This window comes from Mesitornis unicolor, unplaced genomic scaffold, assembly GCF_000695765.1.
Source record: "Mesitornis unicolor isolate BGI_N332 unplaced genomic scaffold, ASM69576v1 scaffold27601, whole genome shotgun sequence".
NCBI classification, from domain to species: Eukaryota; Metazoa; Chordata; class Aves; order Mesitornithiformes; family Mesitornithidae; genus Mesitornis; species Mesitornis unicolor.
This window is the reverse complement of record NW_010164869.1, coordinates 1-59,214: the sequence shown is the minus strand read 5'-3', so window position 1 is coordinate 59,214 and position 59,214 is coordinate 1. Positions and strand designations below refer to the sequence as shown.

Here is a 59,214-nt window from a genome sequence, read left to right as displayed (position 1 = left end):
GCAGGAATGTAAAGAGGACTGGATTTCTGATTTGGCATACATAGCCAATTCCGACATTGATATTTCTGCTTCTTGAGTTAATGGTTGATAAAATACAGTGTTGTTTGTGATTGTATCTATTTAATTGAAATTATTATACAGAATTAGAAAAAAATATCCAGATTATGTCCTCTTAGGAACCAAATGTGATCAAATCTGCTGCCTTAGGTGCAGTCTTCCTCACCTGAAGAGTTATACAGGAGTGAGCTCTTCTATATAGTAGAACACGTAGGTGTGTATAAAAAGGTGACTGTTTTTTAAATCAGCTAGAGTTCCGCCTCTGAATTACAAGAAAGGAGACTCAAATCCCCTGAAACCAGGTAACTGCTTAGTTCATTATCCAGGCAGTTTCTTTTTTCAGACATATGGAAACAATATCAAATGGTAAATAAAAATGCATTTATAATTGAGAATTTTAATATTTTTGCCCATGAAGACAGTTTTCATCTCAAATTATTAACACAGTAAAAATAAATCAATGCAGCCTATTTGATTCTTGCTGAACCTTGTTTTGAAGAATTTAGAGAGGATGTGTAAGGTAATCTGAGGGAAGAGCCTTTTTACATCTTCCTGTTAAATGAAGATAATTAGAATATTACAACGTACAGTTTGAATTCTCAGAATAAGGCTAAGTGTAGTGCTGGAAACTTTAATTTGGATGTTCTGCATCATACATCAGTTTGATTCTGTGATCATTGCCCATAGGTAAATTGGGTCTGTGTGAGGGTGTTTGAGAGCAAGGTGGTCTTGTTACATCTAACTTAAGTACATTGTTTCAATTCGGGATAGTCTAGGTTAAGTTTGGAAATACAAGCAAGGTTAGTAATTTAATAGGGTCTTTTAAAGTCACTGGGCTGTTATCCTTTGACTTCCTGTTAGAAAGTCATGTTTTCAGGCTGCTGTTACTACGAATGAAATAACATGTGAATGTAATGCTTGGGCAAGGTTGCAGAATGGCAGTGCCGTATAAGATCTGTTGCAAAAAGGAGCAGAGCTGTTATGGAAATGGCTATTCACCTGCTCCTGCAGTGGCCACCTCTGGAGGGTAAAGCAGTTCATTCTTTGTGACTGCTCACTGCTTGACCTCATTGTTGAAACTGTCAACAAGTGTGACAGTTGTGCTGTGATTTGATATGACAGTGGAAATTGTATTAGAATTAACAAATAACCGTCACAGCATATATGTAGCAACTTGCAGTCATAACTGATTTGGGATTCATTACACTAACCTAAATACAAAATGCTTTGTGTTTTCCATTCAGTCACTATTTAAAATGCCATTATTTACCATGGGAGTAAGATTGGGTTCATAATGTCATTTAAATATGCTGTATTGTCTATGACTGTGGAGAGCCATACTAATATTAGTGTAATAAGGACTTGTCGTCTTTTCTTACACAGATTCAGAGGTGTAATACTTGATGTATCATACATTTCAATTGCGAGTATTTGTCCTTATTATATATTTTTAATTTATATACTTCTGCTAAAACCATTATTACTATGTTTAGCATATATAACTTTTTAAAGCTATTTTTTATGCAGCATACCCTTTCCACCTTTTAAATTCAGTTTCTCTGCCATATAGCCAGTCCAGCTTGCCTTATAGCAGGTGAGGGTCTTGCCATTCAACCAAAGGCGGAAGCCAGCAGAGCAGCTGTAGAAGCAGCATATGAAGGAAACTGATGGTTACTGATATTTTCGACTCTTTTTTTTTCTCTGCCTTTTTCTGATTGGCTGTTTTGCTCAAGCTTCCTCTTTGCCAGCTCCCGCAGTTGCATCACTTTGCTTAATGTGCTGTACAGCTCAGACATCCTACACGCCACTTTATTTCTTATCACCTTTTTCCATCTCTCACCAACTCTTATCATATCCAATCTTCTCTGCTGTTGTCTTCTGTGACACTAATCCCACTTATTTTTTTCTTCCCCATGAAAGAAAATGGAAGGCACATAGTGCACTGCCATTGCACTGATCATTTCTCTGCATTGCTGTATCATTTTTCTCCAATATCCTATGTTGAGCTTCTGGAGACTGTAAGCCGTCTAGGGCAGAGACTTTGGTACTGCATGGTTGTACAGTGCTTAGCAGACTTTGCTGTTGGATGTCACTTCATTTGTGGACACTCATATCATAATAAAACATAATAATAGGAGTATGTCATCTTTGTGGGATAGCCTTTCTTCTGGTTCTTTGGTAGTAAATAGAAACATTTCTTACTCAAAGCTTATCTTCACTGTATTGATGTTCTGAAGTATGTCTCAGTTTTGCCCCTCAACACTTTGTCCCAGGTGTGAGTAGTTTTTGGGTGAAGTTCAAGATACCTTGCCTAATGCAGTGGGGCTGGGATGGCTTAAAACTCAGCTGCTGCCAGTAGTTAACAGTCTAGTACCTTGAACAAGAACCAACCAACCAAACAAAAAAAATCAGCTTCAACGTGTTTCAGTGGAAACTTCAGACTTGGCAATGCCAAAAAAGTGTTCTGGTTTCACCAGGTTGACTGAGACAGAAAGGAAAAGAAAACCCAAAAATGTATAGTGGATTAATTTCACTACTTTGATGCTTTGCTCCTAAGTATTTCTTTAATTTTGATTTCCCTTTACTTTTCACTCCTGAACTGTTTGGCTTTGTCATAGCATCTTCTGCGTCACTTGAAAATTTGTAGTCGGTCCAAATACAATTTTCAAAAGAGTTTGTCAAGCAGGCAGCAAATCAGCTGATGTACAGTGCACGCAGCTCAGAGTCCCAGTTCAGAGGCAGCCAGCCCGGTCGCTGACCAGCTCTTCCCATCTGCTGTGTTTTGCAATGTGACAGCTTCCACCTGAGACAGCAGAGCTGCCATGGAGTACCCTGAGTGCACTCTTAGTGTAGCTCTTCTCCTGAATCTTGCTGCTTTTCTGAGTAGTCTCTTCAGCATCATGGAGAGCAGTGATTTGAAGCATCCCTGTGTGAGAAAGGCACTGTAGGACTGGGTGCTTTGCTAATCAGTAGGATCCATTTTAGGTCTGAAGAATATCCAGAGGTGTTTGACCTGAAATGCTCCCCCTCAGCACTGTGTGTCTGGGACTTCCCCCACGCTATCTTTTCTCTCTCTTCTTCTTTGAAGGAAAGGGTTTAGCTGCCTTTGCCTCCATCTTCTGTGGACCATGTAGGGGGGCTCTTTGTGGATATGACTTTATGGGTAAAAGGAGTGAGTGGCCCAAGCAACTGTTCAGTATTTTTCCCTTGTATCAGTCCAGGGGAGGACACCTGGAAAACTAGACAGAACAAGTCCAATGACTCCTTCCCTGAACATTAATCGGATGATGTGAAGGATTTCAGTGGGATGTGATGCAGTTAAATGAGTGAAAAGTGGAAACAACAAAGTTAATAGGACAGTATACTTCATTTTCAACGTTTTGTGTCTAAGAGGAAAAAAATGGCAGTTAAGGAGTTGCTTGATCAATTTTATAATTTAACTCCAGGCCTTAAGAGGAAAAGATGCGCTGAACTCAGTGTATAGTATAGTATCACTATAAATATATTTACATGTAAGTTGTGTTCAGCATTCCACCTTGTGTGTATTTGTGTGCTAGTACTTTGGCATTTCATTCATCTTGAACTACAGGAACAGATCGGCCACTTTTATTTTCTGTTCTTGTGTACTGACACAGAGATCAGCAACCTTTCAAGAGTTGTTAGTTGTTAGATTTCTTTCTGAAATTGGACAAAAATATTGGCAATAAAAATTCATCCACAGCCAAGAGATGCTGCTGCACAGAAAGGGAAGACCCTGTGAAGTCTTACCAGTATTAACTTGCCTTTGTATGAAGCAGCAGCTCCTGGCTCCTGTGAAACTCGGAGCAGAGATGTTGCTGCCCCTGCTGCTGGCTGTTCTAGGGGTGTTGTGTGCCACTCACATCTCGTGTACTTTGCCACCCCACAGACTAACCCTGCTGTGACCAGCACTGATTTGTGATGCTTACATGGAAACTACTTGAACTGTCTGCTAAAATAATCCTCTGCTCAGTATTAGGCTTTGACATATTCTGATGTAATTTTGGTATTGGAGTGAACGTGCTGAACCAGATGGGATGTATTCTGCCCTCAGATATGCATGATTGATCAAATCAGTAAAATTCTGTGCTTTTATACACAATTTCCATTGAAATCTGTTTGGATAAAGTATATGTCGCAGGCAAGTGGGACATGACCCAGTGGGCCTTTTATAGATGATGGCTAGAATGAGTGTGAGGCCACTTGTCACAAAAGGTGAAGAAAAAGAGCATTCTTCACTTAAACACTAAACCAAACTGTTTCTTAAATATATGTTTCAGTACTTTAATAGTCTTCTTATCAGTAAATATTTTAAGAGGTTCAAGAACTTAATCAGATGACATGCCCAGATTGCAGACTGAAATGTAGAAACAAGTCCCTGCAACCCTAATTTACTCCCGTGGGAATGTCCGTTTTTTATAATTTTCCCACATAACTTGTATTTTTAGCTTTTTCCCCTTAGAATGAGTATTGTAGTTTTGACTTATAATTTGTCTTTTATGAATGTATACTTGTGATTTTTAGTAGCGTAGATTTTTAAAAACTGCCAGAGATTAAGGCAATTTTTTTAGAGTGAGGAATGAGTTTTGTGGCTTTCAGGTATTTATTTAAAATTTCCTTCCCTAAAGATAATTACTTAAGTAGATTAGCTGCCTCTGCAGATATTTTGGGATAAATACAGGTAATACTGAGCCAAATCAGTGTATTTTTCAGGTAAAAGATTTGGTTTTATTTAAAATGTATCTATTTGAATATTTTATCCAAATACGATGTTTTGTACAATTAGGCAAGATTGTATGTAGGATTACAATAACACATTTAGCCTTGACAAATTGTAAATCTTAGACTATTGCATTGTTTAAATATAAAATATATTGGATATTTTGTAAAGTGGAAGTTTAAGGTGAAAACAAAGCAATATTATCAGGTTGTGTTTAGTTTTTAAACGAAATAAATGAACAGTTATTTGTACGGATGAGAATTTGATTTGGAAAATGATACTGCTGATGAGCCAAAATAAAATTGAATCTTCTTAAATGGCATATTCAGTTACTGTAGTTTTGGGAACCTAGGTAGGGAAATGAGAAAAAGTAATTTAAAATCATACCATCACCATTCAAAATAAGACTAGCTAAGAAGATTTCTAAGTGGTAACTGCTTTAAATAAATACAGAATTAGATTTCAAAGGCAAATGTGCAGTTTTTGTGTTTTCTGAACTCATTCATCTATCATTTTTTCTAGATGCTTGTTTATAACTTTGGCATATAGTAGGTACAGTATATTTTTGGAAGAAACTCCACAGAAGTGGATGTTAGGGCATAGTTCCGAAAGACTATTAATTTATCTCATTTCGTACATGCTGCGTCTAGAACATCTTTTTTTCCTGACACTTAAAGCTAACGAGTATGTTAGTGTTCTTTATAAATAAAGTAATGTGAGGCAATAAGAGAATAATAAGAGAAACTTAGAATATTTGTGTTTGAGAGCAGTGGAAGAAAACTAATTTGAAGAAAAACTAATTTCAGTGAAAAATTCTGTCATGCTGTATTTGACAGACCATTATAATCAGCAAAGGAGAACAATGATGTGTGAGAAATATCTTGAGGGATTTTGTTGGGTTTTTTTCTAATGCAGGTTAATGTAGTTGTAATTACAGAGAAATAAGAGGTCTTATTTAAGCCACTGATTTTTGTCAAGTTACAAAACAGACTTCTCAATGCCCTGTAGATCTGCGGTTAACAAATAAATGATCCATGTGATGAGGCACTGAGGTACTCATTGATAGGTGAAATGTGAGGTTCTGAACAGAAAAGGGTAGATCTTGCATCTCTTCTCAATGAAGTCGGTAGGATTTTGAGGCATACAGGTAACTCAGAATTATGCCCCCTGGTTTTGGTTATATGGATGGGCATAGCTCTGACTTTCAGGGTAAAGATATGGGTCACAGAACTGAGTATTATATGCCTGATAACAGTTAGCAAATTTAGATTGACTGGCACAGAAAACCATCTTGGACATGTTTTAAAAAGACTGTCCAAAGAGTCTCCTTATTAAATCATAGGTTTAGTGTAACTTCTTTCAGCAGAAGCCACTGAAGAGAGCAGAGACTAAAAACGAGATGCCTAAGACCTCTTTCAATTAAAGATACACCACAGGCAAAGGTTTTTGAAAATTCCATGGTGGAGCATATATGCTCTAGTTACCAGGTGAGGACTGTGAAATCTGTGGTACAAACCATGGTAAAGAGGCATTTGTAAAGGTTTTAGTCTAATTTTTGATCTTAAGACATCTTTCCAAACTTGCACAGCAATATACCCAAGTGTTGTGCCCCAAGGAGCAGATGAAGCAGTGTATGTTGCCATCTCATGGCACTCATAAAATGGATTGGTTCATTGTTTTGTTGTGTTTGTGGAGATAAATCTGCATTACAAAACTCACCCTCCTGTGTACCTTTATTTGCTGCTTAAAATTGGGGATCGCTTAGCACGTGTGGATATGAAGTCAGAGCTGCCCTTCGGCGGTGGTCTGTGCCGCGGAGGCCTGAGGCGCACAGGCTGGCCAGGGAAGCGCGCCAGGCCTGGTGCAGGTGCCAGGCCCTCAGTGCTGGGGATGGACGGCTTCAGGCTTGAAGGCTGTCACCCTGGCACGCTTCACCACCGCTGAGCTGGCATTTAGAAAAACTAACGCTCTCAAATGCCGTACTGCTTCTGTAGCTGAAGTAGGGCTAGGTTTCCTGGCAGGATTTCTTGGTTGCTGTGTTCATCATGAAGAAGTCTGGGAGGTTTGTAAGGGTGGTAAAGACCTTAAATGGCACCACAGGTTATGAGATTGTAATTCAGATATCCTCACGGAGTCTGTTCGTTTTTTACTGCTGTTGTTTAGTTCTCATTGACACAAATTGCAGGTACAGAAAGCATTTGCTTTAGGAAAAGGGCTTATAAGTACCTATTTCACTTCAATATGTTGCAGTTTTATTTGTTTATTTTTTAAATGCAGTGGGCAATGTTTCTGTCTACGATAAAGTGTATTAATTTAGAAAGCCTAATGATTCTATCAGTAGGAATGTGCATGATAGACCTTAAATTCTACAAGTGTCTCCATGACATTTGATTACGCTGCCTTTACTTTAAAGTCCTCCTTTGTCAAATGAGTCCAAACCAGTCTGCTAAGGGGAGACACGGGTGGTTTTGGTTTGCCAGGACTTGCATTCTGTTTCAGAAATTGAAGCAGAGACAGTGTATCCCTTTGGAAAAGCTTTCATCTGCAGAGTGATTTGCCTGCATCATCCTTTCCCACAGAATAATGCCTTTTTAGGATTATTTCAGTATTCATTTCCCAGCGACAGAACTGAAGATAGCAGACTAATTCCATTGATTGGCTTCTATCTGGAGTATCTGAAATGGGTATTTTAGACAGGAAAAAAAAACCCCTTTAGCATTTTCAGCCTATTTCTCATAGGAAGCGATTGCTTTACTGGTTCCAGTATGCTTGCTTATTGCTGGTCAGTCTATAACAAGCTTTTTTTTTTGGGAGGGGGGAGGGTAGATGTTAAAACAAAAATGGTTATTTGTGATAATGAAGCCAATAACTAGTGGTTATAGGAATGTTACTATGACAATTGGGACCATTGCTGCAGAATACTCTGTGGCACTTTTTGGAGGTTTAAATAAAGGGTCTACTTCCCTGTGTAAAGGATGACCTGACAGTTTATGAGGAGCAGTATAGGGAAAGCCCTGAAGCCTTGATGGAGCTCTTGAAAGGGTTTCTGGTTAACAGCATCCAAGATTTCCACAAGAAGCAAGTGTGTCACTATGTGGTCTATCATAAACTCTCAGACACTTTTTTAAGGTGTTTTACTGCTGTTGTCTTACTGGCTTTCCCTGAAAAAATACGGCTTTGATGTTTTATAGCTGCATGAAAACACCTTTTTTTTTTTTGATACTACATTTCATTTCTTCATTGCCTCTCCAAATCCCGGCTTGTCAGACTCTCTGAACAAAACTAACGTGTTTTCTGTAGCTACCTCATTGCCACTGATCTTGGTACTGCTGAGAGTCCCAGTGTCGTCTTATTTCTTTATGTTATCTCACTTGTTATTAGCACGAAATCTGGCAACTATCTCTCTTCAACTCTTGCTGGGATGTGCTATAGTCACATTGAGCTTCTTGACCTCCAGACTTTTTGTAACGTAGTGAAGTTCGTTGCTCAACAGATAACTCCTTCATAGTTTTTTCTCTTAATTTATAACTTCCTTTTTATTATCATAATCATTATTTTATCTTGGTTTCTAATTGTTATTTCAGTGACATCATCTTGAGCCATGTTGTTTTCAAATCCAGATTGATATTTCGTGTTGCTGGACTAATTTTCAAGAAGCCTCAGTGCAGTTTTTAGGCTTGAGACAAAGTGTTGATGATGAAGGGAACAGTAGGGACGATGGAATGAGATATAGTGAGAGACAGTGGACGTGAGAGTGAACTGAAAGGTGAGCATTGAATAAAGCAGAGTCTGTGAGTGAAGAAGTGAGATTAAAATAAAATGTCATGAAATGGAAAAAAGAGAAATAGGATGCATAAAAAAGCTGGAAAATTAATGTAAAAGAGAGAAATAATTATGCCAGCTATACAAGAAGGCTGTGAGATGAAAATACTGGAAATTTCAGGCTGAAAAAGGCAAAAATATTAATATAAAGATTTACTTGAGGACCTCATGAAAGGATTTTAATACATGCCTGGGTTCAAGCTCCCGCCTAGTCCGGTAATTCCTCAGGAGAGGTGTTGCAGTCTACACAGTGGATGGGCTGACGCAAAGCCTTCTGAAGACACCGGGGCAGTGTCCGTTGTAAGCAGGGGCTTTCAGTCAGGGCTCAACATTTGAACACATGCTGGAGAAAGCAGCAGAAATAATGTATGGAGAACATTCCTGCCATCAGTAAGAAGATGGCTTAGCTGATTTAATAGCTTTTTCTCAGTCTGTGATTCTAACAGCCAGGTTTGTGATATTTATTTTAGTATTCATGTTCTTGCAGTCCTTTTTACATTTCTCTGTTTTTCCCTGGCAGACATCCCGCAGCTCCATAAGTCTGGGGGAAGAGGATGGTTAGCATGTTGTTGCTGTGGGGATTTGAGTCTTAATGCTCGGTGCTGGTAATGCTGGGCATGTAATTTTAAAACTTGCATGCTACAGAAGCAGATAATTATTTCCCTGCTGCATTTTATACTCTGGTTTGGAAAGGAAGACATTTCAGAATATTAAAAGACAGAAAAAGTTACAATTTGGGGTAATATAGGAAATGGAAACAGAGAGAGGGGAGTAATGGGTGTCAGTCTGGTTATCAGTCAAGCTGGAAAGAGACAGCTTGTTCTGTCGAACACCAAGAATGTCAGTAGTGAGCCAGCCACTTATGCGGGAAGAAAACCCTAGACTGAAAGGTAAGGTTCAAAGACATCTGTGTATGTTTCTGAAATGAGCTTGAATTAAGCTTGCTATTGACTTACACTTACTGATTATGTGTGTTACATATCTGATTTTTCTTTAGCATTGGCTATTTGTATGATTGCTATTTTGCTTTTATTGCAGGATCTGGCTCTGTCTTTTGTTCTCCAATCTTGGATGCTTTTTATGTGTCCAGTGTCGATGTTGGGTAACTGTCATTGGCAGAAGTCTTAGCAGTGTTGTGTCATCTCTTTTTTTTTCTTAACCTCAAGTGAAATACGTTGTCTTCTCATTTTCTGCATGTTTATATGGTGAACTTGCTGAATATCTGTGGCTAGCATCCTCTCAAGCTGCCTAATGGTGTAATTCACACACTCCCATGTGCAAGGGTTGATTGCCTTCTTAAAAGAACTCTTGAGCACTGGAAGGTGTATCAGTGGTGTGCTGGCTGTTGTTTGTTTCCGTCTGCAAACAGATTTTGTTTTCTGAGTTAGTTTGTGTTGGTATGTGCTATTTTCCACTTACCCAGAAAGATGAAGCAGAGCTTAAGAGTAGATATCAGGGTACCTGCATATATCTGCTCTTTCTGCAGCAGATTTGATGCATAACTTGAGAGAAGTCCTGAAAGACAGGATGCAAAGAGGAGGCTGACAGAAAGCATTTTCTCAGCTGCTGTGAGCTCCTGAGAACTTACTAAGGCCAGAGGGAGAGTCTAAGTCCCTAAGGCAGTGCCTTATTTAACTCCTTTGTAACTGCAGTTCAGTTGTGGGTAAAATGGGCATAATCCCTGAATTATAAAACAAAGGATGTGTTTTTCAGGTAGTTTGAAATCCTCATGTAGAGCTGTGGAATCATAAATTATTAATCTTACTGGAGAGTATTTCTAGAGGTCACCGGATCTAATAGTTTCTTTCAAACAGAAGTAGGTTCACTTTAGAACAGTTTGCCCCCTATAAAATCTCTGACCTTGCCTATTCAGACTTCTTTATAAATGCATCATTTAATACAGGAAGCTCCTCAGGGAGGGTTCTTCACATCTGCCATCATAATTTCTTATTTCCTAAATGCAGCAATTTGTACTTGATTATTCTTACAAGGATCGTGCCTCCCTTCCCTCCCCTTGCTCTGGTGCATTCCTTTGTGTTGCTGCTTGTTCGTAGCCTGAACGCAGCATCTGAGAGTGTTTAAAATCCAAATTTTTCTTTGTTGTTATTCTACAACCTCTCAATTCTAGGGGACGGCATGAAGGAATCTGCTCTTTTATTCTCAGACTGTTTTCCTGCGGGTGGTTAGTGACAGCAAGTTGTCATCATTTTACTGCCATTCAGCAAGTAACAAAACTGAGCTGAATCTCTTTCAGTTTCCTGAGGACAAGATTTCCCAAAACAAAAATACACTGCCACTTCTTGGAGCACTTAACATCTGTAGTATTTAAGCGAAAGACCAGAGTTTTAACGATGCTTAGGTGCTTGGCTGCCACTAGAACTGAAGTGGACCTAAGTACCTGTAAATAGCGTTAAAAATTGGAGTGACTGAAGACCTCTCGCATCCATCACTCTTGGCAGTGGTCCCTTCAGAATGGAAGTAAGGCAGATCAGCAAGGTCACGTAAAATACTTGTAGTCCTGCTTTCTAGAAACTGCACATATTAAGTGAATTGCTGCATTCTAGTGTGGCTTTTCATTAAGTACATCTTCTGAAGCAGATTACTTACATTCACTAGAAGAAAAGAGCCCTTGCATGAAAGTAAATATCTAAGACAGACAACTTTTAAAAAGGATGCAGAACTATGCTGTAAAAATACCCACCTTTATAGCTTGTAATCCATTTTTTATTAAAACTGGGAAATAAAAATAAAATTCGCATTTAAATTACTTTCTGCCGTTTCTAGGGAATACTCTTTGCATTCCAGTTGGTTTCACTTTGCTGTTCCTCTGCCCATTTTCAGTGCTGCTGTTCTAGACTTGCGTAACCTTCAGGGAAAATTTATTCCCAAACATAAAACCTGTATGGATTTTACTTTTTAAATATTTAATAACATTTAACTGTGTGTTATCCTTGGAATCACTTTCTTTTCCACTGAATCCGGAAGGTTGGGCTGGTGCTGTATGAGAAGAGAATGTGTTTGAAGGGAGGAGCCCGCCATAGCTGTGTCAGGGGTTCCTTCAGTGATACTATGAAAGCAGGAGCACATGCACAGAAGGCTGTGTGCTCTGGTCCTTAGGTTGTGAAGAACAACCACTTGCAGTGCTTCCCCACAGTAAATGGTACAGACTTTCTGAAGAACTGGTCAAACTGCTTCTTGTTTAATTAACTCACACTTTAGTTGTACCGTGTATTCAATTTCAGGTTTGGTGGGGTTTTTTGAAGGAGGATGCATTCAGCAATGAAAGAAAAGAAAAGAAAGTCAATGATTGTGTTGAAGAATCATTGTTGGATGCACCATTCTGAAGAATGTCTGCCTTGTCTTTCAGTTTTGTATTAAATGTCTGAAATATTAGAGCAAGTTGCTTCTGTGTTCTTTAACAAGTTGACTTCCACTCCCTGCTCCCCACCCCCAATTAAAGCACGTTCATCAAATTGCTGACTTGGAAAGGTTTGTGCTGAGTTCTTTGAGCTGTGTGCTTTCGTTCCCCCATATCCCCCCTTCATCTTCATCTCATATTAAATAAAGCAAATTCCAAACAGATGAACTGTCAAACAGTTATGCTCCATCTCTTCAATCTGCTTTTTTTAGGTTTTTTGAAGGGGAGCATGCTGATTAGGTAAGGAGATGTCATGGTCTTCTTCCATCGATGTAGGAAGATAGCAGATATGATCGCCTGAAACAACCAAACTACACAGTGCAAGCATGGCTTTCGCCCAGTCGCACATTATGGCAGCTAGAAGACATCAGCACAGTAGACTCATAATTGAAGTGGATGAGTACAGCTCCAATCCCACACAGGCTTTCACGTTCTACAACATTAACCAGGGACGTTTTCAGCCCCCACATGTGCAAATGTAAGTATTATAGTTTTGTTATTGCTCTAGCACAGCCTTCTGAATTGTTATTGCCTTGTCGATGTGGTATTTGATGGATCAGTCAAAAATAATTCAAAGAACACTGTTTTGCTGCCTTTCTAATAATAATTACTATAATACTACAAAATGAGTCCATTTGGGAAGTGTAAGTACTTTGTTAAAGGATGGGAGAAAGATCACTTCACTAGTGTAACTTTAATACTTAATAGTTACGTATTAAAAAGAGAAATAGACAACAAGCAGTGGTAATAAAATAAGAGATGCTACAAGGATGATACTTTCTGCAATCTTAATAATGTTTGTTTGCGTTGTGCACTTGCTTATCGATGTAAATAGCTGTTGAAAATATGAAGCCTGTATCGGTACAATGCGAACTGTTTGGTTAGTTATATTACAGCTACATACAAGGGAAAAAAAATCACATTAATAAATAAAATAGTGTGGGCACCCATCCGACAACTTACTTTCATACCGATGTGCTGAAGATGCCAAGTGCTTAAAGAGTAATTAAAATAATGTGTTTGTTTCTGACTTCTTATATAATGACAACATCAGTAAAATTAACTGCTCTGAATGATTTACTTGTAAAGTGGAGAATTATAATTACAAAATGAAACCTGCCATAAAGTTTAAAGCCAGAAGGAAGAGCAAGACAGTAAAGCTATTACAAATAAATTAAGTATAAAATTATACTGTAAAATATTTTTATAGAGAATAAAAATGTCTGCACCATTTTACTGTGTTTAGTAAAGAGAAAAGCAGCCTTATCTTTAGATCAGAAAGCTGGTTTTCATTTTTTGAAGGAAACTTCTTTTGCTTTAGGAAGGCTGAATAAATAATTACCTTGTTCACATTTTTGGTATTTAATATGATTTGATAATTTCCAAACACAGACTATGTTTTATGCAGTTCAAAAACTCAGCAGTTATGACTGGTTGAATGCTATATGTTTATTTAGTGAATGCTTATGTACATTCTTTGGCATAAAGTGGACTTTATAGTAAAATATCAGAAGACTGACATACATCCTGGGGCGGTGTACAAACAGTTTTTGAGGGCAGTGTGTTAGTTTACGGTCTGTATTGGGGGTTTTTAGGTACTACTGAAATGCAAACAGTGAAATGATTTGAGTGTTAGCACTAGGAAACATCTTTTGTTTATAGAGCTGGCAAATGGTAGCAGAAGTACAAACAAACAAGCGTGGGTTCAGAAATACTTTTACAAATGAAAATGCCAAATGCAGGTTGCTTTATTTGTTAAGGCTTAGCTATTCTTTTTGAATATTCAGACAATTCCTGGGCTCTCCTGATTTTTTTCACTGGTCTTAAAAGCTGGATGTTTTTTACTGGACTGAAAATAAGTTAGTTATTAGTCTCCACTTGGTTCTCAACAATATGCTGTTTAAACTTCTAACCAGTAATAAATCATATTACCAAAAAGCTTAGACAGTCAACTGCATGATAGAAGATCAGCACCTAAGCAAGTAGTTGAGAATAAGTTAGCCTTAAAAAATGGTTCCTCAGAAGATTTCAGCAATCTCTCATGAATGATTAATACTATTGAAAAAGCTTCTGCAAAGAGAAAAATAGGCTAAATCAATCGAAACATTTACCATGATCTGACCTACTCTCTCTCTCGGTACAGAAATTGTAAATAATGTTTCTGAATACCAGCAGGATTGCGTTTGCCTCCAACCAATAAACACAATAATAACAAAGAAGGGAGAAGTAGACATAAAAAGTGTAACAAAAGCACCTTTTATTCACAGGAGTGTTACGGGTGGAATCTTAGCCCCGCTCTAGTCCATGCAAGTTTTGTCATTAACTTCAAGGAGGTGTGAAGGCTTTGCCGTGTCTATATGTATAGTTCCAGCCACCTAGATTAGGGATGTTGTAGGCAACCATAAGCAGATTTCATGTAGACTTGTTAACATCTGAACTCGTAGTAAACTACTTTAACCACAGGGGGTTTTTTGTGCACCTTTTCTTCTGAATTCAATCTTGCAGCTCTTCTTCCATCTTACATTTCTTGTTTCACTTTTTAGCAGCCATAACATGCTGGCAGCCCTTTCCTAGCCCCATCTTAGTCTGGCATCCCTGTGCTTCTGAGATGACTGAGTTGCTACTGACAAGAAGGGTGGATGGTAAATTCTGCCAGTATTTTCAAGTCCATCAGTCATTTCTGAAAAGTTCCTGTCTTGCTCCTTTGTGAAACCACTGAAATCTAGTGTATAAACGAACCTCTGCCAGTATTTTTGCTCAGAGATTTTTTTAACTTTGCTTTTCAATTTCTCGGCAAGTTTTTGTACTTGTTTAAAGAAAAACAAAAGCATTTGCACAGAAATAATCAGCAGATCTTTATTCCTCTCCTCATGCTGCAAACGGTGCACTGGGTGTTGGTGTGACAGCTGCTGTGGGAATGCATTACACAAAAATACGGGGATCGAGCCTTCAGAAATTATTTCCAGTAATACAACTTAGATGCCTTTGTGAAACCTGACATATGTTTTTACCTATATATGGCCTCAGTGTATGCATATCACTTCAACGTGAAAATGTGCATCTCATTCTTTTGTATTGATGCTTTTTCCCCATGAAAATTCTCTGTCCCATTGCACAGCATTTAAAAGTTATACATCAGCAGCCAGGAAAATGCTGTCCACATCTTCCCCATCCCCATCCAAACTATAAGAAAAAAAGCATGTGCTGCATGGGTTGCCATGGTAAGTCTGTTGTTTCTTCCATCTGGCTTCAGAGGAGCAACATGTGAAATGCATGCTACTCCCCAACACCCAACTTACTGCTGTGCTGAGCTTTAAAAGATTTCTGAAGGAGAAAAGGCACCTGCTTTAAAGGCTACTCTACCATGAGAAGTCAAAAAGTGGTGGTTTAGACCAGACCATATCCTTATGTTGTGCCAAGGTAGTATGCATAATTTAAACCTGGCTTACTAATATAACTTGTAACTAACTCTGGGAAATGTTGAGCAGGGAGAGCAATAATCAGAAATTTGTTTACTGAACTGATGTCTAATCCTTTGGCTTAAAGAGCTGCAACGATAGCTGGGGTCAGCTCCTCATCATTTTTATCCAGCCGTCCCAGTTCATTTTGAGGAGGAACGCCATGAACTGAATACATTACCCCTCATACTGCTCACGCTTTATGACAAGTCTCACTGACTGGTCTAAACCCCACCATTCACCATCCACCTTGCTTCCTCCACTCACCACCCATAGAGCTTGCTCTATAGCAGCTCTCTTCACTCTGAAACAGCAGCATTTTTAACACTAAGTGGCAGTCATGGAGCTGCACTGTTAGAGGTTGTGACCTCCTATGCCCAGCTTCCCCTGCACCTAACTGTTTTCTTCGTCTGCCCTTCTTCTATATGTGCCTGTGGTCCTCCCGCAACATAGACACTCCTTCAGCCCTACATGCAGTGTTTGCAGCTGCTCTCTCTGAGAGTCCAAACATTCCACTCTTTTCAGCCAAGTTTTACGATTTCCAGTATGTGCTTGCTTACATATCCCACTAGCATGTACATACTTCTGGGTATTCACTAGATATGATTTGATCACAGCTGGTTTTACTTCTTACCTCCTGTTTGGTTACTTTATGCTCGGAAAGTGGAACGTCACAAAGACAACTACAAGGTACTTGTACTAAAAAGCTGTTTCTCTAGTACTGCTGTAAAAAACCCAACATTTCCTCTTCCTAAAAAGATATAGGAAAGACAAGTACAAAATAATTTGTTCATACTTTAGTTTTGTAGCTATATTGTAGGAAATGCTAAGAACTTTTTCTATATTCAACAAGTTTTTAACGTTTTAGATTTATTCCTCAGTCTCACTAATCTTGTGAAGTTGTCAGAAACACCTCAGTTTACTCGCCTATAAATCTCCTAGAATTCTTTGACTTAGAGAAAAGATTGTGTGATTAAAGATTATTATCATATGCCTTGCAAGCAATAAAATGCCTTCTGAAAAAATACCCAGTAAACAGAGTTAGTATTATTAATATCAAAGATCTCGTAACTTTTTTCTGAGTTTATTTATATTAAAGTAAGCTCCTGAACTGAAGCACAACCAGCAAGGGATAGAAATTTGTATCACATACTGCAACAGTGAACAAAACTAATTTTGTTTGTCCTTTCAAAATAGATGTTGTGGAAGTAAAATAATTCATAACAATTCTGTATATCTCTCTGGTTTCTAGTGACATAAATATAAGTCTTGCATCTCTGGCTTTTTGATTTTATTCCACCAGAATTCCCTAACTGGAGTAGCGGAAGTGGTATAGCTGTATATGGATAAATTTGCTTCTATATATTCTAACAAAATATGGATTGAGGGTAAAAAAATTGAGTTGAAAATAAGTATTCTTCATATAGCACAGAGGTGTTCTCTGCTTTCCTCTTCTAAGTAATAAGTAAGTCTCATCAAACTGGGTCAGATCTTTTCGTTTCCTCAGTTTTGAATGTTTGAACAATGCAGCCTTACCCCTCACAGCATCTGATTCCATTTAGTATAATTAAGCCCAGAAAGTTGCCACGTTTGTCCTGACAATAGTCAGGCTTGAACGTACATTTACAGCTGTTGTCAGGAGAGTTCTTATCTTGCTTTGCATTAACACACTGAAACATATCTCCAAAATGTGTTAATTAAATTTGCTGGAATTATATAACTTGCAGAAAAAAGTTCTAATTAGAAAAAAATACATTTAAATGTATTTATGTATCTAAAATAAATCTTTTCCCTGTGTACCATGTAATCATATTTAAACAATGAAACAGGATAGTACTTTTCCTTTGAAACTGGCAATGCCTTTGATTTATTTGTAAGTATTTGTTTCAGAGTTACTGCCATAGTTCAGTCTCTCTTCCTTAATCTCTTTAAAATAATCCATCTACCCAGCAAATACTGAAACTGTTGTGATGTGAACATCAAGAATTTTTACACCTCCCATTAGTGTTAGGTTTGTTTTAATAAATCCCTTCCATCAGACAGGTCTAGAAGTCTGTGTAATCTTTTGTAAAGGTGAAAAATAGTATTAGAATTGCAAAGTAGACACTAAGAAGTACATAAGTACTTTATAACCTTGTTATGATGCATTTCCTACAGGGTTGATCCGGTGCCCCATGATGCTCCCAAACCTCCAGGATACACACGATTTGTCTGTATTTCTGATACTCACTCAAGAACTGATCCCATCCAAATGCCATATGGAGATGTGTTAATACATGCTGGTGATTTTACTGAGCTGGGACTTCCTAGTGAAGTAAAAAAATTCAACGAGTGGCTAGGTAGGTATCGAATTCTGTGTGGATTTGTTTACTGCTTGTATCATCTGCCCCTTTTGCCTCCCAGTAAAAACCATCATGCACTCAGAAATGATATTAATTTAACTTTTAGTTTCGATGGCAATGAGCAGGAATCAGATTTTTATTTCTTCTTTTTTTTTTTACAAATATTTTTGCATTTTCCAACTGAGCAAATAAGATTTGTGAGACTATTCATCTGTTCTGCCTTCACACTCTCAAGTGTACATTAAGCAACTTCTTGGTGTTAGCAACAATTTAAGTCAGTAGGTCTTTAATGATTTACATAAAACCTCTTACATACATTGTTATGGCTTTGCTTCCCTGCAAAAAAAAAGTTGTTGTGACTGAAAACATTTGTCTGTTTAACCCTGGAGGCTCGTAGTTTTTTTATCTGAGGCTCAGCTGCACCACAGTGATGAATTCCAAACAAAGCAAAACGTGTGCCTGTGGTTGCTGTCTTGGATGTAGCAGACCAGATGTAGATGCCTTCTGTAGGCAACTGTTGGCATTGGTAACTGAAATTCTGTTCCACTGGGCAAGAGAATGGTGATTTACATGTGCTTCTGCAATGTTTTGTATATGCTAAAAAAATGACAGTGAAAATTGGAAAGCATACCCTGTATCCAGACAAAAGCCCTGATCAGTATTGTTCCTGCAGCAGCATGGATACCTTATTTTAGAATAAAAATGGATTCTCCATTCTGATAATGCATTGTCAAAAAATGATGAGAGCAAATGAAGGTGTTGGAGAGAGAAAGGACACAGTTTAAAGGTAATGTTTTTAGGTTAATTTTCTTGGCCGTAGTTTGTATTTTTGCGTTTTTCCTGTCTTTTTTGCTACATACTACAGCATTCTACACTAGGGAGGCACAAAGCAGACAGATGCATGTAGGCTGAAATGGAATATTAAAAAAAAGTCAGGACTTCACAATTTAAACAAATATTTACTAGCAAATAATTATCAGAGAGGCTGGTAAAGATTTATTTGAGCTTGGGAACCCAATAACATGGCCCACATGGAACAGTTGCGTTTTTCTGTATTACGTTAGGAACAGCATGTGGGAGTAGCATACTCTGTTGTAGTGCCCTCACCTCTGTCTCTGTCTATGCACAGGTTGGTTGTAAAACAGAAAGCAAATTTTAAGCCTCTTTTGTAGATCTCTACCATGTATTATAAGAATGTACTGAAAATAGCATATAAAGATTATACAAACCATATGGTTATCCCTTCTAAATAATACTCATTTTATTTATCTGCTAGTGTGGGAAGAAAAGTGCTTTGGGATATTGCTAGCAAGCAAGGATGTGGGCTACACGCAGTACTTGCTGTACAGTTTTTGTCTCCCTAGTTCTCCATCTGCCTCCCTGCTGGCCACAGCTGTACAGTATTCTGAAGAAGTCCTTAAGCTGAAATCCGCTCAGTATGGTAGGGAGATTTCCCAAGGCATATCTGTGATGGTCTCTTCATCATTTTTATTCCAAAAGAAGGCTTAATTTTTCTGACTTTTCAGGCATGCTTCCAATTTCATGGTAATGTGCGGTTTGGGAAAAGGTGATCTTGGAGGTTTGAGTTATATTTTTGCAAGAACTTCTTTGAGATATGCAAATCTAGCGAGTTAAGTTTTTTGGTTTTTTTTAGTTTCTTGGCAATTTGAAAAAATGCAAAATTTAACTTAATTTTTTAATTCATTCTGGAAAAGCCAACAGAAAAAAATAATTTGAGGTCACTACATATATTTCATTCAGCTAGCTTTTAAAGTTTTGTTCCAGCTCAAAATTGTAAACTTTTAAAATTAATTATAGTCAATGAGATTTCAAAATTAAAACTAGCTTTTTTTGAAAGTTTTGTTTGTTTGTTTTAAATGAACCATTTATCAGCTCTCTAATACCTGGAGTGTTTGCAAAATCTACGGCAAATAGTAGAATGGTTAAAACTTATATATGAGAAGAAGAAATTTCAGAAGTTGTTGCTGGTTGTCCATTTTGTTGTGAAAGTCCCTAGTCTCCAACAGTTTTGATTTTTCTAGCTAGCTGCCTCCAGTATCTGCCATGATTTGGCAACTCCTATAGCCTACACAACTTTCTCCTTCCTTGTCTTAACCTTTTACTGGTTTCTTGAGAAAGTAATTGATGGACTCTGGCATGGACTTTTACCTCCACCATCATTCTTACCTGCTGCCACCAAATTTCCTTGGCTGTTCCTTCATCCCATACCACAGGGGCTCACCTTCCCACTTAGTTTTTTTTTTTCATGTCAAATCTATGTCTTCTGCCGTCATTAGACTATAGCTTTGTTTATGCCTTGGAATAGACACTAGAATATTTGTTTGTTACACCTTCCTTTGAGCTCAGCTTTCTCTTAGGCACTAGAGTACATACCCTACTCCTGCTTTTGCACCATATACTTATACCTAGCATTGGTTTCTAACTTGTAGCTTTCTGTTCCGTCATACCCTATTGGGTCTGTGCCACTCTGGTCTATCGGCCTATTTTGTCTTTTCAAGAGACCCTTCAGCAAGTTCAGATTTTGTCCTTCTGTTCTACATAAAATTTCTGTGCCTGTCTGCTGCAAAGTATATTTTGCATTAACATCATTAACTTCCATGGACCTTATGGTTATATCGAGCACATGCTGAAGTGTTGTGCTAATAGAGGCATGTTAGCTTTCTGAGTCATACCCTAAAATATGTTCTCACTTTTTTAGGCTAACTGTATGTGGGTACACAGGAAGGCCTGTACCAGCTCAGATGATATGTCTTTATCAAAGTATTGCTTTGACTGTGACTTCCAACCACGGTGCTCTGCTTTATCTGCCCCTAAGTCACCTAGTTTTATGCTTTTTATCTTCTGATCCCTAAAGCTCTCCACTTCATTTCATTTCACTTCGTTCTTTTTGGCAACTAACTGTTTTCTTTCACTATTCTTTTTCTCAAAGCTCCCTACCTGCTTCCCAGGGAGGGATTTGAGGTTTTAGTAGGGCTAGATTGATGCCTAACTCTGTGGAGGAGATGAAATGCTGGTGTTAACTGGATGTAGAGATTTCCTCAGTTTTCTCTAGTAGGCAGTCCAAGAAGTATCTGAGCCACAGCATTACTTTGTATTTAATATACAGATTGTTCTTCTCTAAGTTCTTTAACTCCCTTTTGGACCTCTGCAAATTTTGAGTGCCAACACAATCTTGTGTCTGAGTTGCCCAGTGTCATACGGATTTTGTGAAGAACTTTGCTTATTTTGAACCTGTCACCTACTAGCTTCATTCAGTGTTTCCTCATGCTGGAAGAGACGAGTGAACAATTTCATTCTTCATTCTGCTGAAGAATTTATAGGCTCTTTCTGTATCTACCCTTAAGTTATTTTTCAGACTGAAGACTGTTTAGAAGTCCTTAAATGCCTTTGATAATCTATGTCAGCCTTTGTATCTCTTTGTTTTATATCCTTTTAAAAATGGTGAGACCAGAACTGCACATGTTCTGAGAATGCCACAGATGTATCCCCTGGCATAATGAAGTTTCCTATTTTGTTCTCTTTTCCTTTCTAGTGTTGTAGATTATTCTGTTTTTATTTTTGATTGTGACTGAACAATGAGATGACATTTTCATGAAATTGCCTATTATAACTCTATGAACTCTTTCGTGAATGGTAATATCTAGTTCAGAACCCATCAGTGTGTATCTGTAGTTGGTATATTTTTTCCAGCACTCGAATTATTCTGCATAAATTTATATTCAGTTTCATCTGTCCGTTTATTGCCCAGTCATGCAGTATCATGATGTACTTTTGCAAGTCAGATTTCTATTTTGCTACCCTTGTTCTGGGTAGCTTAGAAAAATAAGGGTAAAAGGGATGAATTGTCAGTTTACAAAGCTTGCCAATGGTACCAACTTGGTCATTTCCCTCCCTTCTTTTCCTGATTTGACCTCTCTCCTGTTTTTATATTTCATCTTTTCCTTTTTTTAACCTAGGTATTTCTCTGACTGTTTTTTTCTTCAAAATTTGAAAATCCAATTTTGGAGAATCAGGCAAAATGAAGTACAAAATCTGTATTATGGTAGGGCCAAATGGAAAGCCGTGAGGCCAGTGAAACTTTCCAATGACATTGTAAGAATGCATGGTATGACAACTTTGAACATATGCTAATTTTCCAGTATGTCCAGGAGATTTTAATCACAGCACTTTAAACAGCCAAAAATAACTTGTGGGAATTGTTTCTAAATACATGGACCTGTTGGAGAAGGACCAGAGGAGGGCCACAAAAACTATCAGAGGGCTGGAACACCTCTCCTGTGAAGAAAGGAGAGTTGGGGTTGTTCAGCCTGCAGAAGAGGAGGCTCTGAGGAGACCTTATTGCAGCCTTTCAATAGTTAAAGGGTTCTTATAAGAAAGACGAAGAAAGACATCTTACCAGACCTGTAGCGACAGGACAAAGGGCAGCAGTTTTAAACTGAAAGAGGGTAGATTTGGACTGGATATATGGAAATAATTTTTTACAATGAGGGTGATGAGACACTGGAACAGCTTTCCCAGAGAGATAGTAATAGATGCCCTATCCCTGGAAACGTTCATGGTCAGGTTGGATGGGGCTCTGTGCAACCTGATCTTGTGAAAAATGTCCCTGCCCATGGCAGAGATGTTGGACTAGATGATCTTTAAAGGTCCCATTCCAACCCAAACTATTCTATAATTTTATATAATCCAGGCTAAATAAAATAGATTATATCATAAGATATATCAAGCTCACTATGCACTGAGGCTATCCTTGTCCTGAGCTTTTCCATTATTTTTGTTTTTGCTATTTATTCCCTACCTGCATGTAAATCAAGTGTGTTGTAGGACGAATACAAAGACATATGTCCTGCTTTAGTGCATTCATCAAATAATGACTCCAAAACCAACTCTATTTTTTATCTCCCATATTGTTGGCACTGGAAATTGCCTGCTTGGCTCAGTTGCTCTTGTAATTCCCTTTGCTCAAGTCTGTAATATCATTTCCAAATTGTGTATGCTCCAGGACCCACTGTCACTTTGAGCTTGTGGGTTACTTTCCTGGAAATTGAACTAAATAGCCAATCTGCGGTACAAACTGCAACACATACTTCCACATTCATTCTGAGAATTATCTTCTGTGCATGGATTACTTAAACTAACACATTTTGTAATATCCATTGTGTCAGTGTGTTTGCTTGAGATTTTTCAATGTCAAAGACAGTCTTCCTATTTGAAATTCAAGTTCGATCTAAAGTTAAAATAAAAAAAAATAGAAGGTGGCTTTGCATTGTAGTGGAAAGCATTAATTAGCTCTTCAGTGCATTTTCCTGAAAATGTTAATCTTACTTGTGTATTGCACACACCCCAAAAATGGATTAAATTATTTGGCGTGCTCTTCAGGAATTGACCTGGGCAGATTCAGCTCAAAATACAAGATTTTTATTTCAGACTAAAAATATTTTAGAGTGAAGATGCCTTCCCAGCTATCGTAACTAGCACTACTAGAACCACATGTTTCTAGTAGTAGATTGTAGAACAAAATCAACTAATTTTGGTCCATAAACATAATCCCTACTTTTAAGTTCTTGATAAAAAAGAAAAGATCTTCAGAAAAGCCTGAAACACTAGGCTTAGCTTTATTTTTGCTTTACTGCTCAATCTTGCAAAGTGATAGCAGTTATTTTTCTACCTTTCTTAAAAGGTATTTTATATTTTTAATTTCAATAATACTCACATTTAAAACAGATTAAAATTGTGTTGAAGAAGAAAGAAAATCAGCTTCAGAGCAGCAAAAGAAATTAGAATTTATAAATTGTAGTCATGCCATTTTGACCATCGGTAATTACACTATTTTTATGTAAATGTAGAAACCCCTTGAAAGAAGTATTTAAGCACTAATTATCTATTTACAAAAGAATGGCTTTGGAAATGCAGTGAAAAACATTGAGCTGTGCAGGGATTCAGAACAGATGTCATTTTTAAAAAAACTGGGCATAGTAAAAAAAGTGTTGGTTTTTATTGCATTTCTTAAATGTGTGATGGCTCTGATCTGCTTGTAGATCTAAGGCAGAGACAGTACAGCACAGCAAAGTGCATTGCACCACAGTCTTCCAGTATTTCTCCAGGTCTGGGGAGTTGGGATGTCCTGAAGGTGTTAAACTGGCTGCCGGCAGTCTCGGGGAATATTTAAGCTGCATCCCTGTATTGGGAAGATGACCCAGAACAACTGGTTCCAGGTTTGCCTCCTGTGCTAGTGGTGAGAAGCAGTAGAAGCTATAGGAGTGGTTGGTGCTGAAGGATTTTTCCTTCATTCCCTTCTTCCAAACACATGTATGCTTTTGGGGGATTTCTTGCACTTTGTACTAATACCAAGGTTGCTTTTTTCCACTGACAGAGTGGGAAGTAGCCAAACTTCAAGATGTTGAGTCTCTGGGATGACTCGCCTAAAAACATACTATGATCTTCATAAATATTGAGATCTCTGACCCCCAAAATAAGTGAGTGAGTAAAAATACCCAGTCTGATTCCAGACTAGCAGACATGTGTGGCTTTAGGAAGGCGGTGCGGGCCAGAAAGGCAGAGAGCAACCAGGGAACTGAAAGATCTGGAACAGACAGTGCTGCAAACTGTCATTGCCTCTGGTGGAGATGTTTGAAAGAGCCCAAGGAAGACAGGCGACCAAATTCTAGTTAGTCCTCTTCAGATCTGACAGGCTCTTTATCGTTCCCCCTTGTAAAATTGTGAAAAAGATGCTTGATCCACCTACCATGTGAATGTGTTGGAGGATTAATTATTCTCAGCACAGCACTTTGAGCACCTATTGCAAAGCGCTATACACAAACATTAAACATCGTTATTAGTGCTGTGCACCTCACACAGTGACATGACACACAGCTCTCTGTAGTCGTCCCTTCCAGAAGGTGACAACTGGGAGATGCTGAAAGCACCTTTGTGGGATCTGAAGATCTGCATAGGAATCTCTATCAGTATGCACAGAGTTCTGTGTAGGAAGTCTAAAGTATTTTTTAATTGTTACTTCTTAACACGGTTCTCTATCTCCTTTGTGTTCATTGTCCCCAGATAATGCTGTAAACCAAAACTAGAATATCCTAAAGGGCAGAAAAGCTGTTGTGGAAATTTATCTCATCAGAAAGCTATATTATTTAAGACTATAACTATTCCAGGAAGTAAAAAAGAAAAAATATTTATGAAAAAGGACCCCGTGGCTTACACAGCTGGGGATTCTCAGACCATTAATTGCCATAATCTAAGGGGACACATCAAAGGAAGGCTCAGCGTAGGCAAGCCTTGCAGTCGTACAGTTTTCTAGGTGTCTGGTACTGACCACTAGTGGACAGAAGGTACAGAGCTATATCATCTTTTGGCTTGACTCACTGCAGCTACTCTAATGACCTAGTCTGCAGCAAGTATTGGGTTGGTTCTGCATAATTACAGTGTCATTCACTAAACTAGGGTAAAAAGAAGCCACTTTTCCTTTAGAAGTAATTTTGGCCAATTATTATACATGCGTGTGGGTGTGTATAAAATGCAGTATATCAAAGAGCCTAAGTTGGACTATTATCAGATATTTTTTAGTTTGATTTGCCTTTATCTATTTATTTTAAGAAATCTTGTTTCGCAAATGTGAGCATTATTGTATGTGTTTGCTGTTTTAGTGTTTGATATAATTACTGACTTTTACAATGCAAGAATGTCTGGAGCTAGCAGGTTACAGATGACTTAGGAGGGAGTGTTCATTTACAATGTTATTCCAGATTACACACTATACAAAAAATATGTTAATGTGAATTTCCCAGACATCAGCCTCAGTGTTTAAACACAGAACTGTCAAAGAGATGCTAAAAAAGCAATCTGAGACAGTTATGCAGTCTTTTTACTGTATCATTCACTGCTGTATTCTAAAAGGTTGAAATGAGAGGGAAAAAGCATTAAGTGGGCACTTAGATGATTGTCACTGCTTTTAATGGATACTAAAAATTCTGCACAGTACAATACCAGAGGAGAAGGAGAGCACATCTGCTTGTACAAGTTTGCGTTTATCTTGGTGAAGTTGCAAGTTGGTAACAATTGGAAGCTGCAGAAGAGGTCACTGGTTGATAAAGATGCCCAACTTCTTAGTACATGTGAAGCCTGGAGTATAAACATTATGCATTTGCTTTTGAATTATATGCAGTGTTGATCTAATTCACAGAGAAGAAGACTTGCTGATAGAACGGGATGAACCTTTAAGCACACAGAATTCTAGTTTGAACAAATTCAGTTGCAGAGAACTAGCAAACAAAGGCACATCGTTCACTGCTTTGCATTATGCAGTTTGTGGTCCAAGTAATGGTCCCCCAGCATTTCAAGTTCTTTTGTAAAAATTATGTTCACCATAAAAAGGACCTACTGTAGTTTAGAAGTTAAGAATTGCGGTAATAATTTTGTAATTGGTGCATAAACATGCAAAAAAATAGATGTTCAGTTGATTTTCTTAATTAGTAATCTACAGTAATGAAAGGAATAAACAAAGATGTTACTAGCTAAACAATATATGTACTCTTATACACATTATATTACCAGAACTACTGTCAGATTCTTATACTAAGCAAACAAAGGCTAAGAAACTTTCTGAGGAGGGGTTGCCATGACTGATAAAAACTCCATGTATCTAATTAGGACACTAGTAAGATGATAATACCATATCGCTGTATAAAAGATAACTATGATATCCCAGGCTTTTTGATAGTAAAATAATCTCAAAGAATAATAAATTACATTGATCTAGGAGATTTAGGGCAGGGTTTTTTTGTGTGATGAGTTGTTCTGGGAGCAGAACCACTGCTGCCTGATTTCCTGGATTTCGCCTCGTAGACCTTCTGTGGGTTCTTAGATGTCTCTGAAGCCTCTCCTTCAGAATGGGCATTAGACTTCTTAGATGCCTTCAGGAAATTCAAGGGAATATAATTATCTTTGAGGCCTTTACTGCTCTGCTGAATATAGCAGATGACATTGGAATCTATTGGGCATTTTCAGAGGGATATTGAGAGGCAACCATACAGAAGTGTAAAGCATTATGCCTCTACAACTTTTGTTTCTGTGAGGAAAATACACCCGTTGCTAAAAGTGCTAGATTAAGTGCAAGATAATATGTCTTCAACATTTTTCTGCGTATAGGGGGAGATTACAAAAAGGAAAGGAGAGGGAAAATGAGGCGGAAATGGTGAAGAACCATGTAGCAGAGAAGAAGGAAAAGGAAGGGAAAAATCTCTCATCCCAGGTTAAGATAGAGGTTGAAAGAGGGGATGGTGGCTTGGACCCCCATTCCAAATTGGCAGAAGGCAAAAGTTGGATGTAGTCTGAAAGAGAAAGCCCTGAAAGCCAGGACGGAATTGGAGCTAGTGTGTTTCTGACAGAATTTTGATGTGTAAACATTTCTGTTGTCTCCAGATCGAAATAGTAGGAAGTGGCTAGAGGCTGATTATGGAGGAAAAGAATTTCAATTTCTTGCAAGTTAGACATTATGGGAGGAAAAAACCCCTTATTTCAGGAAAAAAAACCCTGAAATTTTGCTTTGAAATGAAATTTTTATTCACCCAAAAATATTTTAAGCTGTCATTTTGCTGTATTTTGTTTCCTTGGTAATGTCAAAATCACTACATGAATTTCCAAATATATCCCATTCCATCCAAGAGTTATTACAATAATTTTAATACAGAAAACTAGGTAAAATTTTTCCAACCAATTCTAATTGTAGTTCGCCTCCAGGTTTTAGAGTTGTTCTAGCAGAAGCTTCTCAGCTGCCAAAAACGGGGGATCCCTGATCTTTGGACAAAAACCCTTGTCTTGTTTTGGCTAGTCAAAATAAGAGATCAGAAAAAAAAATGTAGCTTTCTCCCAAATTCATAAATTTACCTTATTTTTTTTTTGTTTGAAAATACATCTTTGACTCCCATAGCATATGTTCTTGCATGAGTTTCTTGGCACTCCTGAAGGGCAGATCTATTTCTTACATGCTTGCTGCCTTAATTTTACTGGGGGATGAATTTTGTCCTGGATATATGTGCAGAATTCCTGTGACAGCCATAAATTTTCTTTAATATCTTTGTATACATAGAGCTTCTGTATTAATACCAAGTTTGCTACCTGCCCACCAGCAAAGCCATATGCTAGCATCAAATGTTAATTGGCTATCAGTTGGGTATTTAGTCCCACTCATCTGCTAAATGGGTAGTATGAGAAACTTATACCAAAGTTAATGGAACATAATCTCTCATCCTGTTAAATTGCTTGTCTACCATAGATTTGTTCCATTAGTTTCACAACACGCAGTGAGTTTTTAATTTCTTTCAGCATTGCAGGCTCTTTTTCTTTTCCAGTGTCTACTGAGAGAAACCTAGAATCACTCAGGATGGAGGAGACCTCTGTAGGGCATTGAGTCCAACCTCCTGTTCAAAGCAGGTCTAGTTAGAGCAGGCTGCTCAGAACCCTGTCCAGTTGAATTCTGAATATCTCCAAGGATGGAGATTTCACAGCTACTTTGGGCATTTGCTTTTGATGAATTTGATGAGATTCCTGTCAACCCATTTTTCCAGCCTTTGGAGGTTCCTCAGAATAGCAGACATTCCCTCCAGAGTAGGTTGGCAGATCCCCATCCTTAATTTGGTAGTGTTTGCAAACTTACTGAAATTGCACTCCATCAGATCATCCAGGCTGTTAGTAAAGAAGGGAAGCAGTATTGGCCCCAGCATCACTAGCTGAGGGATACTTCTAGTGACTGACTGCCAGATGGACTTTGTACCATTGACTCTAGCCCTTCGAGCCCAGTATTCCAGGCGATGCTTGACCCACCTTATCTCACCAATTTGGATATAAGGATGCTATGAGAAATTGTGTCAAAGGCTAAAATCAAAGCAAACAACATCCAGTGCTCTCCCTTATCCACAGAGCCAGTCATCTCCTTATAGAAGGCAATAGCATTAGTCATGTATGATTTACTCATGTTAAATCAATGATGGCTGTTCCCAGTAACTTTTCTGACCTACATGTGCTTGGAAAATTACTTTATGGGAGATTTGTTCTATAATTTTCCCAGGCCTGATGTGAGGCTTGATGGCCTGCAGTTCCCCAGATTCCCCTTCTTGTCTTTCTACAGTATGGGTGGGACATTTGCTTTCCTCCAGCCACTGGGAACTTCTCCAATCCGCCTGACTTTTCGAGGGTGATAGACCTTTGATAGACAGGTGATAGGCCCATGTCCATCCACTGCAGCACTCCAGTCAGTTGAACTATCCCGCCATGTCTCCATAATCTCAGAGATGTCACAGCTGTCCACTGTTCATGGCCTTCTTCCTCCTGGTTGTAACCAACGCTCTGTGTGCGCGTGTACAGGTGCCTGGGAGGACCCTCAGTGAGGCTGCTTTTACAAGGGTAATGCAAGAGCCTTTGCCATCCTGTCGTTCCCTGGGTGCTTCCTCACTGCCTCCATGCCATCACTTCTTTTCACAGCATGACAGCCCTTCCCCAGCACACTTAATTTAAAAATCTTCCTGCTGTATTAGTGAACCTGTTGGCAAAGACACCCTGCCCCACTTTTCCAGGGGAATACCATTCCTGTGCAGCAGTCCTTGTTCTTCAAAAATGGTCCTGTGGTCATAGGAGATGGAGCCCTGCGTGCAGCTCTAGCCACGCAGTGTTGTAGGATGCATCCACTCCCACCTGAGCAATGAGCTCCCTCACTGGGAGGACTGAGGAGGTGCCACCAGGGCTGCATCCCTCCCACTGTTATCTGAGGGCTGTCAGTCACCCTTGATATGCTCAGGGTTGCTCTAGTGATACCATTGGTGCCCGCATGGATGAGCAGTCAGAGAACTAAATGTTTAGCATGAGGCTATTTTGAAAAAGAAGAAAAAGAGAAAAAAAACCAAGGAAAACAGCTTAGCAAATGAAAATGTTTGCTAGTGCCTTTACTCTAAGGCTTGTTTTCTTGGAACATATAAATGGAAGACCAAAGAAGCCCAGTGCAATGTGTACAATTGTAGCCACTGCTGTCTTTGGTAGGAATCTTTTGTTAGGAAAAGGCAATTGTTATAAGAAGCCATGGAAACTTCCATGAGTGGGAATTCAACATTCTCAGCTTATTTTGTTTAACAAGGGGCAGGAAATGTGCCTGATGTCTTTTCTACTCACTTTGTCATTAGCAGTTGTGGGAATAAATTGGTCAACATGGAAGCGTTTGAATTATAGCTGATCAGGAGCTGGTGGCACAAAAAGTAATAGATGGGAAAGTGGTGGTTCTAGAGCTATGGACACCTGTAGAAACACAGCCATACTACAGCTATTAGACTATGTGCTTCTGGGGCGGTCTTGGTCCTAGCCGAAGACAAGGCTACAAATTGTGCCATAGTCTGTGCCTAGGGATGTGAAACAATGGGTGGAAACCATGTTGAAAGGATATAATTCAAATAATAACAACATATAAAAAGAGGAAAAGTAGGTCAGAAGTAGGAAAGAGTTGCTGCATTGAGGTAGTTTTCAGGTAAATATTGATCAGATATTGCTGATGTTTGGTGCATCTTAATGCTATAAAAGGCACTTGAAACATTCAACATTTCGTAGGATTGTGCTGACCCACCATGTTGGACTGTGGTCCTGCCGCAGTAAGGTGGTATTGGTCCCTCTGAGGTCAGCAAGAGCATGCCTTTAGCGCAAAGAGATGTTTAGCATTAATTGTTGACCTCTGCACATGGATTAGAATGAGAAATGGTAAGTATGGATCACCGTCGAAGTAGGGAAGGTGGGAAATGTGTAATCAATATTGTGATCTGATAGCTGAGGGTCTTCATCTGCAGCTGCCCAACTGGGGTCTTAACACATATAGTCCATGCCAGTGATGCTCAGCCAAGAACAAGGTTTCAGAGATCCGTACCTAGGGTTGACTTTGCACTTTCAGAGCACTTAGAGTAAAAAGAGATGCGCGTTCGTGTCTTCTGAGGAACAAAGTTTAAACAAAAAAGTGTTACATTTGTGTGCAAGCAGCAAAAAAATGTTCATGTTAGACAAAAAATTAAGATTTAAAGGGTAAAGAGGACTTGTGGAGACAAAGAAACGGAAATAGGTTTAGCAAGTTGCTGCCTGGTATGGAATGAGAGGAAAAAAACTGAGCTGCAAACTCATCAAAAACACAGTTGTTAATTGAAAAGCTGACAGACCTGTAACTACAGCAGCGCTTCTGGCCGCCACTATAATAAATGTAACTGTACATTTAGAGTAATTTGCTAATTTGCCTAAGTAACACCCACAGACAGCAACATGACATAAATACATTAGTGGAAGCAACAACTATAACCAGCTCGCACAGGTTCTTGGCTGCTAGATGGATGGATCAGATGAGCTGGAAAAGATTTTCAAAACAGAGTAGAGATGGAATTGTTAACAATATTGCGGCATACAGGATTTCTTTATATTCCTATTTCCCAAGAATGCTTTAAGGCCTGAAGATTCCCATACATATTGTAGTGTATAAGTAACATTTTTAACTTGTGTGTGTATGTGTGCACACACCCAGAAGGCTTGTATAGATGGAGTACGCATCTGCAAAATGCTAAGCATTTCAGAAGCAAAAATGACAAAATTTACATCTCAAGTTGTCTTTCAGGTAAATGACTGAATCTCCAGCATTCAACATGTAAATACAAATATCTGAAGAGAGTTTCTATTGAATATTCTAAAGGCACACATGTATTGAGTCCCCAGAAAAGACTGGAATGTGCATGATCGATTTTCCTAGTACAGGTGTTACATGTGTCTGAAATTTATACTTCAGAGTTACACAGATCTTTTCATTTGGCAGATAAAGAGTTCAGCCATGTGGCACCTCCTCTAGGCTAGCACAATTCTGCGTCTCCTGTGTCCGTAACTGAATCACGCTGTTGCATTTTATTTTGAAGTCCTACTCATGCCAACTTCTGCCACTGCACATTGACTGGTGTTTTACACTCTCTAAACATCCTACTTTTAGGTTAGGCTTGGGGTCATCGGTAAAGGTTTCTATGTTGTCAACAATACATTTTTAAAATAAAAATTGACAAGATAGCTGCTGTGCAAAGTGGGTCTCATTTTCAATAAAATACTTCTTTCTGCTCCCAGTCTCTTGTTCTGACTGTCTTCATCCTGATGCAAATTAATAGTGCAGAAGCAAAGCTAATGAATGTTAAGACAGTTTCTGTCTATGTTTCCTCTCAGATATACTTAGAAGGTTTCTGTTGAGCTTTTTGAGACAGGTGATGCCTGCTCTCAAGGGCAGAATGTGGTTGATAACCAAGCGAGAAGTCAGGGGGGAAGTTTCTGTTGCAGCACTGCTCTCAGGAAGAACCCACGTGTGTGGGCATATATTCTTCCTTCAGCAGGTGGTTCTTGTAAGGTTTTTCGCTAAATACAGGTTGTAAAATATTCTTGAACATGAGTCACTTTAAATTATAGTTCATGGATCTAAGGAAGTCACTGAGAAAATGGAGCAGGAAAAAGCATGGGATAGAGGCAAACTGCGAGACTTCCCTGTGGGATGTGGAGTTTTGACAGCTAAACCCAATTCCTGTCTTGCTTGAAGGCTTGATATGAATGTCAGGGCAAAGAGGGCAGCAAACCTCTTTGGCTGACCCAGGCTGTGAGTCTGTAAGACCTCCTCAGCACAAGCTGATGAAGACCACGGCTCTGGGAGAAGAAAGCTGACATTATTTTATGAAGCATTCCGGCCAGTCTTCGAACCCTAATTTCTGTCAAGGAGTTATCATCACTGTCACAGTAAGTGATACTTGCAGCACAAATGGCAATTAACTAGAAGTAAATAGTAGAGCAGAAATCTGCAGACCGGTTTTTAAGGTTGATGAGTTGAAAGTAGTTTCAACACATTAATGCTAAGCATGCTAAATCATAGTGTGCCCTGAAAAAGACAGTAATGTCATTTACCCTAAATCACCAGGAATTACAGTAACACACAGTAGGGTTGTGCTTGATTGTTTCAAATATGTTAGCATATTATAAGAATCAATAATAGTGAGTCTGTGTGATTTGTTTTATCAGGTTTTCCATAAAACAAGTAATCTGTTTGTTTTTCACTGTTTTAGGTAGCCTGCCCTATGAATACAAGATTGTGATAGCAGGAAATCATGAATTGACCTTTGACCAGGAATTCATGGCTGACTTAATCAAGCAGGACTTTTACTATTTCCCCTCTGTTTCTAAGCTGAAGCCAGAGAGCTATGAAAATGTACAATCTCTTCTAACAAACTGCATCTATCTTCAAGACTCTGAAGTGACGGTGAGGGGATTCAGAATATATGGCTCCCCTTGGTAAGCAGGTTTTTAAGCATACGTAAAAAAATATTGTTGATTGCTGTCACATCAGCCATTTCGTATGCATCAGCTATATTTGGATTGCTGTGTTAAAAAGAAGAGTAATATTCAGTTTGATAAAGTTTTATTTTTTCTTGTAATGAATCATTCCTGTGACAATATGATGTACTTGTACTATGGTATTGTTAACCAAATAATGATGGGGAAAAGACAGTGTGCTTTTTCAGCTCTCAGCCAGGAGCAGTTTTCTAACATACTCCATGTAGGGAGGATTTGTGTCATAAAATATTTTTTCTGCACTTCGTTTATATAATTACAGGTTAATTTTATTGCTAGTGTACATTCTTTTGACAATTTCTGTCCTACAGAAGAACCTTACTTAAGGTTCATTAGTGTATACAGTAGACATTTAGCGCAGTAAGCTTGTTTCAGTATTTGTTTAGGTGCTTTTTAAATATACCTCAAAATCTTACTCTCTTTTATACAGTAATAGCTTTCTTCAAGTTATAGTTGAGCTTATAAACTAAAGTCAACAAATCAGTGGCAACCTCATATTTCATGGATTTTGCTTTACTGCATAGAGTGAACCCTGACAGTATCGGAGACAGATGGGCTTTGGCTTCCTGACCTCCACCTTGGACCTTGTATGTGCTGCTTCTGTGATTCTTTCTTATGTTACATTACTATGTTATTTCCACTAGTAGGACTATAAGTCGGGTCTTTTATGAGTATACATTTAAAGTAAGTTAAAATTTATTTTAAAAGGCAGGTTTTTAAGGGAATCTGTTATTCTTCCTTTTAAAATCACATCAGGCTGGAATGTGGCAAACAAGTTGTCAAACCTGATGCATACACCCCAATGTGAATTTTCAGTGTGAATAAACTGTGAAATCTCTTGGAATTTATTTTTTTTTTTAATGAAAATTGGCATTTTCCCATGTGGTTACTTGAGATGGGTGTTAATTTTCTGTGAGCTTATTATTCTACATTTGTCTACATTAAATAGCTTCCCTCTTAAATGCACCCGTCTCTCTCTCACTCTTAGATCTCCTGATCTTTCAGGGCTTCTTTCAACCTACCCACCTGCTATGTTGCAGTTCATCTTCCTCTTGTGTCTACTGCGTATTCAATCGATATACAATTTACTTAATTTTCCAAATTATTAGGGAATATATTAGATGGTATCAGTCCCAATATTAACTTCTGAGAAATGCCACTTGGCATCTATTCCCATTTTGATGTTCAACTGTAAATACTGTAATTATGCTCTGTTTACAATATGTCTGGCAACTTCATATCTTCATTGCAATATTCGTAACCAAGCACCATATTTCCAGTGTCAGTAATAATTTTCCAGGCAGTAAAGTACCAAAAGTCTCATTAAAGTCTAGAAAATAAATTAAAACAAAACACTGTCTATAAAGTAGCACTAAGTAGAAACTAAAGGAAACCATTTGAACTTTCTGTGTAGGATCAGATCTGTAAAAACCTGTTGAGAAAACTTTTGTCCACCCACTAGCCCATGAGTAATGTTTCCGTAAAATCAGATCTACCAGCATTCCCTTTGTGCACTAATCTTGTCGTTTTGCGCAAGTTGTCTAAGCTATCTGGCATGACCTATTCTTCGTTTAAAAAAGATCGCTTTCCATCTTTTATGCATCTTCAGGTTATATCTAAACTTCCACAGTACCCGTTTCACAGTGTTGCTAACTCATCTCCCACCCCCTTATGGTCCTGGAAGAGGACTGTTGGAAGGTTCTCTGAAGACTTTTGCTTATTCCATATGGGAGAGAGTCTTGATGAAAGTCTTCCAACCAAAGTGGGATTTTGTTTTTATTATGCAGTGTTGAATGAAGTTTCCATGCTAATTGATACCATGTCCAGTGGTAACAGCAATGACAACAGTAATAGTAATAATAACTCGCTCTCATTAGTCTATCAGAACAGCAGATGCAGAAGTAACGAAGTCACATTACCTATCAATCACATCAGCCAGCCCACCAGATAGAAAACTCAGGAAGAGAAAGAGCTATTTTGTGTGGGTTAAACTATCTGTCTGTTAGATTGGAGGCTGTAGTACAAGTCTGTGCCTACTGATCACTACTGTTCTTTAGCATTTCTTTTTGTTTCTGTACTTCATTCACCCTGAAGAGAGAGATTTGTCATAGCCCCAATCTCAAGTTTCCTTCTATGTCATAGTAATGTAATATCTAAAAATCTACAGAACTTTGGTGAACTTTCTATGGTGAATCTTTTTTTTTGCCCTTGCATCATGAAGCCATTTCTTTAGAAAACACTTATGCACCTAGTCAAGACTTCAGAATTTAGAGTTCTTTAAGATCTCAGAGCTCAACAAGAGAGCTAAATGTCATGCAGTTGCTTGTTTAGTATCCTAAAATACTATCTTTTCCAGCCTTGAAAATATGCATATAACTTTTTGAATGGATTTGTTTAATTGGAGAACTCTCAATTACAGTTCATGTTTGTTGTCCATGTGGGTCTCTATTTAATGAGAAGGAGAGGTATCTAGAAGTTAAAGGACTGGGGCCCTAGATCCTGCCTTCCCATTTCTGATTGCAGCCCTTACCTTCTGTCTTGCTTCAGTCTCTGTAAAAATAAGCACAAGCTGGAGATACTCCTCTTTTATAGAACAGGTTGATCAATATTTGCAAAGTACTTTGAGAATCCTGGGGTAAGGTCTGAGTGAATGCCAACCAGCATTAACTTAGTGTGTTTACCTGTAGCCATCTGCATTTTTATGTACGACCTGCATACAATTAGGTTGTACTTCTGCTTAACATGTTTTAGTTGCAAAGGAAACCATTAGAGCTTGGTTGGTTTGCATAATATGCCAGTCTCTAAGGCCTTTTAAATATGTGCCATTTGTGTGTGGTTAAATATTTTCAATAGCGCTTGGGTATTTTGACCTCTGTTATTATCTAAAACTCGGTGGTTATTTTTAATTGCATAGAAGAAATGGGACACTGTCTTGTCTCCGAAACCAATGCCGCAACTCTCCTGGGCTCTAAGGGCAAGATTGCAAGTGCCAGATTGAGCCTGTACTCACTAACGAAAATTTAACTGCCTGAGATGCTAATTACGCTAGTATGATCATCAAGCAGGGAGCAGCCATTTTTAAATACAAGCTGCAAAGCACAAAAGCTGCTATTGAGGAATTAGTATTTGCAGTACACTGGTATCTTGGACCAGAGACTATCAGTATAGATGATGAGGGAGAGTAGTATAAAAATGTTAGATGCTTAATGAGAATCGTGAGAATACCTAGATGTGAAATGTGTCCAGAGCAATCTTGAATTTTAAGGGTGGCTGTATTTGGCCTAGAGAGCTGGTATCAACAACGTCCTTACAATAGGAAGCTCTGATTTAGATATCAAACTGCCTGCAATCAATGGATGGTCCAGACAGGTGCTTTGGAAGTCACAAGTTGAGATAATAGTGGAAATTGAAATTTGAAACAGACGGCCTTTTCTGTGTCATCAGATTGTTCTCTCTGTGAGGACATCACTCATGGAGTCATATTAGTTATTGATTAGTGAGTATTTCAGCTATAGATTTTTAGCCTTCAGTTATAGTTAACCCCCACTATGTGTTACTGTTTTGCAGTTAAGAGTGTTTCCTACAGCTAGAATGAAGATAGCCTATACAAGCCACTTGTGCGTCGGCACTGCTAAAGTTTTTAATTGCACAGTCACACAGTGTGTTTGCACAAAGAGACCCTGATGCATTCAGTACACAAGATCTTCTGTGCATGCTGAATAAGTCAACTATATGTTATTCCTTTCATAGTCATTATTCAGAATTGTCATGTGTAAATAAATGACTCTAAAGGTGCATGTATGTTTTAGTATCACTGTGAGATACCTCTCTGAGATTCCTACTTGCATGTGTGATCCTGCCTGTTGCTAAATCTGCTTCTCTGCTGCACGAGGTTCCAATCATGGACTCTGTCCTACTCTGTTTTTTCCATGGAGTTTTTTACAACTCAGTGAGTAAGTAACTTGGGTCTCTGTTCTCCTGTTGCATGCAATAACTAATGATAAGACCTGAAGACTAATGAATTGATTGCTGATCAATACTCAGAAGCTGTTTGTGTTTAACAAAGATTATACTGGCTGTTCCCTCAATGTCTAATCTTGCACTCAGATTTATAGAAAATATCTTCTTCCTAGCCACTGAATTTCCATAATGCTCCTAAGCAGCTGCATACAGCTGCAGGAGGAACTTTGGTCTTCCTGCCCTCAAACGGGCATGCAAGGTGGCAGGAGAGCATTTGATCTCTTTCAGTGCTTTTTTCATTTTCCACAATGTGGAAGAGGAAGGGACAATCAAAGCCCTCTTGCTAAACATGTGACAATTTCATTATTCTAAATGACATATTGGCTTGGATAGCTGAAAGAGGAACTTTAGGGTGAGATTGCCTCCAGACTCATTATGCAGAGAATGGATTTTTGCTTGGCTTTGATTATCTGGGGGGGTCTATTCCTGTGAAACAGAACCTCATTTTTCTTTTTGCAGAATTACAGCTTTTTCTAGTGTCTGTGTATTCTCATTTCCTCTATCATTCTTTTGTTATAGGCCATCTCAAACTTCAGAAACTTTCATTTCCCAGTCAGGGAAAATGGGAGAGCAAAGATTAGTATCAGCCTAGAAAGACATTTGTGGCAATTTGTCCTGAAGTGACAGACATCTGGGCTGGAATCCCAGATGCAGCTTCTCTCCAGTGGAGCATTGATTAGGTGTGGCCCCCACATGTTCATATAGAGGCCAGCAGCTCTCGTACAACATTGTTGTTCAAATAATGGGAACTGAGTGAAGAAGGTTAGAGACGTGTACGTGGGGAGAGGTTTCTTTCTGTTCCAGTGTTGTTTTTACTGAGCTTTGCATTCTGAGTCAGGGCCATTCCGTGAGCTGAATTCCTTCCAGTGGAAAAGACATCAACCTGTAGGTTGCATTAGTGAGTATCAGCCACCAGCTCAGTCCAAAGCAACCTTGACAGGGGGCTTATTCTCCAAATCATCATCCCACTTTGGTGTTAGGGCTGGAAATCTGCTCCAACCTGTTGGCCCTTCTCTTGATGCAGTGCAGCTGGCTGTACTATTCCAGTATGCAGCTGAGTGCTTTTACTCAAGTGATATAGTCCATGGAGTGTGATCATTAGTGCTTAGCTATGCTTGTGTAGCTCTCATCTGGTTTGTTATTTTCTTGTCCACTTTTTTTGGTCACAGAGTAGGTGACTTTGTTATGCTCTCTCTCAAATGTTCTCTCTCTTTTGTGTGTGCGTGCATGTGTGTGCACGCACGTGTGCACTTTGGATCAAAAGACTGGTAACTTGTGTAACTGGGTACTCTCGAAGAGCATGCGAGGGGCAAAATGAGGCAGACTTATTTTTGTTTCATACTGACTCTAGGCCACCCATACCCATGGTCTCCATTTCAGTGCCTTCCTCCTCCATCTTTTCAAGAATGGCTATAATAGTCTCTTTCATTCCTCACTGAACTCGGTTTCCATCAGTAAAGTAATGTAGTGAAGATTTATAGATTCATTTCATGAGAGGGACACGTTTTCATTTTGCCAGTGATGAATCATTTTATGTTTACTTTCGCAGACCTTGTACAAATCTTTACAGTCATTGAGGTGAACATCAATTAAAATGAAACTGTGTTAAAATAAAATATTGACTTCATTTAACATGATATACCTCCCAGGTTGGGAGTGTGGCTTCCAGACAGAGCAGCAGCAGCAGCACAAGATGTTATATTGCAGGTTTCAGTCCCTGTAAAATTCACAGAAAATAGTAACTTCTGCCTCCAAGTGACCACTCAGATTCTTAGTTCTTATGCCCCCTTTCAAACCTGCAAAAAGCCTATACAGTACCTTGTGCGTGACTGAAATATGTAGGGACTTAAAAATTAGTGTTATTCATACTAGAAGTTTGTCTAAGTAAACCAGCTGATCCTCCTATGTTGTCTTCTCTCTTCACCCTCACTTGGTCAAAAGATAAAATACAAATAGCTACAGGGCAATTGCTCCTGCACTGTTTTCTTAAGCAACAAAATACTACTCTAAAATTCTTGCAAATGTCAGATTCAGTAGATTTTTGAGCAGGTGGTTTGTTTTCACATCTAGCTCTGCCACAGCTACAGTTTTGTATGGATAGATGTGGAAATGCTAGATAGGAATGCTGGAGAAATTACAGATTGCTGGGTTTTGGGTGCTCAGAAATAAGATTTTTGAAATGGTAGATGTTCCCTGATATTTAAAGTTGGGAACTATTTGGAGCTTTTTTAATTACTGACTTTGAGTCAGGCAATATAAGTGAGTGATTTAGGAAGACTGACATGGTTCTTGAAGAAAATTAAAACCATCAGTGGGAATAATAGACTCCACTCATTATTTAGAATTGAGACACCTCAAATTTCAGAAATTCTGGAGAGAAAGTTGGCATGTCAGCCTATCTGATGTGGCTGCATTACTGTGGGTAGAATGCTGAAGATGTTTTATTTCAGGCATTGAGTAAATGGTAGGTAAGATGTGACAGATGTGCAAGAAATAGCAACATGTTTAGAAGAGAGAAAGCAAAATCCATCATCCTGTTAAAATTTATTAATTAACAGTCTGAGGCACATAGATGCAGGTTTAATTGTATTTTAATAGAATGCTGGAGTGATATTTTTATTTCCTCTTCCATACTTATCAGAAACCATTTTCAATTTTGGAAAGCGCTGCTTCTAAAAACACTTAAAACCACAACATGCTGTAGTTTAGTTTGCAGCATGTGGAAGATTGTAAGAATGGTTTTTCCTGCAAAATGATTTTTATCTATTAAATTCAACTGTTCAGGGAAGGTGACGGGAAGAAATGTAAGATATTGAACTCCTGAAGTGTGAAGGGTTTTCCAGTGGCAGAAAGTGAGACTTAAGAGTGCCTTCTGACTGTTTTAACATCAGAAACAGATCACTGGATCATTTTTGTCCTCATTTTTTCTTTTTTTTACTATTGGCACTTTGCTAAAATTGGTGCATTTCATGTGATAAACTCATCTTGGAATGCTTTTTTTATACCATGACTTGGAAATAAAGGAAATATGAGTCTCACTGAGTAGACACTAGGTATACAGGTGCTGTTGCTCATGTAGCAATCAAACTGAATTCAGGAGAGGTCTTTTTAATGAACGCTGCAGTACAAATTGAGTGACTGAAATGAATTAGCAAAAATCATTAGCATTGCTGAGAAAAATGTGTATGGAACAAAATAAAAACTTATTAGACTCCAAGTGAATTTTCTATAGCATGTTAAAGAACAGAGTTGTTTTTATCTAATTAAACTGTGCAATAAGTATGCGAGCAAATTAAAATGTAAACTGAACTACAACTATTGTAGCCTATAAATACCATCAAAGTCAGACCATTATGATAAATTCTAGTTACCATGTGCTCCTGAGAAATTTTATTTTTCCATTTCCTGCAAGATCTTTTTTAAAATTTGCAACAGTTTAGAACATCCCTTTTTTCTTTTCTTGTTAATGAACTTTCCAGATAATGTTTTCTCTCAAATAAAATTTCTTCCCAATGTTGCCCAGGGCTGAGGAGTCTGGAACACTTCAATCTTAGAATAGTCACAGTAGAGAAAAAACAGAGGAAAAACACCTTTGCATGCTGCTTACTTGTATGTGTTTACAAATTAGAGATACGAATCAGTTCTCAAACACATTTCAGTGACCTCTTGAAGGGTGAGCTTAAGCAGTTACTGAAGCTAAAGATGCTTTACACAGGTGTGTCTGTACAAGTGCGGGACATTGCACTGCCTATGTGTGCATGTATGCTGAATACAGACCAGAAATCACGCTGATTTCACATAACATTTTTGGGCAAGTCCTGTTTCTTGTAATGTCCAAACACATTGTGTGGCTTTGTATTTCTGTATGCAAGTGAGGATTTGCATTTACTTTGTTTGTTGCAATGTTTCTAGCTTTAGTTAAATTTGAGAGCGGTCGAAAAAATATATTGCTTTAGTTTAATTAGCTCGGTAGGAAAAACATCCTTTTTTGGGCAGTAATTATTAGTTGTGTATTATTGGAAGTAGTTAAAATTCAGTTACTTAGCAGAAATAATTGAATCTTCTGATCCAGTAAACTAGCTCACTTTGGATTCAGCTGGTTTTTAATTTAAGACCTATAGAAGAGGAGACCTGTAATCTCACTACAGGGAATTGGCTTCACTTTCCTGCAGTTCATAAACCACAAGAGTGAAATTGCAATCCCCCACAGCAGTTTTCTCTTTATTTTTCACATCAGCTTGAAAGTTTAGTTTTATGAGACAGAGCTGATTTTAAAGTGCCTTTTTTGTTGTTTTGGTGCTTTTTTCCCCATTTTTTCTTGAACAAAAGGACTACCAGCTCTATCTGTAGTCTGGGCTGTAGTCTCAGACAGCAGCAATTTCAGGATGTTTGGAAGATGTAAACACAGTTGGGTACTGCCATGAGCCCTTTGGCGGTATTCCAAGAGAAACACAAATAGCTGTAACTAGTTTGGAGCGGATCTGCATGGAGCTGATTCTCAGCTGGAGTAAATTGGCGGAGCTCCACTGGCTTTTGAGCTGTTTACACCTGGTGAGAATCAGCCCCTCTACTTCACGGTAGCTTGTATGTGGGCGTTTGCCCCGGGTTTTTACATAGCAGATATGTTACTACATCAAGAAGTAGATGGTGACTTTACGGTGTGCTGTATGCGAAGAGCTGTAAACAGAGCCACCATCACAGGAACTGATTGTAACATAGTTATCTGAGTTCTTTCTCTTTTCCCTGACCAGATTTTAAGGGGAAAAGTAATTTGTCATTTGTTGCGAAGCTGTTTAACAGCAGAACACTTCCTTTGGTTTTGTTGTTCATAAATTATTTTTATTTAATAAATTAGCATTGTTTAGTATGAATTAATATGAGGATTTTCTTCCCCAGTAAGAAATTATAATTAATTGGAACCAAAATTAAAACATAAAGCTGCAGCTGTGTGTGCCAAATATTTCTAATTACTTAATTTACATCAGGTAAGTATATAATTTTTTTAAGGTTATGTCAGAATTCCAAGCTAGCTGAAAGACCGCCCAGGTGTTAAAGCTGTACCTTTTTGGTATAGAAAATTACATTGCAGCAGTTGGTTTCCACCACTGTTCTGTGGGGTGAATTTAGGACTGCAGGAAAACATTAATTTGGAATTTAGGATTGCTTGGATGTTCTTCGTTTCAGGTAGAAACATGGCATATGAAGTATTGGTATGTGCTTTTTTAAACAAGAAGTTCATCTGTTGCTAAATTGAAAATGTTAAAAATAATACATTTTATGCATATATGCACATGTGCTGTATTAATTTATTAGTTTTGGTAGCATTTTCATGCTTGTTTAACTCAAAATGGCTTTGAACTTTCTAAGGAAAAGAAGGTAAAAAAACCCAGAAAACAAAAAGGAAGGGAAAATAAAAAAAGTACTGGCAGATAGTTAGTCCATATGGCCTATTTACTCCTGTTTTTTTGAGAGAAGAGCATAAACCTGGTGAGTTACTAAACTGAGAAGTGGCTACAGTGAGAGTCTTTTTATTGATTCTCAGTGCACCTATAACATGTCCTGCGTATTTTAGTCATGTTTCATCTAGGAGAGTCCTTCCAGGAGCTGTGTCAGAAAAAAACCCACAAGTCCAGCATCTCCATTGAAAGGAACACTCTGTATCCTCAGTTAGCAAACTTCTGCCGTGTCTTAGAGGACTGCTGTCAACACCAAATAGATGGCTGTGTGGAAGAACTTTATTTTTCTTTAGCTGTCTGATCATTTCATAGTGAAAAACTGTAAAGATGCCATGCGTAGATGGAACTCAAATTATTTTTCCTTACTGATTGGCCCATTCAGGATAAGTTTTACATTTAAAATGAGATGGTGTCTCTACTGTGAACAGTGGGGCTGTTAACTCCTCCTCTCTCTTAACCCTTCTCTCTGTGACTGTCAGCTCTCAGTGTCTGAAGTACAGTCTGCACAACCCAGCTGTACCTACACTTTTGCGTATTGCGAATCAGAGAGACTGAGGGAACAGACTCTGAGACATCAGGAGCTCAACACCTTAGCTGTGCATTAAACCCGTAAGACTGTACTGAAGGTCTTTACAGCTCTACATCTGTACCCTCAGTGCTGAACATCTTGGCTAATTATTCCAAATTAGCTTTTAAGTTTGTTTGTTGGGTTTATTTTGTTATTTTTAAAAAATATCAGATGGGATATTATCATTTGGCTCCCAGCAGCATGAAATAAACCATTTGCATCTGGTGTTGGCATGTTTTAAATTCAGTCTTTCATTACTTTTTCTCCTTACCTGTTATCTTCTGTATTCTTATTATGAAGATAAAGTAGATTTCATTTTATTTTTCATTGTTTTATAAGAGATTAATGTTTAGAAATGATCAGTTCCTATCTGTCACAGCTCATTCTTTCCTCTTTCCAGTCAGAGATGTATGAAATCCTTTACTAAACAAAAGATAAATGATTTCAGGTTTAACTCAAATTGCAAAAGAAATAATTACTGTCAGAGGGCCATATTCTGATTTTTACCTTCCTTTCCTTTTGTGAAAACAATAATTTAATTTGATTCAGAGTTTCAAGAATAAACAAGTAAGGCAAAGAACCACGAACCCAGCAAACCTCCCCAGGGAGGCAATGTTGTCTGTTGTGGCCAGCAGACTGATAGAAGATCCGAGCTCAATTTGCTCCTCGCTACAGCCTCCCAAAGTTAATGTTGTGCAAGCCATTTAGTGTCTTAGCACCTGCATTCTCCCTTCTGCCTTCTCCTTTCCACCTGCTGAGCTGTACGTTGTGGCCATATATTCCATGGGATAATCTTGTATGAGATTAACCTTCAATTACATTTGTTAGTTTTAAGTGTAAGGCTTTAGTTTTCATTTTAAAAGGCCTGGTTCCAGTATTATGAATAAGTGAATCTAAGTTTCTTTTTCATGTGATTTAATTCTTTTTGTGCACTGCTGTTGTATCTCTTTTCTAAAACTGTGCAACCCTTGTCTCCCTTCTCCCTTACTTGGAAGTTAATCATGATACAGGTTTTCTCATAACTCCCCAAAACTTCTGAAACCTGCTTTTTTTTTTTTTTAAATCTCAGTTATGCTGTTGAAATGCTCAAATGCCAAGATGTTGAACAGTATCTCAGACCCTATAAACAGTGTCCTGCCAGTCGTTCTTAACACTAATGGCCTAATGGTCCCTGCCTGCTTTGGACAGTCCTCTTGAATGCAAGGAAGACAAGACAGAAAAGATGAATGTTATTTCACAACTACTTTAGATATAGAAGCAGCCAATACACCACAAAAAAGGTGAATTTTCATGAATCCTCACTTGGAGAAAAAATTGGGTAAAAAGCAGTAGAAATACTCGGTGAACTGCATAGTTACTTACTGAGGAAAGGCTAAACAGGCAATTACAGAGATTCAGTAAATTCAGCTAACACGTGTGGGACATAAAAATATGAACACTTGAAGGATGTGAACAGCAGGCAGACAAGGCAGGTATACAGTGTATATAGTACTGTGTATCTGTGTTCACAGGTTTGTAGCTAGTTATAATAGTAAGATTAAATCAAGACCAGGAAAAATTAGACTTAAATATCCAACAGTGACATTTCTTGGGCTAAGAATCAGCATGTTTTGGAATTTTACCTGTGATTGCCACTGCTGAATCTAACTGCTCTTTAATGCTCCATGACCAGTCCCTTTTACCAGTATGACTTTCAGCATGTATAGTCCAGTCTTTTAAACGCTGAATATGTGCAGCTCTACAGTTGTCATGAAGGGGAGCAGAAATGAGAAGTTTGATTTGGTCTGTTCTTTTCCCACTGAGCTTCTTTACAGTCACCAGCCAATATCTGTTTATTTTCCTACCAGAGAAAAACGACAACTGTTGTGGAGGAAAGACTGGAGCAAGTTACATGTGTTTGCGAACCTTTGAAATTTGTTTTGTAAGCAAAGGAATTCTAGCGAGAGGAATTCTAATTTCAGCTGCGGGAAAGGTTTCTGTAGGAAACTGCAGAAATGAGGAGGCGCATTATATTTTAGTTCTGGGTTTTTTTGCTGTTAAGGTGTTTGCAAGATGCTGCCCACCAATCCCTTGAATACGCTAATGTCTATTGAGTCAGTTACCACCCATAGCTCTCTGTAGGTACTGGACAATGGAAGGGAGTTTTCCCTTGAAGTCAAAAGGAGTAATTGTGTACCTACTGGTGGCAGGATTTGTTTTATTCAGCTGGACAACCTAGCTGCAGCTGCTGCAGTAAATCTTGTAGTCTTGAAGTTCTTGTGGTAGCTGACACCCTGCAAGCACTATGGACAGTGCAGTGGTGGGAATATTTCTTTGCCTGCCTGCTGGCTGGCTGCCACGTTCGTTTGTAGCTGATGACCAAGTACTGTCCCCTTGAGCTGGTAAGTGTATGGAGAGGAAAAAATCCGTTCTTTAAGTTAAAATGTTCAAATTGAGTCAAGGTAATGGATAATCAGATTTCACTCTCATTGCTTGCAATAGAAAAACCCATGCACGTTGATAGTCTTCCCCAGTCAAATATACTTTTTTGTGCTCCCTTTTTTGTATGTCTGCTGAGCAGATTGAGATGGGTACCAGTGGTTTGAAAATTGAAAACCTTCCATTTTCACGTAAATTACAGGTCAAATCTGTATGGTACATTACTGCCCTTTACAGTAAATCACATGTAAAACTAAGTTATACCCCACTTAAATGACAAAAGAATTCTTGGACTACATGGTAGCTTTTTCCAGTAGTAGCTGAATAAAAGAAGAAAAACTTAATAAATAATTAAGACAGTAATACATTTGACCACCTTTTTTGTAATGTGATTTTTTTCTGTTATTGTCACAGAAATGCTCCTTTCAAAGACAACTAAAGTGCTAATGATAGCTAAGAAGGTCATTCCTAGGAGGTTAAACTGGTTTAATTAGAATTTTTGAGAAGGTTACTATAAGAGTGCAGAAAGATGTTAAGGGGTTAACCTATAAGAGATTACATTGTAGTCAGTGTTCTGTTAAAGTTTGAATTAATTTTTCCCATGGGTTTTTCACATTCTAATTTTCAACTAAATGAGACATCTGTTTCAGAAAAGGAAAATTTGCTATGGTTGTCATAGCAACTATCATTCTGTAAGAAAATTATTCCAATGGTTACTTTAGAACAGAAAGATAGAAATTCAGTACATAAAGCAACATCCGATTGCTAGTACAAATTCTGATAATTCAGCCCTTTTTGTATGGTGGATTATTTGACCTGCAAAACTTGTTCATATGTTTTTAACATAAGGTTAATTGTTCTGTAAACAAATTCACTTCCAATATATTTCCCCCCTGGAGTCTTATATGTAGACAATCATTATTCTTAGCATAATAATAATACCACTGAATTTCAGTAGTATGTGGAGAGACTCAAACTGTTCATTTTAAGAAGATAAGACCTAAATCAAAGTACATTTCTACATGGCTGCTTCACTTCAGAGGTGAAATACATTCATGATATATGTCTTTAATTGCCAAATACATTTTTCTGGGTTTTTTTTTTTTGAGAACAGCAGGTTTTTCTCTTATAAACATGCATGACAGTATTTTCTTTGTAAAATATGAAATTTGATTGAAAATGAATGTATAAAAAATTTGCACTTTTCCTGAGCAAGCAGTAACTGGAGATCCAGAAATTTGGTCCTTGATGTGAAGATTTTAACTTTGTTTTTAGGTTCCATCGTAACTGGAAATTTTAGACATAGTTATCTTTGCACAATACCCAGGTCACAGACTTGGTCACAGTGGGTACTAGAGAAGATTTTTTTTCCTTACTCGGAAACTTTGATGGCTGTTTAGTTATAAATTTTCAGAAGAAGGGCTTGGGGATTTATAAAATCCTCATGTGCGTATAAAGATGGTTTTGTTTTGAGGTTGGGGGCACTGAAGTGTATGATTTGTCTTTCTTCTCTTAGATGTAAAGCACACCAATGTCCTCTGCTGAATCCTTTCTTGGACTTGGGATTTTTTTTGCCAGAAATATTCCAGACATTTCTTTCAATCTCAGGATTGTCACAGAAGACAGCATAATGGCAAATCACACAAGTTGTAACATCTCCCCTTCACAAAAGAACAGCTCCAGCATGCATAACTTACCAGCCTTGCGCTCGGGCGGCTACGCACTGCAGTCACCACAAAGAGAGGGAGGGAGGGAAGGAGGAAGGGAGGGATGGGGGAAAGTGCTGCTTGTCTTAATAAGGAGATCATGCCTATTCATAAGGAGAAACAGGCTTTTTAAGAAGTTGCCGTGTACAGGCCAGCCCTAGTAGAGGCAGGCAGAGACTCTCACAGCTGCATATGCCATTCGTGGTCACTTGGATTTCACCAGGATTAAGCTGACTTCTAGTGAGACCTGTAACAGTCGCGATTATTTCTCTTTCCAAATACTTCATTGTATCCTTAAAATAATTATTCCATATGTTTTTGACCTTTTCTTCTTGGACAAATATTGATCTTTCCCCTCGGTTTCTTTCTTGGGGCACAGAGTGGCCATGGCCCATTCTGCTGGGTCTGGCACACTTGCCGGGTGCAGGACAGCACCTCGCCTGGCTTCCCACTGGGGACCTGGGGGCAATCTTGTCCATGCCCAGCAGCACCAGAGTGAGTGACAGGTGGGAGGTATTCACTGAATCTGTCAGTGGATTTAGAAGAATGATTTTTTTTGCTGCCTCTTTGTTGGCCTCCTAGTTGTCCTTGCAAATATTTTCAGTCTATGAGATTTTGCTGCTGAAAAACTTGCTCTCAGCCTTAAGACAGTTTGCCAATCAGTTGAATATTTTAATCATGATGAAGAAAGATACTTGGCGTGTAAGGTGTGGAATGCAGTCCCATGGCAGGGACAGTCGGACAGTTTAGAAAAAGCCTAACCTCTGTATATATTTATATACAGTGCCTTCCACTTCTGTAATATCCAGGCACCTCACAGACTTCAGTTTTTTTATTTTCAGGGCATTTCTGTGAGATAAAAGTATTCCCATTCTGCCAGTGGTGAGCTGAATGTACAGACAGGCTGATCAGACACCACGGACTGTGGTTTGGTTCTGCGTGAGTGTTACATAGAAATGTCACCGGTAGCTTACCACAGGATAAGGCAGTACGTAGACCATGAGTTACCACCCTAGCTGTAGGAAGGTGAGAAGTCGTTCACGTGTGAGCCAGGTCCTGTTCTTCCTCTGAAGAAAGCTTGCTTAGGAGGTGAACCAGAAAAGTGTGGTTTGAAGTGTATGGGTCTCTACAGAAGGGAGATACCATATCCCCAATATAGCGATATGTCTGTTTCTCAGCCCGGTACCTTGGTCTGAGCAACTTGACTCAGAACAAAGTTTCTGCTTGATTGCTACTGCTATTAGCATCTCTTCTTCACACATCTTCTTCACCTCCCTCATCACAGCTGCTGGAGGCTGGGATATATTTCTGGTCCCAGTGGCAGATGTACAGAGTTTCACCTTTTTTTTTTTCCTTGAGACACCTGTCTATCCAGGCCCTGGTTATCCAGGGCAGGAGCTTGGAGATGCACTCTTAGCTGTGGACACAGGAACCCTTTCAGTTATCTGTCTCAGAAAGTTGGGGCTTTTTTTATCTATGGAAGAAAGGCTGGAAACATTCTGCAAAACCCACTTCTTCATTTCCTTGTAGCAGAATTTTATTTTCTTCCCTTGGGTAAGCCACATCCCTTTACATTTTAGCAAGCTCTATTTTTTAAGCTGTTTTCAATAGACATGTGCTTTACAGCATTCCGAAAGCAAAAGTGGGAAGTATATCATCATGAAGATTGCAGACGTGCTAATTTTTGAAATGTTAGTCAAGCATCAGTAATGGAAGAGGATGAATAATAGCTTTATGGGCATTTTCTTTTGTCTTTGCCATACATGATGTAAAGTGGAGTTCAGAGAATTTGTTTGAAAGAATTCTTTCTGTCTTTTGATGTGGTGAGGGAGTGTAAAGCTTTCTTCAACAAAGTAACATCTCAAAGGGAACTCTGGCTGATGTGTATGTATTTATAAACACTAAGGCTGCAATTACCATAAACCTTATTAAATCACAGCAGCCTATTTGTTGTTCTCCAAATACGGATATGGCCAGAACACGTCAGTCAAAAAAGAATAAAAAAGTTCCAACCTAAAACTAACCGCTCAATATTTTGACCTAGAATTAGAGCATAATCAGCAAGACGTAATTTACCACTGTGATATAATTGCTGTGACATACAGTTTTTTAATCAATAGGATAGCAAGATACAGATAAATTGTGTTCTGACTGGCTGTGTTACAGTCCCAATGCTCAATGATGAGCTGCTCCATAAATATGTTTTTAAAAATGTGAATGCCAGTCTGATAAATCCTGAATATGGAAATTCTTAAAAGCAAGTCATGACACCAGAGGACAGAAGAAAATTATATAAGAAAAGAAGCAGTATTCTTGCTCTGATGGGATGCTTCCAATTAGGAAAACAAAACAGCATATACGAGGTCTCCAACTTTGGAGTAGGATCTATCGTTTTGCCAGGATCTGTCCTTGCCCAGCTGATCATAGGCTGAGGGCCAAATGTGATGGGAGTCAACGTAAAACATATATCCACACCTAGGTATCTGCATCAGGTGATCTTCTAGATACTGTGGGAGTCCAGCATGCTAATCCTCTCATGGAGATCTTGGTATCCAGGTCTTGGAAGAGTTACTTTTCTCTTAGTTAGAAGAATACTGTGAATATTTTGCTGTATGCTGCCTACTGAAGGTGGTAAGGACTGCGTTGATTTGCCACACAAATAACACTGGTTGTATGGAAAGAGGGTTTTACTGTGCACAGAAAGAAGAAAATGAATGCTATTTGTGTCTCCAAATTCCATGCTAGTAGAGCGTCAATCTCCATATTTAATCCATAATTAGATAACCAGTACATGGAAGTAGCACTGAAGACATTCTCCTCCTCTCTTGGCAGGCAACCTTGGTTTTATGGCTGGGGCTTTAATCTTCCACGAGGCCAAGCACTATTAGAGAAATGGAACCTTATTCCAGATGGAATAGATATTCTTATAACACATGGACCACCTCTCGGTAAGAAAATACTAGTGCTCTTAGCTGTGTATTTCAGATGATTATACAGTAACTGATGGCTCACTTGAGACAGAGTGCAATCCTGACTTTAAAAAGTCAAAAGTAGTGTCCCTACTGATTTCAGCAGCACCAGAACTTCAGCTCAGTTTTTTGTTTCATGATTACCTATGCTTAGTGGTAGGGAATTAAATAATGGCTTAAAAAATAAAGCCCTAACACATAAGACCTTAATGGGCTTTATAAATAAGCAAGATCTAGTTTTCTGATGTTTCTGTCTGCTCGGCCACTGGTGAGATTAGTAGATTTAAAGCTTGGAGCCTGCTTGAAGAGAAATGCAGGATTTGGATCTTATTTTTTTAGTACTGTCTTCCTCCTTCACTTGCAGTAGCATTCCCTTACCAGCAAGTAGCTTGAGTCTGTATTTTTCCTTATCATCCTGAGTTGGTGCATCTTCTGCCTCACAAATGCAAATGCTGCCATACTTTACATTTCTTTGGATAGTGTGGGTGAATTGCCTATCTTTAATGCAATCTGGCAACACTAACAGACCACCAAGAAATAGCTTTGCATCTGTGATTTACAAATATTCATATAGGTGATATAAAAACCAAGAGAGATTTCCTGTATTCATAGATAATAGTGAAATTATCTGTGTTACAGAAATAGTATAATCACAGAAGCTTGTCCAGATTCAGTAAAGGTTTAAGGCTTTTAACATGTTTTTCAATGTATTTAACAAACAGCGAGCTGTATTTAATGCAAGTATGTGTTTAACTCTCACTAATTTAATAAATGGACACAATCGTGAAGCTTGTACTAAGTGTTCTGGTGAGTCTTACTGCGGACGAGTGCTTTGTGTGAAATGAAGGCAGTTGGTTTCTTCAAACTTTTAGATTCCCCAATTTCCTGAAGCTAAATCCCTCTTGTCTTCCACCCTTTCTTCTCCTCTTTCAGAGCTTGGAGGAGAAAGTATCTAAAGGGTTTGTGTTTTGCCATTTTCTTTAGAAAAACATGTTTGCATTCCACTGCTCACTAATCCTGAGGGAAAGGGCTTCTTTGTGAGCACTGTTTCTCACAGTAAGGGCGTGTGTTTTGATACTTCACCTAAGTGGAGTCTCATGCCATGCCATAGACTGATTTTAATATGAACCTGTATCATAAAAGTGGATGGCAGAAATTCATTGTTTAGACTTCGAAATATCAGCTCCCAATGGTTAGTACTGGGGATAATCTGACGCATGATGCTGGGTCTTTGATAGAGTTTTATTTGTAAGTCCTATTTAAAACTTTTTCAGAAGCTTTTTCAGCACTTTTCAAACTGTTTTTAAAACTGACTGGTCAGCTGTAAAGAAATCCAACCTTCAGTGGATCCAAAGAGTATCCCTTTATCTAGCACTTGAAATCAAGTGTTGGAAGGTGGAGAGAGGGGTTTGCACCACCCAGCTTCAGGCATCTCGCTAATTTAGCCACCAGCTCTTTCCAGGCAGCCTCTGAGATCAGCAGAGGGAGACCCTCTAGAGAGCACTGTGGACCTGGCACTCAACACATACGCTTTAATAATAAATTTAATGGTAAATTTAATAACTGAAAAGTAATTTAATAATTGCAGTAATCCTGAGGAAGAACTGCCCATCTCCACTGACTATAATGGGATAACATGAATTCCCCCCATCTCCATGTCTTAATATTTGTTTGTTTGTTTTTTATTCTTAAGCTTCAACTGTCCTTCTTTTTTAAAAGTTCCCGTTTCTTTGTCTTTTTCTTACTGATGTATTAATAGATGGCTCAGGCACAGAACCCTGTGCCTGAGGGCATCAGCTTTTGGTCTCCCTGACATCCATGGCAACAAATACATGACAGTTCAAAAGAAATAAGCACTCTGCCTAACTTACAGAACTTCTTTATTGTGTAGCTGTGTCCACAGACATTTTGGGAGACAGGATTCTCCTTGACCCTCCTAGTCAATTATTTTAACCAGAAAGTGGATTACTGTTCTGCTCTTGGACAACCTCACTAGAGCTGTTCCTAATGATCATAAATGGCAATCAGCGCTCTTGCAAATTCCTCTTTTTTTCTCTAGCATGGCTGCCTAAATTCTGTCCGTCATCCATTTTCTGTGCTGCTTTCTTATTCCCTCACTTCAAAGGAGTGTGCATCCTCCTAAACTAATTAATACTACATGATTAGATAGATTTAAAATTGCCTGTATGGTTTAGATGCAGAAGCACCATTAAGAGTTAGTGAACTTTGTGTTTCTAAGTCAGTTAGGCACGTAACAAAAATCTGAGTAGTTTTTTTTTCTGTTTTAGAGTAGTGCTTTGGGATGAAACCAGAGCAGATACATAGGAGGTTCACAAAGGATGAGAAAACAAAGGTTAAAACAGCTATTACTGACCATTTGATTAGTAACCTGTTTTATCTCTAATAAAAATAATAAAAGTATAATTAATATAAAATAATTTTATATTAATAAAAATATATTTAATAGCTTATGAAATACATATTCATGAGTATGAGATCCGTGCTATTGCTCATTTCTATATCAGCATATTTTTTACTTGTATACGTAGTATAGTTTTTTAAGTCTTTTCCCTGATTCCTAAAGATCTGCATTTATGATTCTTTTATTCCTCTTCAAAAAGTTCACTTTTCTGTTCTTTGTTTTTAATTTAATTTCACCTTTAAGTCTTCATTTGTAGCTGCCTGGTTGATTGTTTGTGACAGAGATTTATACTTTCCTGACAGCTGCAGAAACCTGTTTCAAGTAACCAAACATTAAAAAAACCCTAAGATGAACTCTAATTGTTAGCTAGGTGTAATCAATTATTCTTAGTTTGTGTAGTCAGGTGTACATAATAAGCTGCAAACATATGGGAAAGCTTCAGAAGGGTGATAATGCATGTGAACAAAAACATGTTCAACATAAATAATGCTTAATTTAATGGAGAAGTTAATTTTATGGATTTTTGTTTGTGAAGTTTTTGAAGTGGAAATACTTTTGGCTTTTTGTTCACCACAGACATTTTGACAATTAACTGTTTCAAATCACTGAAGTAACAACCTGTGGTTATAACACGTTTGCTCTGAAAAAAAGCATGACTGGATTCCAGAGGAGCTGCTGGCTTCACTTTGACGTCTTAAATACTTGCTATTTGCTACAGTGAATTTTGACCTGAGTTGTATATGAAGAGTGGCCGGTAAAATCAGTTACCAGAACTGAGCATTGCTCTGCTCTGTCTGTAATTCAGCAGGGCGTTCTTTTTGTACAGTCCCCTGACAGGAGCAAAGCAGTGTCTTCAGAGGCATCTGAATGTATTAGGAGTCCATTATCAGAACTTCCTCTTTTTGACAATTAGGATGCTGCATTCCCAACTCATTTCTGAAAATTTGACTTAGCTCTCTGAGTAACCATGACACAAGTACACACTTTTACTATTCTTACAAAGCACCCCAGTACACTGAGCCCAGTTTTCAAGCACTGGCACGTAAAGAGGTATTTCTCAGTGTGTGAACCTACCCTGAAGCTCTAGCAAATCTGAGAGCTTTCCCAAGAGCTTGAATACCACAGTTCTGGTCTTTTAAGCCACTTGGTTAGCTGCTATTTAGCCATGCTTGAGTGGACCTCAAAAATAAATGTATGAAAACTAACTCCAGGCTCTGTACCTCTCCGGCTGACTACTGTTTTCTCAAAGGCACAATATATTCATGCTGTTGCAGCAATCTAAGTCATACAAAGCTATGACAGGCACACGGGGGGAAATACCAGAACAACTAAAGAAAAACAGAATTATTATATCTTTTAGGTTTCCAAATTTAAGCCTGATGAAAATGGCAGAACAATAGAAGGAAAACCAGGTTGATTATTGCAAGCCCTCTAATACAACTTATACTACTACTTTAAAGGTATCACAAGACCTCAGTTGGCAGTAAGCATCCCCCTGCAGTATGTTTTTAGACATGTAAGCGAGTGGGTGTACATTTTTGTCTGTACTAATAAAAAATGCATTTTTATACAAACTTTGTGCAAGTAAATACAGCACTTAAAAACACCTACTGCAGAAAGGCTGAGTTTCCTTCCTATCTGAGGTCCATGGATGTAGGTTATTGGCATGTCAAGAAGTGCTTAAACCAGTTTTACTTGAGAATGTTGGGATTAGGCATGCTGTGGGTTCCTCACCTGAGTTCTACTACTGTAAGATTCAATGTGATAACGATGTAGTTTTATTATTAGCAACACAGGTTCCATTACATCAGTTGAAGTGTCCAATTTTAAAAATTAGATCCCAGGGTTAGATTTACATAGCTACATGTTGATTTAGATTCTTCAGAGATTCATTTTGGACATACTGGTCTTTATTGCTCAGTCCCTTGAAGAAGAATGGGCGAAGCGTTGAGTTTTCCCATTAACAGCAGTGCAAAAATGCTTTAATTGCAGTGATTTTTTTTTTCCTTTAAAAACAACTGGCAAGAGTTGTCATAGTCCTTTCTCCTTGGGATGAGCCTTTATGGTTTTCCTCAAGTATTTTTCTTTCTTTCTTTCCTTCCTTCCTTCCTTCCTTCCTTCCTTCCTTCCTTCCTTCCTTCCTTCCTTCCTTCCTTCCTTCCTCTTCTACTTACTAAAGCAAACTGTTTTTTCCATGTCAGTTATTCTATGTCTGCTTATGAAAAGCCACAAGACATGAAATCTCAGAAATGCTGTATAGCGGTACAGCTTTGCAGATGATGTGTCTTTCTTTAAAGCTTTCCTTTCTTTTCCAAAGGTTTTCTAGACTGGGTTCCTAAGAAAATGCAACGAGTAGGATGTGTTGAGCTGCTGAACACAGTCCAGAGGCGAATACAGCCAAGGCTTCATGTTTTTGGACATATCCATGAAGGTCAGAACACATTTTCTTGTATATATAGTTTTTAAAACCACAAACACAGAAGTTGTCTGATTTAACCAGCATTTTCAAATTTGAATGTCTGAACTGAATCACTGCTGGAATTCAGATACTGATTTAGCTGCATATATAGAGAAGAAATTGGCTGATACCCACATTTCAATATTTGTACTTCAGCTTCTCTTTCAGTTTCTACATCTATAAAACAGGGTGATGCCTCCTTCGCAGAGGATTACTGTGAATTTTAAAATATGAACACAAGTCCAGTAGTTAGAGAAAGTGACTAAATATTAGGATTGATGGATTGTGTTTTCCTCTGCTGAGTCTCTGTGACTTAGGATAATTCATGTAAGCTCTCTGTGTCTCAGTTTCTGTGTTTGTAAAATGGGTAAGAGTGCTTTGGGGGGTGCTTCTAAGGCTTAGTCTTCAAGACTGTGCAATAAAGGTTGTCTCTCTCCATCAGCACATATATAAAGTTGAAATCAAGAGGGCTGTCACCACTGACTGGTGTAGAAGTTCAAGATATTTATGCATGTATTTATTTGCTTTGGCAGGGGAAACTTTTTGTACCCAGAGAGAACAAAGCGGTTCTCTTGACTATTTGATTTTTAACTGGAAAAAAATGAGTTCCCTTCATGTAAATCAGTAAATGGTGACAAATGTGCTCCACTGAAGTCAATGACAGCAGGAGTTCATCTCCAGGCAAAGGGAAAGGTAGATGCTGTCTGCCATAGAGATGTCTGTCTTGTTCACATATCATGGCAGCAAGACTTTGAGCAGCGCCCCCACAAAAAGAAACCACTGGGCTGTGCAGAAGTGTACCAGTTGGCATGTAAGCGCCTATTATCAGTCGCTTAGTTCTTGGCAATGTTACCTTACTGGCACGAAAAGGTGCCTCACAACTGCCAGTGTTCTGCTTCTGGGACTGCTTCAGCCTTTGAAGAATACCTGTGAGTCTCACCAGTGTAGAAATGAACAAGTGCAAAAACTGGAGTAGCTGGCACTCAGATACTTCTGGTTTTGCGAAGAACCATTACCCATCCCAAGTAATCCCACTTTGACTTGCTGCTGGGTGCTTTCACTGTGCTAGGTTAGGAGTGATACTGATGAGTGGTATGCTGCTCTAAAATTGATGGAGAAGACATTCAGATCATTATTTTACAGCTCAGGGATTAAGTCCATTCTTCTGTGTCTTACCTGCAGTGACCTGTTAATACCTAGTTAATGTCCAAAGTGCTGTTACATCACAGAGTAAACTCACAATGCATAGGCACTGTATTTTCCTAAGCCTTTGCTATTATAGCAGTCTTGAAGATTCTGTGCAAGAGAGCTGGTGAATACAGTTCAAACTCAGAAATCGTAAGCGAAGTGAGTTGCAGGGGGTATAAGCAAACACTTAGCAAGCCATGAAGCTTCAGGCAGGTAAACAAAATCACATCTGCTATGACCAAACCCAACTTTGGCTCCCAAAGGAAAAGCACGGCACCTCCACAGAATGGTAAATGTTTGAACTAATACAGTTGGCACGGTAGGTATCAGAACACAGAAATAAGGTACTTTTCTTGTTAACTGTCATAATTTAGAGAAAACAAATGGGCAACTGCATAGCCTGTTTTGCAGTGGGATGCTAAATCTCTGCAGAGGAGAATTCCCATCGCAGACAGCCTGTGCAAACGAACCTGCTCTTTGTAGAGAGGATGCATGATTTGAACAGATGAGTTCTTCCCCTGACTGAGCATAGCTACATCTGCAGCAGTCATTTACTGAACATCCAGGAGGAAGAGATGCTTAGAAGAGATGTTTCTTCCCTATTCCCGCTCTGCACTGCTGTGTCTGCCAAAAATACCTCCATACATAGGCTTGCTGCTGATCGGCCCATGGAAGTGACAGGCAGCATGGCAGGGACTCCAGCTAAAATCCTGGTGCACTATAGGTGACTACTGTAGCCAGTAGTTGGCTGAAGTCATGACCAAGGAAACTGCTGGCAGCAGAGTAGGAGTGAAAACCGTGGCATTAGGAATCTTCCAGCAAAAGGAGTGTGTTAGCAAGCTAATTCTTCTCTCTCCAAACATGTAGCTGAGGAGACAGAAAGTCCCAGCAGCAATGCTGAGTGTACTCTGTGCAGTTTGTGTTTTACACAGAACAATTGTTCTGTGGCAAACAGCAAATGATTTAAAGGAATGTCTGTGACAGGAACCTGACAGCGTTTTCTTCCCTCCCTAGTCCCTAATTACAGTGTGTTTTTTCCATGGGGAGTCCAGGAGGCCCTGCATTATTCAGGGTATTTTAGGGAACAAAAAAGAAAGGAATTTGGCTACTGGTTCTTTGTTTGTAAATTATGCAACTATCAGTGCTTCTGTAAGACACAAAATTGCACTCATAAAAACTGTAGGATCCTAGGTACCTAGGATGTGAATAGCCAGAACTTGGTGTGTGTGGCAATGAATACGTTTCACTATTAACTTCATTAATGGTGAGACTGAATCTTAGCACAAATGCTTCTACCAGGTGATTTCCCCAAAATAATTGATTTCTGATTGTGTCTGCATTTCTTCATATTGATCATAATGTTGCAATGCAAGTTTCCAAGATCAAGCTTTCAGTTTTAGTGTAATCAAGCTTGTGATTTTTCCTTGCCATTCATGAAAAAATGTTTGACAATGGAGAGCGTGTCCACTTTTTCAAAACACCAGGGCAGCTAAAGGGCTGCTTTTTCACTTTTAGAAACAGCGTTTCACTAGATTTCTAAAGGCATTAGGGCTGAAAGTTTGATTTGCTGCAGATTTAGCTCTGGAATCATTAGGCTTGCGTGTCTAGTCAGACATGAGATGTAGTTAAAGCTTTTTCCCCACTGGTGAGGCAAACAGAAGGATGTTTTTTCCTGTGGAAATGTTATGGTGTATTAGGATGTGAATTCACGATGTCTGTCAGAAAATACATTAATAAAGCCATTTTTCCTCTGCCTGGGCAGGCATTTTAGTGCCTTTCCATCAAATTTAGTTGGAATTGGTCAGCAGGTTCAAACACACGGGAAGAGGTTCCTACTAGACAAATCCTGCCCAGGTACACATGCACACATACTCCCCTTAGTCAGGCAATGCTTTTTCTTCATTGGTTGCTTAGAAGATGCACAACACAGGACAGAAAAAAAAAGGTGGAAAGATGAAAATTGCCCAAAATTTGCTGCAGTGATGACTACAAACCTAAATGATCAGAAGTATGTTTTTTAAAACTGTAATTGCCTAAGCTGTATCTTCTCATCCTTTCCAAAACTGACATTTTAAGAAAAAAAGCTTTGCAAAGAATGATATCTGTCTTTCTGAGGAGATCTGACAAGCTGGCTGCTGGAGATTATAGCCACTAGCTAATGAGGGTCCATTTTGGTTTTCTTATGCAGTGTTAAAGACTGCAAAACATTCTTCTGTAGGACAGCGATGGTGTTCATTCTGGAGATCTTTATGTTTTACATGAAGAGAATTTTAAAATTCTTTCAGAATAATAAATGTGGCACTTATCATCGTGTGATAAAGGTGAGTAATTAAAACAAATAATGAATAATGAGAGTAACAAGAGTTTTTCTTTTTTTCGTAGGTTATGGTGTTATGGCTGATGGAACTACTACCTACGTGAATGCATCTGTGTGCACTGTGAATTACCAGCCACTTAATCCACCTATAGTTATTGACTTACCGACTCCAAGGAACACATGATTATAGTGAGGATTTAAAGTTGTGCCCAACACATTAACAACTTTATATTGCTGGCTGAGAATCCCAGTAGGGAACCATTCAACAAAAAAGCAAAAACCACCTTCTTTTTTCCCTGCTAGCTCTTCACAGATAAATTTGAGTGACAAAAGAGGATGAGGAACAAAGACATTTTGGTGCCAGAAACATATTAAAGACTTTAACATTTCACCATTAAAATATTTGTGAACACAGAAAAGTGAATGCATTCCACATATATATATAT

The 59,214-nt window shown here is 38.5% G+C and overlaps 1 protein-coding gene across 1 annotated transcript; it reads left to right on the top strand.

Moving 5' to 3' along the window:
• The first annotated feature begins 12,249 nt into the window (after positions 1-12,249).
• Positions 12,250-59,214, top strand: MPPED1 (metallophosphoesterase domain containing 1). Its single transcript, XM_010194454.1, has 6 exons — positions 12,250-12,513; positions 17,651-17,832; positions 32,961-33,186; positions 50,247-50,362; positions 55,123-55,236; positions 58,834-59,214. The coding sequence occupies exons 1-6, from the start codon at positions 12,362-12,364 to the stop codon at positions 58,950-58,952; spliced, it is 909 nt and encodes a 302-aa protein (XP_010192756.1). The 5' UTR covers positions 12,250-12,361; the 3' UTR covers positions 58,953-59,214.

Coding starts and splice junctions, on each gene's coding strand:
- MPPED1 (XM_010194454.1), top strand. CDS start 12,362: ATGGCTTTCGCCCAGTCGCACATTATGGCAGCTAGAAGACATCAGCAC. Junction 12,514..17,650: donor CAGCCCCCACATGTGCAAAT/GTAAGTATTATA, acceptor CATTTCCTACAG/GGTTGATCCGGTGCCCCATG. Junction 55,237..58,833: donor TTTTGGACATATCCATGAAG/GTCAGAACACAT, acceptor TTTTTTTCGTAG/GTTATGGTGTTATGGCTGAT.